The following is a 72089-nucleotide window of genomic DNA, read 5'->3' as shown; positions in this document are numbered from 1 at the left end:
TAGAGAGTCTTTGATTATATAACCCCCATAAAGGAGAACCAGCTGACAGAGCATTAGCCAATTTGTGAGATCAAAGAAGCTGGTAGACGGAAATGAAAATTGGCCTGACACAACTGTCCTACAAATACATACCTGTCAGGCCATTTAAAAAATGATTTCATGACATCCCCTGCTGACTGCTGCTGCTACAAGCTTTTAGTCAGGCACCAGCTTTCGAGATTCTGCCTCACATTCTCAGGCACGTGTGACAAAAAACCATAGGGTGCGTTGTGTGGTGTGCAATGGGGTCACCACCCGCCACAGGGCCCACAAAAACCTATAGCAGCCCCTGCTTGATGCACTGCATGGGTACATGAGTGTTTAACACAGATTGTACCAGTCCATGTCTGTTCTGCCATATCAGGAGTTATTATTTTTTTTGAACATTACTGAAAAGAGTATCAATTTAAAAAAAATGCACAATGGAAAAAACATCGAGACAAAATTTGGTGATGAATATATGACATTTTTTCTCAAAGTTTCTCCGCTGTTAGTAATTCACACGTCTGGGTGCAGCCGGTAGCTTAGCCATAAGAAGGGAAATTGTCTTAGTAATGCCCTAAAATATAATCATGCAGTATACCTACGGTACTGTGAAACCACAAAGGGTAAATTATTGGTGCTGACATACGTTTTTACCCACTAGCTTTTCAATGAAATGTAAATGAATGTCATCAAATACTTTGTAAAATAGGGATATTTCCTAGTAAAAACCTTAGTGCGGAAACATCTAGCCACAATTATTGTCACTCTTGCATTTCGTGTTTTACGTTTAATCCACTTTGTGATATATAACATTTTACAGATGCGGCAGTGGAAAAATAAAAAAATACTGATTGCCCAAAAATGAGTAGAATAAAATAAGTAATGATTTCTTTATTATTACAAGCAATTGCATGGAGACCAAAGTGACAAAATCTCACAGGGTTGACACTCAAAACTTAAAACAATTTGCATATATCAAAATCACCGGATATATTACGTACTTGCTCCCCGACCTCCTCAAACATTCCTTACAAACTGTTCAAAACTGATTAATCCTTTTGTCACCAGAGTAGTCTTAGTATACCATAATGTGTCTCAGAGTCCCCATACCATAATCCAATTCTCAGGCTCAATTTCCACACTTCCACACAGATGTTATACAAATATATATATTTGATATATATTTTAAAAAACATACAGCAGAGACTGCGACTATTTTAACACAAATAAACTAGCCCAGCACATACCTTTAGAATAGTCATGGTCTCGTCTGTACGTATTTGTGTTGCTTTATTATTCAATGTAGTAATGTAGTAAAATAAGAAATCAAAGTGGTCTGAAGGCTAAAGCATGCACAGTGGAGGAGTTGGTCCCTATTGGTATGGGATTTTCCTTTCTGCAAACGTTCCTCTTCATTGGTGGGAAGCCTTTTATTAATCTGTTAATAAATATTTTCTATGAACCAATAATATGAACATTTCTATTCTCCATGTTTATTGTATGTGTATATATTTAACCAAAAAGAAATGCAACCCTGTCCAGTGGAAATAGTCTACGCAGGATAATAAGCAAAGAATAACCAATACAAAAGAGACAGTATTTTCTCAACATATCTCACGCAAATATAATTTTTTTTTTTATCAAATACAGTGATGAAATAAGATATTCAACTGGAAGGTATACTAGTATGATTTCTAGAAGTGTGTATGTACACTATATGTGTGTGCGCGCATGTGCATTTACAGTATATATATATATACACAGTTAGGTCCGGAAATAATTGGACACTGACACAATTTTCATAATTTTGGCTCTGTACGCCACCACAATGGATTTGAAATGAAACAACCGAGATGCAATAGAAGTGCAGACCTTCAGCTTTAATTCAAGGGGTTGAACAAAAATATCGTATGAAACTTTTAGGAATTGCAACCATTTTCATACACAGTCCCCTTATTTCAGGGGCTCAAATGTAATTGGACAAATTAACACAATCATAAATAGATTTTTCATTTTTAATACTTTGTCGAGAATTCTTTGCAGGCAATGACTGCTTGAAGTCTGGAACGCATGGACATCACCAAATGTTGAGTTTCCTCCTTTGTGATGCATTGCCAGACCTTTACTGCAGCTGTCTTCAGTTGTTGTTTGTTCGTGGGTCTTTCTGCCTTAAGTTTTGTCTTCAGCACGTGAAATGCATGCTCGATCGGGTTGAGATCAGGTGATTGACTTGGCCATTGCAGAATATTCCACTTCTTTGCCTTAAAAAACTCCTGGGTTGCTTTCGCAGTATGTTTTGGGTCATTGTCCATCTGTAAAGTGAAGCGCCGTCCAATCAACTTCGCTGAATTTGGCTGAATGAGCCGACAATATATCCCTATACAGAATTCATCCGGCTGCTTCTGTCTTCTGTCACATCATCAATAAACACTAGTGACCCAGTGCCATTGGAAGCCATGCATGCCCATGCCATCACACTGCCTCCACTGTGTTTTACAGATGATGTGGTAAGCTTCGGATCATGAGCCGTTCCAAGCCTTCTCCATACTTTTTTCTTCCCATCATTCTGGTACAGGTTGATCTTAGTTTCATCTGTCCAAAGAATGCTATTCCAAAACTGGGCTGGCTTTTTTAGATATTGTTTGGCAAAGTCTAATCTGGCCTTTCAATTCTTGAGGTTTATGAATGGTTTGCACTTTGTGGTGAACCGTCTGTATTTGCTCTCGTGAAGTCTTCTCTTTATGGTAAACTTGGATAATGATAAGCCTACCTCCTGGAGAGTGTTCTTCACTTGGCTGGATGTTGTAAAGGGGTTTTTCTTTAAAATGGAAAGAATCCTACAATCATCCACCACTGTTGTCTTCCGTGGACGTCCAGGCCTTTTTGTGTTGCAGAGCCCACAGTGCGTTCATTTTTTCTCAGAATGTACCAAACTGTTGATTTGGCCACTCCTAATGTTCCTGCTATCTCTCTGATGGATTTTCTTTTTTTTGCAGCCTAAGGATGCCCTGTTTCACTTGCATTGAGAGCTCCTTTGACCGCAAGTTGTGGGTTCACAGCAACAGCTTCCAAATGCGATTGCCACACCTGGAATAAACTCCAGACCTTTTACCTGCTTAATTGATGCTGAAATAACAAAGGAATAGCCCACACCTGTCCATGAAACAACTTTTGAGTCAATTGTCCAATTACTTTTGGTCCCTTGAAAAAGAGGGGGCTACATATTAAAGAGATGTAATTCCTAAACCCTTCCTCCAATTTGGATGTGAGTACCCTCAAATTAAAGCTGATAGACTGCACTTTAAGCCCATATTCATTATTTAACTGTAACTTGAATTTATTTTGGTACACAGCCGAAATAACAAAACTTGTATCAGTGTCCAATTATTTCCGGGCCTAACTGTGTATATATATATATATATATATATATATATATATATATATATATATTTTTTTTTTTATTTAATAGATATTTATACATATATATTTAGGCACTGTACCGTGTATGAGTTTCACTGGATGTGCACTGAGCTCTGTCTGTGTTTTATGTTCTGTCGCCGGTTTTAAATATATATTGCCATGCTCAGTAGCACTCCTCTGTGACACTCATATGCTTATATATATATATATGTTGCGGTTATTTTGGGGGTTCAATAGGAGCTTGTTAGGTGTCCAGTATATATATATATATAAATATATATATATAAATTGTAAATTAGAATACAAAATGAATTTTAACGAATTATGAAAGTAAACATTGATTTTAAATCAAACCAAAAGAAACCTAAAAGAAGAATTTATCAAAGTAAAAAAATGAAAATGCTAAATATATGATACAAAAAATGTTAAAGTCCAGAAATAAATAAAATATTACAAATATGTAATAAAGAATTTTTTAATTTAAAAAAATCTAAAAAAATATATATAAATATAAAATGTTAAACATATAACATAATGTGTGATAGTAGTAGGTGCCACTTAAAAGTCATGAAAAGTGAATGAAATAATATTGTTATATGTAGAGTATAAATATACATATAACTATACGCATGTACTATATCTGTGTTTATAGATAGCTCATTGGTAGGAACGACATGCATCCATTGTGCATCCATTGTGACATGCATCCATGATGCTTAAGAGGTACTTCATAAGCATTGTATACATCTTTCTTTAAAGATCAATGTACAATTCTCAAAGTTTAAGAATCTGTGACCACTGACCATGAAACAAATATTTCATGCTAGCAGTTGGGTGTATTCAGATATTTTTTAATTACAGACGGCATCATGGCCCATGTATGCTAAGCAGTGCCATAAGAAACCTTCAGGCACTGGAAGACACCGACCTTTAGTGTCATGGCATATCCCCTCTCTACCTGTCACAATGGAAAAACGGTGGCAGAACTGTTATGAGACATATAGAATCGGAAGAGTTTAAGAACTAAAACCTTAGCATTACATTCAAGTGGAAAAAGAATAGTGAATTAGTGGAGGAATTTGTAGTGACTCCGTTTTTTTGTAAAGGGGGTGAACCATGTTGGAGCATTTGGATTAATTGTAATGGAAAAAGACACACAAAAAAGGGAGTATGGAATTGAACTCATGAAATAAAAAAAATTAAATTGCACTTGTGTGCCCCTACAATTTGTACCATGTAGAAATGTCTCAATCTGCCCAATCAGCAACTAAAATGAGTTTGTTCTTTTTTTTGGTGCACAAAAACTAGATGTACAACTATCAATGCTATTTACTAAAAAATAAGTTTTCTGTACACACAAAAAAAAAGAAGAATGTGCATCAGCTGGGCAGCCATTTTAAAATCTCATGGGTTTTTTTTCTTTTTTTTTCTTTTCTTTCACCAGTGGTGAGGTAGACTTTGGTCACAGCATCAGTCCCTTGTGTGGATCACCATCTGTCGCAGTCCTCCCAGTCCAAAAGCACAACAAATTCACAGGCTGTCTCCAGGGCCCCTTTGAAATTCAAGGGCCACCTCTCATCCCAACTTCTGACACCATATGTAAGAGATGTGTGCAGAGGTATATTTAATGGAGACAGATTAGGGTGAAAGTAAATCCCGGCTTTATTGCGCCTGTTCCTTTAACAAAGCAAAACATTCAAAGTAAACAAAATAGAGGCTTACTCCGCTTTGGAGAAAATCTAAACCTTTTCTCCAACCCTCTCTAACTGGGTGGCTAGCTAAGCTAATTACCACCCAAAAAAATAAATAAAATAATAATAATATAAATATATATATATATATATAGACACATATATATACAAAAGAAAAACACAAACAGCGCTAATGAAAAATAGTGCACCGCAAACTGAAATATTAACACTCCCCAAAGGAAATCTGCAAGAAAAAAGACAGCAGCGCACAACCCTAGTGCATTCCTAAAATAGGAATTTATTATAAGGAAAAAAATGGTAATGCGCACTTACAAGAAAACAAGAGGTAAAAATCACATAAGGGTTTCTTTGCTTTTAAGAGGTACAATACCACTGCTGAGGCTCGAAATCATCTGGCACTCTGTTTGTAGGAAAAGTCAGCGTTTGTTGGTGTCAAATGACACTGGCTCCAACTTCCACACAGCACCAGAGAAAGTACACAATGTGCTCAGCTTTCCTCCAGCCTCCGTGTTAAATCAATAGCTCTATAACCGCTAATTACAGCAGCACAAGCAAAGAGTCCTTCAGTACACAACACAGCACCTCGTGTCAGCGTGGTCACGTGGTCACGTGTGCGTGATGACGTTCCCTTGAGAAAGTCAACTGAAGCTGACGAAACAGCATCGGGTGACATCATCACGCACACGTGACCACATGACCACATGGCCACGCTGCCACGAGGTGCTGTGTATATATATATACACACACACAAAAGTCCAACAAGAAAAGTCTCTCTCTGTTTCTGTTGATGTAGCTGTAGGGAAAGGCCTCTTTGCTTTCCTGGGTTAGCACCCTTGTGTGCTATGGAAATGTATGTGTCCAGGTATAGAGGTCTTGTCCCCTTGTCTTGCTGTCAGCATACAGTCCTTCTGTGTGCATGAAGACATCATCTTTTCCTCAGGTCTGCCCACGTGTGGGCTAACGAAAATCTCTGCAGTCCTCCTTCTCCTTATGTCAGCCCAAATGTGAGTTAAGGAATCTCTCTCCTGTGTCTCACATGAGGCTTTTTACAGAGCTCTCATTAGTCCAGATGGAGACTAGTTAATTGAGTGGCTGCAATCAACTATCTCTCTGCTGGATTCTCAGAGCTCTGAGGCTGCTTTATTTAAACAGGGATAAGTCCCTGTTACAAGCACAAACCCTAAAAAGTCTGTTAATAGTGTTAGTATTGTTAGCGCAGATTTAAGTTGCTACAGTATGTATCAACCCAAAACCCAGGAAGGTTTCATTATATAGATTAAATGTTTTTATTATTTTCACAGTATGACTATGGCTACTATAAATAATATTACAATACATACTAATACAAGTTATGAATCAAATATATGTACAATTCTGTTTCAATATATATTATATCAACATCACGTGATGTGTCAACTAATTTTAGACAACAAGAAGTCTTCAAACACATGATGCACTTTTGATGAAAGTTTGTATTACTTTTTAAAATTTACATTTTGACGCACAAACTATTTAGAATGGGACTGAGAGATAAAGGAAGGAGGGCATGGGACAGAAAGATATGAAAGAGGGGGTACATGTGGCAGAGAGATAAAGGAGGGAACAGCACAGCTTGACAAATGAGAGGGGAAAACATGGACAGAGAGACAGAAGATGTGCATGATTCACCAGTTCTTTAGCTTTTCATTCCTGCCTCCCCACCTTTCTCTCGCAAAGATAGAAATAAAAAAATGTTGAAGATGTGGGCAGCCAAATTATAAAGCAGGCTCTTAAGAATTTAAATCTGACTTGAAAGGCTGACGGAATGGATTAGGGCTTATTTGGGGTTATAAATGCATACATTTATACCATTGTAATAAGGAAAGAACAGGTTGCTTTTAGCAATAAGGTATTCTGTCTTAAAAATGTTTAGTTTGAGGAAGGGGTGAAGTTAGCATTGCAAAAAAGCCAAACTGCCAGAGCATAAGGGGAAATGGATAGATTTACTTGTGATCAACAAGAAGAGAAAAATGTCAATGTGAACAGGATTATCAACATTGTCAACATACAGTAGATCTGACATAATAAGTTGGCCAAAAGACTAGTGAAGAGTTGTAACTTTTCTGAGGGTGATCTACAGTATGTATTATTGTTGGGTCAAAAAAAAGATGTTAATTATTAGTCAGAAGAGCCTGTTATCGTCATTGAGCTCTTATAGACAAATGTTCTGATGCAAATGGAAGAAAGAGAAATGGAAGTGGCGTTGAGGTAATGACAGTACTGAGATGTTGATGAGATGGAAGAGATGTATGAGAATATATCTGGGGATAAGATAATTGGAACAGATGGTAATAGTTGCTAACTAAAGGGAATAGACACTTCATCGTTAAGTAACTAACTGAGGTGGTGTTGCTGAAAATGGAGTAATCAGAAGGGAACATGAATGAAGCAGAAGGGAGCTTAGGTGGAGGAAATGTTGGGACATACTGTGTACATAGATGGAGGTCAAATGATGATGTAATAGAATCTTAGAAATCGCTCATTCAAGTGAAATGGCTGTAAGGTGTCTTCCTACGCTGGTAGGTGTCTTATGGAGTAAAAGCATTTAGTAAATATGGCCATTAATAGCCGACAGAGCTTTAAGCTATTTTCCAGCATAAAAGTGTCTTATAGAGTAAATATGGCCTCAAATGTTTTAGTTTTAGAAGATACTGTAAGAATAAGCCTATGGATAAATGTACAAAACTTGCAAATCTATTTCTTTCCCATTTGAAGGGCATAAGAAACAAAGAAGTGATGCGCTATGAGTACCAATTTGCTTGTCATTACCCAGAACCCCTGGCTGCAGTGGAAGCAGTGTGTGCTATGCGATTATCGGGTAATTTTTTATTATTGCTCTATTGTACAGTGGAGGGTTTTTGTCACTTTTTTTATTCACCATAACCTACTTGTGTACCTGGTTTCCTGGTCATTTTCGGGGACAGGACTATGAGCATCATGGCAGGATTGGGGGTACATGGGTGCGATTGAAGGTATTGCATGCAGGATTAGATATGTTGGGTAAATAACGGTTGACTGTGAGAATTTCTGTAAAGTCACAGATGGGCATTTTGGATAAGAGAGGTGAAACTGAGGAAGACAATCAATGTTTAGAATGATGTCAGTATAGTGGTGTTTAGGAAATAGTAATTTAATTGTGAAGTATTGATGTGCAGCACATTTATTTTGTGTAAATTATATAACTCTTTTAGCGCAGAGATGTGATCAATGTACTTTATCCTTTGAGTTTCTGTAAATGCAGTAAAATGAATGTGCTATTAATTCTATTACTATTAGTCCAATAGAAGTATAGAGGAGTTGGGACTTGTCATACCTTATATCAATCTATACATTTCCTTATAGATGTAATTGTACACAAACTTATTATATCACTTGTGCCTCTTCTAGATGTACTGTCACAGGTGAGTGGGTATCACCTTGTTGTGTGGAGAGAGCAAGTGAGTTTAATAGGTTTGTGTGGAGGGTCAGTTTGGATGTTACTAGATCTGTTAGGCAATTTATGTTGGAGAGGAGCACTATTCACATGTTACTATACTGTACTTTATTGTTTTGTTCAATAAAAAGAATGGAAAATACTCATTTATATAGCAGAAAAAATATGTTTGACTGATATTAGAGTAATTGCGCATAATTATTTTTACAATACAAAAAATGTAAGTAGAACTTATATCTTTGTTTATGTACCAATACAGCTTTGGGGGAGGTGACTTTAATTGGTCATGCTTGAGAATTGCACTGTTCTTTTTGCCCCCCTACCAGATGTCTATCCTCGTAGTCGACTGTCCTTGGGCCCTGATTATACATCCTAATTCTGTCCTACTGACCATCTGAGACATGGTGAGACGTGGTTGTTGGTTATAGCATGCATTTTTCTACAAACCAAAAATATTATGAATGTGAGTGAAGCAGTGGTTTTTCTCATTTGGATTAGAGCAAGGGTGGTCAACAGGTGGTTCACGGGCCGCATGCGGCCCACAGGGATTTCCCCTGTGGCCCCAACCTCCCCTGTCCTCGGTCTATGAGGCGGAGATTCAAGCGGGGGTGGAGCTACATGCCAAGAGGTAATGAGAGAGAGAGAGAGAGAGAGAGAGAGAGAGAGAGAGAGAGAGAGAGAGAGAGAGAGAGAGAGAGAGAGAGAGAGAGAGAGAGAGAGAGAGAGAGAGAGAGAGAGAGAGAGAGAGATTATACAGAGCGGTTTTTGGGAGCAATAGAAGGAGATATCTCAATAGATACGGTGTGGCTCTTTTAGGGGCTGAAAGGCTGCCCCTGCGGCTCTTGATATATATCAAATTGCCTACCACTGGATTTGTGGGTTTGAGTTAGAGATTAAAGATAGGTTAAAGCACAAGATTGATGCAAGCACATGGACGTCAAAGGAAAAAATATATAACAAGAGTTTTTTTTAGCTATAGACAATTATTTAATTTACGGAGTGGTGCTATTGCACAGGACACCTTAGAATGCCGGAAGATACCTTACGGCCAATTCAACTGAAGTATGTTGTCTTACTGTCTTCCAGCACAATCATTAGTTTTATGGCATAGCACTGCTTAGTTAATAAAGGCAAAAGTATCAGAAATTGTGAGACAGAAAAATAAATGAGGTAGTGGTTAGAAAACAGGAAATCAGAAAAGATCAGAAAAGATAAACAAGGGTCCATATTTAATATGCTGTAAATCTATCTTTCATTCAAATAAAGACGGCTTTATAGTATATTACATTTGCGTCACAGTGAGCCACATACTACAAAAATGAAAGAAACAGCGGTTTTAGATGAGTTTGAAAATCCCAGCAGGAAGGTATTTTCCCTGAGCCTACAGATTGCCAGAATCCTGTTTCCCCAACAAGCCATGGCCACAGAAATAGCCTGCAATGAAGCAGCATTCATGCATCTTCCCCAAAGCCACAACACATGTCCTTTTCTGCTCAGACTCCAGCTATGATTAGTTAGGAATACGCCTCCTAGAGTAACAGAAGCTGCATTGGAGCAGAGGACACATTGAGGAGGCGTCACCAATGACAGAGGACATGCCTCCAATGATGTGGGACACCACAGAGGATTGTGGGAAACACAGAGGAGAGGTCATCCATGACATAGGACATGCCCACAAGTGCGACAAACACCATTAGAATCTCTATTGAACCAGGAGAAACACCAAGGACGCAGATTGATGACAGAGGACTGACCACAGCTGGGATTGTTTGATTGGTATTGGACTATATAAAGGACTCCATTGCAATCATATGTTATGCCACTTTCACTTGATAAAGGCCAGCTACAGGCCGAAACATTGTGTTTATATTTGGCACAATACATCTTGCATAAAGAAAACCCGTAGTGTTCTGATTCATCTTCTTTACGTATGATTAGTTAGGATACATCTGTAGCAACCTCAAAAGCAGAGTTTGAATGAGAGAGCCACGTGATAAAGTAAACCCTTTAACGAGGGAGAGTGCACTTTAAGGCCACAGAGAGTATTGAAGTGAGGGAGAAAGCAACTACATATTCTTAGGACAGGGATTGTAAGAAAGATATCTAGAAGCATCAAATAAAGAGACACAGTAGGTGGGAAGATTTTTTTGTTAGAGGTGTAGGGTATAGAATAAGTGGAAGAACTTAACACAGAGATGGAACTTGTGATAGGAAAGGAGTGAAAGGAAGAAAGAAAAAATGTTTAGAAAGGAACGAATAAAAATTTAGAGAAGAAAAAAAGCTGTTGCAAAAAGAAAATATGAGATGGAGATAAATGTGGGGGTGCAAGGAGTAAATTACAGTAGCTGATGTAAAGTCCCGAGATAATATGGAAAGGCGCTACAAGGAAGGATGAGGAAGAAAATCAGCACATACAATAACTGTGGCTGGGAGTTTCCAGAGATCTGTATACATTATACTGGTGTTCAGTTTCCGCAGTGAATCTTATTGCATTCATAATGAAGCTGTTTTAACAGACCCATTCTAAGGTGCTGCAACCAGTAACAGGAAGGTGTGACAAAAGTGACAGATTGGCAAACACAGGTTTTACGTCTGTGTCAGATATTTCACTTTCTGTGTTTCTGAAGCCTGTTTCCTGGAAAGGTCCTCCTACTATTAAACTTCTAGATTACCCCCAGTTCCACTTTCAATATCTTTGCCTTGAAGCGTATACACAACCTAGTCTTTGGTTCACAGCAGAATACAATGGAGGGAGAACACAAACCTTTACAGCGCGGGAAGCACAGGTTGTGATCTCACGGCCACAACCGCCCCTTCCCCCGGCTTACGTGAGCAAAAGTGGAGGGGGCTACACTTCCATTTTGGTTGGGCCGACTTCTTTGATGGTTACCCTGATCATACCCTAGAAAATTAGCATTTTAATAATGACATACTTGGTACGTAAACAGGGCCTTTGGCGTTCCATGGTCTGTGATGTACCAAGTACTGTACATCTATAGGGAACTGAAAAAGTTAATTATAGCAGTCTTAATCTAGTCTTGATCAGCTACAAATTTAGCCAATGTTATTCTATTATTATTGAGAGCTCCAATAGAAAGGTAGAGAATATGAACAGAGATGATTTAAGATGATAAAATCTAAAAAGGAGAATAAATTAAATAAGAAGGAAAATTAAGAGTTTATCCCCTTTATTATGGACTACAATATTGCCTCTGGACAAATAAAACATTAAAAAATGTTATGATGTTCTACTAAATGACCTTATATTGCAATCAGTATTAAGTAGTTATCCGCAGTTCATTTTTTAAAAGAGCACTACATTTTAAACAAATATTGGCACCTACAGTGACAACAAAATCATAAACATACATACTGGTAAAGATAAGGGTTGGTTAAACCAAAGTAAAGGCTTTTTTAAATGTAAAACCTGTATGGCGGGCAAATATGGCAGACATGAAAAACTTAATTTCAAATCTTACACCTCTAAGCAATCCTTTTCTGTAAGAAAAATGTATTACTTGTTGGAGTAGTTTCATAGTATACATGTTAGAATGTCCATGTGGACAACAATACAGTACATTGGTAGAACAGGTAGGCCTTTAAGAACAAAAATATTAGAACACGTCAGAAACATAAGAAAGGATCTGGATACCCAGTAATTGTAGAGGAGGAAGTGGAATAGCACGTCTTTCGCAAAGAGCAATTTATTGGCTATACAGAATGAAAACCTTCACTCCATATGGTTTCAATATGGAAATACTGTAGATTTGAAATATTTTTTGTGATTTTAGAGGTTAATCATCATATAATATCAGGCTATATATACAGTTTCCAATTGAGTCCATTTTGATTTAATAGTTGTTGTATCGTGTATCAGTTTACTGTATTTTTTTTAAAATTTATTTATGTATCATGATATACTTTTTTTTATTAGAGGTGTATACTGTAAATTACTATTGATTATCTCTTATTGAGAGGAGTATGGATTTCTATAGAAATGAGTATGCAACCCATTGGATAGTGTACCTTTCATTGGTTGTTATAAGAGATATACGTAGATCGTTATTAAAATTGTATATATGTGATTATTTGTATGTAGATTGTAGGTAATCCTATGGATGAAGAAGCAGAGAATCCTATATATTTTGTTGAATTTTATGACATTTTTACATTTATGATGATGTCTACATGAACATTTCTTTCAACAAAGACCATAAATAGGTTAAACTAACTCCTCCTTATGTGGGGACGGGCCTCTGGCCTATTAAAGGTTCCCATCTAAAGACATTTTGTCATTACATGCTCTGATGAAGTCATAGATATATTGGTGAAATTAGTTTGAAGTAACTTCACTGAGGGTATCTCAGAAGCAAGTAGCATTGGAGGCTGGCACATCAGAAATCTTGCAGCATATACAGTAGAGCTCCGTGACGTACAAACAGAAATACGGGGTCAGAGATCGACTGATATCACGCTGACATGAAGGATCAAGCCGTGCCGTGGAAACAGCCAGAGAGGCTGTGGTAAACTTTCACATTGTCAAGGATAGAAACAGGTTCCACGGAAGAGTCTGTAATACCAGATCAATGGAGATGCTCATTAGTAGCTGGAACCAGGAGTATTGTTCCACGGTGCAATGTAGGCAGAGAGTTCAATAAGAAGCAAGCAAATGGGGTAGACAGACAATCCAAGGTCAGGATAGGCGGTAAACAGCAAAAGTAGTCAATCAAGCCAAAGTTTACAGCAAGGAGCAAGCAGCAGATTAATGGGACAAGCCGGAATCTATACCAGGTTTTCACAAGGGCAAGCAGTAAGTTTGGGAGCTTACAAGCAGCAGTGAAACAGAGAACCTGCCTCCAGGGTAGCAAGCTTGTTGTGAAGCCCTGGAGGTCAGTACAGGTACCTTCTTATAGGACATGGGAAATCAGGTGGTGTAGTTAGTGTTGCACCCTTTCCCTGCGTATTCTCACAATGGTGGGAAAGGTGTACCTGATGCTCACCTGTTGGTAATTAGGATGGATCCTGAGCCTCCGCAGAATGAGAGATTGGGGTAGCGAGTTTGGCGGTGCCTCCACCCGACAAGGGCCCTGCCTAAGAACAGGGGTAATTCCTCCCAGGAAACTATATTTTACACAATAAACACGCACATGGCAATGAAGTGAACAATATATATATATATATATATATATATATATATATATATATATATATATATATATATATATATATATATATATATATAACTTTACCAACATAAGTAACATAAGCATAACATATACACACTAAAACATTAATTACATTAATAAACATATGCTCATGCACATAAGAATGTGATCCCACTGTCTCCAGACCTGGAGTTCTCAGTGACAGTCTCTCCCACCTAAGGGGGTACCCTGTATGTCTTCCCACTATTCGTGCACCGGTGGGGCCCTTGATGAGTTTGGAGTAGTGCTACCCCTTGAACCTTTATGATGCTGCCCTTGTACCTTTTTGGAGCTTGTAAGCGGTGGCATGACTTCCTGCGGAGACAGGCTAATTGTCCCCCACAGCAGGGTCTCGGACAACACTCCCTCACTCCTGGCACTTTGGCACTGCAGCACAGTGTCCCTGGATACTGACTGCAATCTTCCAGATCTCAGTCACAGTCTGGGTAACAGCAGGATCAAGCACTATAGGGATTTCCCTATCTGTAGGGCCACCCTAATATGCACAATCTAAAAGTGGCTCAGGGACCTATCTGGGGCCTAGTGGGACTGGCCTATGCCTCGGAGAGAACAACATGTCCTCCAGTGCATCCTATGCCTTCCCCATCAAGCCAGGAACTGCCACTTCAACACATGCAGACTCAGTCACAAGGGCCTTGGCCATTCCATGATGGCCGCTGCACTTAACCAGTCACAAGGGCTTTGCCCATTCCAAAAAGGCCACCAGAGAAACACTTAGAGCTAGTGAACTTCACCCAGAGGTCAGAAAGTAAATCCCTTCTACATAGTATAGCTGCCCACTAAGGTCCTATATAGAATTATATAGTCCCGGCATGTACATCCTTACACAAGTCTGAGTGAGCCAGAGTAAAAAAGATATCATAGGCAAACTTGGAGGACAACATGCTGAGGAGATCTCAGCATTGAAAGCTGGTGGAGACCGCTATACGAGAGCAGTCACAGTGCATAAGTATTCTGTGACGCAGAAGTTCAAACACATGGCTGGAAATTGAGAAAAGCCACACCAAGTGTAAGGAGCTAGTAGTGCTGATAAAGGACCAGAGAAGTTTAAATCAGGAATTGTGCCTGAGGGAGATACAACAGACCTTTCTAAATGAACAGATAAGTCCTAAAATGTCAGTACTGAAACATCAGTTGCTGTAGGAGATTTACAGTATAAAGCTCATAGTTTCCATTGTGATAGCAAAACACACACACACATATACACATATACACACACACATAAATGTGTGTGTGTGTGTGTGTTTTGCTATCATACATATATAACTAGAAGCTGAGTAGAATATTATATAATTAAGCTGCAATTACTAAAGAATTATTAACCTCCTGCATAATCTACAGTATGTTTGAGGAGGTACCCGGGCGCTATCTCTATGTAGCTTATCTGATGTGTAGAAGTATAAAAAGAGTTGTGTAATACTGCCTGTAAATGGTTTTCGAGTGGTCTCCTCTTGTGACTCGGAACCCCAGCAGGATCTATCCGGGACCCTTATAGGTAACGAATACAAAAAGGATGGGGGAGCACAATGGTTGGAAACAGGCAGTGTTATAGAGCTGGTAATTGCTCTTTAAGTTGAAGCAATTATATCTTGAGCGGGTGTGTTGGCTCAGGTGTCTAATATCTAATTGGAAGGATAGGCACACATGGGTGTATGTGTGTTGGTGTGGAGGTGAAAAATAAAGGTATATAAAACTTACACGGCCTTGTGTAAGCCCTGTCACATCAGGGTTTCGTTGGGAGTCCCGTGTGCTTCTGATGAGGCTTTTCTTCTTGCGATGCGGGTTCTTCTTCTTGATGTAGCAGCCACTTACTCCGTTGGTTCACAGTGCCACTCCAGGGGGATTTCCTCTCGTATAAATAGAAAGGAGGATAGGGTTAACACATATAATTATATATATGTCAATGTGGGGGGGGGGGATGGTGTGTTTTATAAACCACCAAGAAGATTGTATACTGTATATTATAGTTTAGCACTCACACGGACTAGTGTGAGTGTAATCCTATCTTGGTATCTTGTTCACTTAAAGGTGTTTCCCAATCAAATATCAGGTGATGAAAGGGTGGGGTATGAAGGTATTAGCGGTAAATATAACACAATACTCACACGGGCCAGTGTGAGTACACACTCTTAGCGGTATCTTGCTCTTCTATTCCAGTTGTAGGTGCTGGTGAAGATGGGGTTAATATAAAAGACACTAATGTCTGGAGGGTAAAAACACTAACTTTAATAAAACATGGAAAAAATAAAATAAAATAAAAACAAACACAGAATACAATTCTGTGGAAGGTGAATGCAAGGGGTAGACAGTGTGGTGTATAGTTGTAGGGAGTCTCTCTCTTCCGCGTCCGGGTGGAGAGCTGCAACTGCACCTCTGCCTCCTCTGTAATGTGCTTTAAAATGTTCCAGGTGAAGAGCAACGCGTTTCGTCCAAGTACTGGACTTCCTCAGGCTCTGTAGATGTGGTCCTGCTGTTCCCAATCTCTTTTATACCGAGTTGGGCCAATCCAGATCGTTGTGTTGGTCCGGTTCCGTTTCTCTAATGCGACAGGACGTCGCCATCTTGTAAGGTGCGCGCGCATCCCATCTTCTGCTGGGTCGCGTTTGTATAGTGGTCTGATCGCTAATAAAGTTATTCCATGTTGATGTGTTACGTGTTCTTTCTGGTTCAACCAGTAAAATCATCAATGTCATTGTCAATGTCCAATTTTTGGTTCAATAAAGTTCTGAGTTGATAAAAAAGGGGAGAAAGTGCGCGCGCAGTCCCTAATGTACTGCGTGATTGTATTGAAGGTCTCTGGCTTCTCGCATTTGCCTGAGGGGCTGAAAAGATATATATATATATATATCGTGGAAGGTATTGAATATGCCTAAGATTCTTGCTGCATGGGGTATAGTTGCTATACTATGCCATAAGTCTCTCAGTGTATAATTTAATAAAATTATCTATATGTGATAAGTTATGTGTCTTTTTTTTGTGTACTCATATTATTGTAAAGTGATTAAAAAGTTGATCTAGATTTTCAATTAAACTATGTTGCTCAAAAAATGAAAAACATAATTCAATCTTGTGTTTGCTGATTTATAAATAGTGTATGTTTTAATGTGAGTTAATCTGGTTTTGTGTTGATAAAAAAGTGATTAAATATTTAAAGTATAGGGTGTTTAATTTAGTTAAGTTAGATTAAGTGGTTTATTACAGATTGATGGATGTAATTTGTGAATGATGCATATCTTATTATAAGTTGCATCAAAAAGTAATATATATAAAAAAATAATATATATAAAAAATGACATATATAAAAAATAATGTTATTTTACTAAAAGTGGGTGTTTGAATATTTAAAGTGCAAAGTGATTAAGATTAATTTTGTGAAATTAGTTTAAATACCTATTTAAAGATTAGTGAAAAATGGTGTTGATAGGGATAATAAAATGATGATAATGATATTAAACTAATAATGGTAAGCAACATACTGAATTAATGTCTTATGTGGGTAAGTATGGCAGGTGAAATACCATGCTTTAAATGTATACTAACCAAGTTTAAAACGCACTGCTGAGTAAGGCAGGTGGGATTAATAATGCCTGAAGCAAGCTAATGTAAATATAAAAAACAGCAAACAATTTTAAAAATCCCTGCGTAAATACATATGAAACTGGAGAAGTGTCTCTGTCAATGATAAATCGGAGCAAAAATAGAATTAAAAATTGTATTCCATAAAATGAAAATATTAAAATATGAGGTCCTGCATTTTAAAAGGCAGTCGTGGTAAATGCAGTCCTAAATAGCGGAGGGAATTCCAAAGACTTGAGTGGATATATCTGTTTGTTGGAGAAAAAAGGCAGATTAGTGATTGTCATGGATTTAAGCATAGATGTTGTCCAATGAGTGGAATATGCGGGCCGTAGCCTGGGTGCTCACATAAAAGCCCCCAGATCTATGTCTATATTGAGTCCTCTGGGTGTTAGTGTCTTTAATTTGTATATCCAGAAGGTTTCTCGTTGGCATAGTTTGTGTAGACGATCCCCACCTCTCCAATTGACATCTACCCTCTCTATTCCCTTATACGTCAGAAGGTTTGGGTTACCTTCGTGGAATACGCTGAAATGCTTAGAAACGCTATGCGTCATTAGCTGCCTTTTTATATTTCCCATGTGTTCCAGTACGCGGACTCGCAAAGGTCTTGAAGTGCGGCCCACTTAATCTAACTTAACTAAATTAAACACCCTATACTTTAAATATTTAATCACTTTTTTATCAACACAAAACCAGATTAACTCACATTAAAACATACACTATTTATAAATCAGCAAACACAAGATTGAATTATGTTTTTCATTTTTTGAGCAACATAGTTTAATTGAAAATCTAGATCAACTTTTTAATCACTTTACAATAATATGAGTACACAAAAAAAAGACACATAACTTATCACATATAGATAATTTTATTAAATTATACACTGAGAGACTTATGGCATAGTATAGCAACTATACCCCATGCAGCAAGAATCTTAGGCATATTCAATACCTTCCACGATATATATATATATATATCTTTTCAGCCCCTCAGGCAAATGCGAGAAGCCAGAGACCTTCAATACAATCACGCAGTACATTAGGGACTGCGCGCGCACTTTCTCCCCTTTTTTATCAACTCAGAACTTTATTGAACCAAAAATTGGACATTGACAATGACATTGATGATTTTACTGGTTGAACCAGAAAGAACACGTAACACATCAACATGGAATAACTTTATTAGCGATCAGACCACTATACAAACGCGACCCAGCAGAAGATGGGATGCGCGCGCACCTTACAAGATGGCGACATCCTGTCGCATTAGAGAAACGGAACCGGACCAACACAACGATCTGGATTGGCCCAACTCGGTATAAAAGAGATTGGGAACAGCAGGACCACATCTACAGAGCCTGAGGAAGTCCAGTACTTGGACGAAACGCGTTGCTCTTCACCTGGAACATTTTAAAGCACATTACAGAGGAGGCAGAGGTGCAGTTGCAGCTCTCCACCCGGACGCGGAAGAGAGAGACTCCCTACAACTATACACCACACTGTCTACCCCTTGCATTCACCTTCCACAGAATTGTATTCTGTGTTTGTTTTTATTTTTATTTTATTTTTTCCATGTTTTATTAAAGTTAGTGTTTTTACCCTCCAGACATTAGTGTCTTTTATATTAACCCCATCTTCACCAGCACCTACAACTGGAATAGAAGAGCAAGATACCGCTAAGAGTGTGTACTCACACTGGCCCGTGTGAGTATTGTGTTATATTTACCGCTAATACCTTCATACCCCACCCTTTCATCACCTGATATTTGATTGGGAAACACCTTTAAGTGAACAAGATACCAAGATAGGATTACACTCACACTAGTCCGTGTGAGTGCTAAACTATAATATACAGTATACAATCTTCTTGGTGGTTTATAAAACACACCATCCCCCCCCCACATTGACATATATATAATTATATGTGTTAACCCTATCCTCCTTTCTATTTATACGAGAGGAAATCCCCCTGGAGTGGCACTGTGAACCAACGGAGTAAGTGGCTGCTACATCAAGAAGAAGAACCCGCATCGCAAGAAGAAAAGCCTCATCAGAAGCACACGGGACTCCCAAAGAAACCCTGATGTGACAGGGCTTACACAAGGCCGTGTAAGTTTTATATACCTTTATTTTTCACCTCCACACCAACACACATACACCCATGTGTGCCTATCCTTCCAATTAGATATTAGACACCTGAGCCAACACACCCGCTCAAGATATAATTGCTTCAACTTAAAGAGCAATTACCAGCTCTATAACACTGCCTGTTTCCAACCATTGTACTCCCCCATCCTTTTTGTATTCATAATCTACAGTATATAAGCAAAGGAGAAAGATAAGAAACTAGACTTTTTCTTCTCTGTCATATGCTTCTGATTATTCTTGGGGGCTTGGAATATTCCTCATCTGAATGTTATAGAATATATGTCACTTGTATTGTCTTAATTGTACTGTATTTGATACTTGTTATTATTTTTTCATGATATCAAGTATATATTCTTTTAGTGGCATGGTATTTCTCATTCTTTTCTTCATACTGTATTTTACCACGTAGCATATTCCTTTCATTTTTGTAAAACTTTGGGAATAGTGCCGCTATTGGAAGGTATATTGTGGAAAGCAGCTCCAGTGAACAGATTTTTACATATACTGTACACATCACTGGATATTATATACAGTACACTTAACAATTGTATCTATAGGCTCAATATAGAGACATCACTTTTGCACATTAATATTGCATTTGTATTTTAATTTGTATTTATATACTGTATTATCACACTGTACACTGTGTACAGTGGGTGGGTAACCCTATCGCCATTCGCCACTTGTGGCGAATTGTCAGTTAAACTGTGGCGAATAAGGCCGCCGGGACTCTAAACTCCCTTCCCCCGAGATGGCCCCCTCAACCCCCCCTCTCCCCTTCCGTGGTAGGGAAGGAGCGTGTGTGTGGCGCTCCCCCGCCCGCTCCAGCATGTGCTCCCTCCCCTACGAGACCGCTCCAGCATGACGCGCACACCCCACCCCCACAGCCCACTCCAGCATGATGCGCACACCCCCCCCCCACAGCCCACTCCAGCATGACGTGCACAATCCCCCCCACAGCCCACTCCAGCGTGATGCGCTGGCCGTCTGCCAGCCACCCAACCGCCAGGCAACACTGCTGCCCGCCAGCCACCACTACCTCTGCCGCGCGATCTGGTAGGCATGGGGGGTGGGTGTTTGATTAGGGGGACTGCTGAAAGGGTGCTGGGGGGGAGAGAGATCAATGGTGCCGCCAGGGAAGGGGTGGAGATCAATGGTGCTGGGGGGGGGAAGATCAAGGGTGCTGGTGGGGGAGATCAAGGGTGCTGGTGGGGGGAGATCAAGGGTGCTGGGGGGGAGATCAAGGGTGCTGGGGGGGAGATCAAGGGTTCTGGGGGGGAGATCAAGGGTTCTGGGGGTGGAGATCAAGGGTTCTGGGGGGGGGAGATCAAGGGTGCTGGGGGTGGGGGAGATCAATGGTGCTGGGGGAGGTAGATCAAGGGTGCTGTGGGGGGGGAGATCAAGGGTGCTGGGGGGGGGAGATCAAGGGTGCTGGGGGGAGATCAAGGGTGCTGGGGGGGAGATCAAGGGTGCTGAGGGAGATGATGAGAGGGGTTAAATGAGATGGTGATGAGGAGATGGTGATGATGATGTCTAATCATGGCTAGTGGTGGTGGCATGAGAGGAGGATGAGGAGGAGGGGAGTTGCGGTCTGAGGGCCGTTCTATAGTGCGTGCACTTGCTGCGCCGTGTGCGCGTGCTGCGCCGTGTGCGCGTGCGGCAGTTATAGTTTGCTGAGGTTAGTAAGCCTTTCTATAATGGTGCCGCGCGTGCATGGCAGCGAGTGTGGAACCGACCGACGGGGGGGGAAGATGAGGAAAAGAAAGATTTCTCGCTGCTACCGCCGCTGAAATGTGTGTGTACGTACAATGTTAATAAATACTTTATTAAAGTATTTCTTTATTTATTTCAAACTTATTTATAACACACACACACAGTGCCTCACTCGCTCACAGCATACACACAAAAAGCATGCGGCAATTGCACGTGCGTTCGCACACACTATAGAACGGCCCTGAGAATTTATAAACTTGTTCAAACAGTGTGTGTTTAAAATTTTCGAATGCGCAACACAATACCTCAATTTTTACATGGTGTGGCTATTTTCACTTCTAATTTGCCACACCTGTGGCTACATTGAAAAGTAGGCTGCCCACCCCTGCTTTAGTGGGTAAAATAGTGCAATTTCCTCATGCCGTTCTCACGCGCAGTAGATTCAAAACAATGGCTGCTTGTCCTGCTAGTACATTGGCTACAGTAACATTGGCTACATCTGTATGTTAACACCAGTATAAAAGAGTTAGCAGAATATATTAATTGTAGAAAGAACAGCTACTTTATTTTCTTCAGGTGGCAATATTGAATATGTGATAAAGTTGGCTACAGTATGTAACACACACACACACACACACACACACACACACACACACACACACACACACACACACACACACACACACACACACACACACACACACACACACACACACACACACACACACACCTTTTATCTGTTGATGCAGGTCATTAGTCACAGGAATTTACACAAGGAAATGAGAAACTAATGAGAGATAAACCCAGATTTTTTGTTGTGTGTAAAGTAAATCCTCCATAACACTACCGAATCAAATCTTAAATTACAGGCTGATGTACATGGAGCAAAATAGGTCAGATATACTTTGATACATTGATGCTTGGAGATGTATATTTATAATACCTCTCTAATTATCTATCTATTGATACATAGTTTCCTACAATGTCCATAGCCCTTCCTCCCCACCTCATGTTGGCATAAAGAAATGTTGTCTGTAAAAACTCTACATTATAAAGCAATAAAGGTTATATGAGTGGCCTCCCTTTGCACTGCAGGCAAACAGAGGAAAAGCAAGCTTTCACTCAACTAATGACATATTGTTGGGTTAAATTATATCTGTGACAGTAAGGGCAGTCGGGCCTTGCATATTAAAGGCTAAGCATGCTGGTTGCACCTACTTGTCAATATGGCGACCTATGTACCGGTGAACCTAGCCATATTAGTATAGCTAAAATGACTGCCATCTCTTGTTTACCTTTTCACTGAAAAAAAATAAACATTTATATTTATACTTGTGATTACAGTGTATATTTTGTGGGTTTCATAGTATTGGGCTCACGATTCACTTATCTAGGCCAGCACCTAATCAGCTTGGGAGTGGGAGGGTGTTATATATATCCCCTGAGACCTCCCTTCAAACAAAACATGAAGAGACACCCGTGCTAGAAAAAGAACACACCAGCTGCCCAATTACCACAGGTGGTGGTATGGAATGCTGATCCATCCCAATATTGCTGGCTATAGATCCCCAATACGCTAGAACGCCTTCTCTTCTTACATCCCTATGGGCCCCTGATAAGAATGATATACAAGCTAAGATGTTTGAGCTAGGTGCACCTGGGAGATTTGGATCAAGTCCAAGGGCAAATTCAAGCTCACATCTCCCGCATCACAACTCACCCCACTTTTCCACAACCCTAATTTCCCCCCAGGATGTGACTACAAACAATTTGACCAATTTAAAGTGAAGAATATTGGAGCAATTGCCGACCTATTACATAACGGGAAATTCCTTAGCTTCCAAGAGCTTCGAACTAGGTATGAGGCACCAGATATGAATATGTTTAAATATCTTCAGATTAAAAAAATTCTGCAAAAAAAGGTCTCTGAAATTAGAATTCCCCCCTCTAAAGTTTTGAGGCTCTGTGTAGAAAAGGTACCTACAGTATCAAAAAGGTTTGATTACAAGAATATATGCTGGAATGGAGGCCTCGGTAGACTCACCTGACCATGACTATATGCTCAAATGGGCGGCTGATTTAAACATAGAAATTGGCAGAGATGATTGGGAACATATTTGGGAGTTTGCTGCAAAAACTCCCATATGTACTATTATCAAAGAAAACATGTACAAGATTTTATTTTATTGGTACCTCACCCCAAGCCGATTGAAACAAATAAACCTTCTGGTGTCTGACCTGTGTTGGACGGGCTGTGGGCAAAGAGGTGATATGGTGCATATTTGGTGGACATACCCAGCAATACAGAAATATTGGATTACCGGACCAAATTGCTATTAAAGATATAACAGATTTATCAATCCCCTTGGACCCCCTGATCTTTTGTTGGCAAAGCCAGTTGAAGATATTGGATGACCTATGAGACGGCTGATATCATTTACGTTGACGGTGGCTAGATATGCCGTGGCAGCCTCTTGGAAGAAGATAGACCCTCTAGACAAACTATTGAGAAAAGAATAAATGAGGTGATGCTGATAGAAAAAATGACAGCTTTCCTGAAGCATTTTATCGACTAATTTTATAAAACGTGGGACCCATGGTTGGGACAGTGAACTGAACTAAATTGAACCGAAGAATTACGACAGCTAAGGATAAAAGCTTCCAATATGATGTAAGCTGAAAGGGCGGTTCACCCCGAGTTTAAATTGAGCCGAAAAAGGGGGGAAGGAAAACACAAAATGGATGTGTCTCCTAAAAGAATTCACTATACTGCACTCCTACTTGATTTAAAATTTAACTTTTAATATATTTACATAAAACATATGTTACCAAAATGTTGTGTATTGTGCATTAAGAATAAATTAAATTGACAATACCTAGCGTCCGTGTCAGTGAATGTGCGTTGGAATGGTCTCAAACAACAAATTGTAGTAGAGATTACAGGACACAGGACGCTAATAGTCAGGGTATAAACCCCTCTGGGGCACCTATGAGATCAGGTACATGTGTAATTATAAATATAACTTACAAACTCAGTGACTGATTGTGTCGTGAAATACAGCAGTCCTGCTTAGACTTTTAAACCACAGAGCACTTAGGGATGTCAGTTAGAAGTGTATTACTATCCAATGTATATGAAAGTGCTACTGATAGTATGGTGATGGAGGGTAGATGATTCACAGCATAGTGAAGCAATTGTTCACAGCATTTTGATCAGTGAATCATTCTACAGCACACTCCAAATAATCATATCGTATAAAGAGCAGGAATGCTTGCGCACTGAGTGTTAGTGAAAGTACCCAATTCAGATCTACATAGATAGAGCCAGGAGACTACAGAGCACTACATAAAAGCAGCTCCAAGTAGGAGACTGACAACATTGCGCGTCCAACGCGCGTTTCCCTCCAGCAAAGGAGCTTCCTCAGGGACAAATTTGCTGGGGGGAGGAAGAATGAACCCTTATATACCCAAACAGTACCTTGATTACAGATTGAACAATTAACAGCTGTTGCACATGCGCAGTTGGTCCGTTGCCAAACTAAACCCCACAAACTACAAAAATGCTTAATAAAACATCTGGGTAGGTTCCCACACATACAGCAACAAAAGTTCTGAATTAGTGTGTAAATTCGAGTGTTTTTAGGGCTTATATAATAGTGTGGCATGAATCGGCGAGATTTGAGTCCAGTGCGCATGCGCGCGGACTCAGAGAATCCAACAAACCAGAGTAGAACACACTACGCATGCGTGGACACTTAGAGTAAAAGTGGCTAAATAAAAATTAATGCTGTGCGCATGCGCGAAGACTTGTAGGCTCTAGCCCGATGTCCGTGCGACTGTGCATGCACGGAGACTCCAAAAGTACCTCATATAGAGGCGCATGTGCAGGGGATTAAGGCAACAATACTGCCATAGTCCAGGCATAATGCGCATGCGTTCGGACTCCGAAATTTTCGGCTTACTGCCATCTATAGTTGCGCGCAGTGCGCATGCGTCGGGACTTAGAAAATTTCCACAAAAATAAAAAATGTTCATATCGCGCATGCGTGAGCACTTAGAAATATTTAGCCTTATTAACAAAAAGTGTGATTTTGTTTGTTCAATCGATCTGTGCTCATACAATATAGTTGGAAAAGGTCATGATATACATGTAAACCCTAGATGGTACATATAGAGCTTTTGATGTACACATAGTGAATAATCTTTAAAAGCTCATGCCCTAGATGTTGGCAAGTAAGAAGGGTATTATTAAATATGTGACAGATGATAATCAATTTAATGGTGGGTAAGGGTCTATAGTGCCTTATGGAACTATTTTGTGCAGAGTATAATTGCAGAGATTAAGTTGTATGTACTCCCCCATAGTGATATACTGCACAATGTGTCAGGCTTGGAGGTAGTGATAGGATGAATAAAGAAAATAAAAAGCCAATTTATGTATGTGCATATAGTAATTTTGCGTAGAATTTTCATTGTGTAATTACCATTCTATACACATATAGCATACATAACGACTAAGCCCAACGCTGGGTTTAGAACTTTGGTAATATAGTCATTAATATGGTGGTAATATTCAAATATCTTTCAATATCAAATGCTGGGAAACAACACAATGGGCATGGAGAATGGTCTGGCTGCTCGTATATAAAAGTATATATAGCACATGAGTAGACCATTTAAACACAACAGGAAAACACGGGATAGATAACAGAGTCTAACCAAAGGAACCTCCCTGATCAAATAAAGGGTGTAAAAGTAAACCCCTCATTGAGTCCATTGGGGCTCCTTGTTTTTAATTTGAAAATCCATTCTGCTTCATTCCGAAGCAGGGATTGGTCAATATTGCCCCCTCTCATGGGACATTTCAGCTGGTAAATGCCCATGAATTTGATGGCATTGGTATCGCCATTGTGGTATTGTGTCACATGTCTGGCAACAAATGTTTCAGCAGAGTGTTTAATGGAATTAATATGTTCCAAAACACGTCTGCGTAGTTGTCTAGTTGTTTTTCCAACGTATCTCTTACCACATACGCATGTGATAAGGTAGATAACGTTGGGAGTCCGACAGTTAATGAAACTGTCCACAGAAAAATGTGATGTATTATCATGATTGGCGAATACTTTGCCCACATTTATGTGTCTGCATGCTTTGCACCCTTGACAGCGGTACATGCCCTTAACAGGGCTCAACCAAGTTGTAGTTCTAGAGCGTTGAAAATGGCTGTTCACTAATGAGTCCCGTAGAATGATTCACTGATCAAAATGCTGTGAACAATTGCTTCACTATGCTGTGAATCATCTACCCTCCATCACCATACTATTAGTAGCACTTTCATATACATTGGATGGTAATACACTTCTAACTGACATCCCTAAGTGCTCTGTGGTTTAAAAGTCTAAGCAGGACTGCTGTATTTTCACGACACAAACAGTCACTGAGTTTGTAAGTTATATTTATAATTACACATGTACCTGATCTCATAGGTGCCCCAGAGGGGTTTATACCCTGACTATTAGCGTCCTGTGTCCTGTAATCTCTACTACAATTTGTTGTTTGAGACCATTCCAACGCACATTCACTGACACGGACGCTAGGTATTGTCAATTTAATTTATTCTTAATGCACAATACACGACATTTTGGTAACATATGTTTTATGTAAATATATTAAAAGTTAAATTTTAAATCAAGTAGGAGTGCAGTATAGTGAATTCTTTTAGGAGACACATCCATTTTGTGTTTTCCTTCCCCCCTTTTTCTGATTCACTTTTCAGTTCACAGTCTGCACCCACTTTTTTGGATTACCATTTATTCACTCATTATTTGTTTCAATTGGTGTGGTTCTGTGATCACTCCCTAACCCTAGTGTTTTCTCTAAGACTACCCTTTTGGGGTACTCTGATTAACCCCTTCTAGGGAGTGGATCCAATTCACACACATATCATGGCTGGTTACCTCACTAGTGGCATGGATATATCTGGCTGGCAAGATGAGGCCAGAAATGTTTTCACTAAAACCACACATGAAACATCAGGTGTAGGTCAAGATATTGTTAATTATTTTCGCAACATCTCACAACTGTTACGTACACAGTCAAAAGTCTGGTGGGAGATCACAAGTTTGCAAAGCTATCTTGACTCCAACATGATTCCACGAGGCCTTAGACTCCGATTGTGTCCTGCTTATTATATCACGTCCCAGGATTTTATTAAAAAATGGGAAGATGCTCTATCTAGATGTTCCTATGCGCTTATGGATCTCCTTATTGACCATGAAAAGTCAAGGTTAGATGAGACCAATAAAGAACTTGATGTTAATCTCAAGGACTTAAGTAAATACAATCAACTTAAAGAATTTGAAGATATGGAGAAAAAATTGGAAATTAACATGACTAAGTTCAGACAGGAACTTAAGGATAGAAAACACACGAAATATATACGTGATACTAACGATTATGAGCAGGGCACTGTCTATCGATATCCTACTAGGTCTAGGCGTAGAGCAATTACTCTGATTACTCCTCATCAGAGACAGACGCCTCAGACAGTGAACAGACAAGTTCTAGACCCAAAGGCCAAAATAAAGGCAGAGGGATCAAGGGTACCAAAGATACGCAGGTTGGTTTTTTAGCTCAGGCCCTCCAAAACGCAAAACCAGGAGAGGAAAAAAGAAGTTTGAGAACCACCACCAAAAAAAGCTAACACATAATCAACCCGTGACTGAGGACTCTGTAGATAATGATGCCTTGCAAATTTTTAACCTTTCCAGCCATTCCTTCAGTGAGGTCCAATTGAATCTATTAAAGAAAGGTTTATCCTTCTCACCCACGTCAGACTTTAATCTATTTGAGTGGGTCAAGGATTTAAACCTATTTGGAAGACGGCTGCTGCTACACAAATTCTACGCTAAGCGTGCAGCCACTAATCCAAATATACTCACTGATGGTTTGAATGCACAAGAAAGACAAGATGTTGTAGATCTCTGTCAACTCTTTGATCAGAATATCTCACCTGATAATGATATCACAGGTCCATTTACACACCTGAAACCCAGGAGTCATTTTACCCCGCCAATTACCAACTGTCCAGCTGTTGAATTGTTTGTTGCCTGCGTAACCAGGGACCTGGAAGCAGAGCCAAAACATTATAAGTCTGCCAATAATCTTACATCTGACGAAAAAATCGGCCTAAAAGAACTGATGTCTGACAAAGCCTACACAATTAAACCATCTGATAAAGGTGGCAATATCGTAATTCAAGACACTGAAGCCTATGTTAGTGAAAACATGAGGCTTCTTAGCGATAAAGACTGCTATGAGACCCTTGACCATAGCCCAACGTCAGAATATAAATCAGAACTGTTAGACATTCTACAGAATGCCCTTGACACCGATATGATCAGCCGAAGCGAGTTTGACTTTATGTACCCGAAGTCACCCACGGTGGCGACATTCTATACCTTACCTAAGGTACATAAAAGGTTACGGTCCCCCCCAGGTCGCCCAATAGTCTCGGGCAATAACTGTCTGTCCGAGGGCAGCAGTATTTACTTATACAAGGTTCTAAGGGATTTCGTCATCAGTCTCCCATCATATGTTCAGGATACGAAAGACACACTAAAGAGACTAGATGGGATCCATGTTACATCCGAGACCATTCTTGTGAGTCTAGATGTAGAATCACTATACACTTCCATTGTTCACAAGAATGGTCTCAATGCTGTACAATACTTTCTGTCGACCAGGGACCGTAGATTTAACAGACACAACTCTTTCGTTCTTGATCTACTGAATTATGTTCTAACACACAATTACTTTATTTTTGATGGGCTTTATTACCACCAGACCCAGGGTACCGCTATGGGCACTGCTTGTGCCCCTACGTATGCCAACTTATACCTGGGCTGGTGGGAGCGTATCCACGTTTTCAATGAGGATTTATCTGTGTACACTGACCACATTTCTATGTGGATCAGGTACATAGATGACATTCTGCTCCTATGGGAAGGTTCCACTCAATTACTCCATGAGTTTGTGGAGAAACTAAATACTAATACTCTGAATTTGAGGCTCACGACTGTGCTAAGTACCACCTCAATAACATTCTTAGATTTGAACATATATATTGATGGTGAACGTAACATCCAGACAAAGGTTTATAGGAAAAGCACAGCGACTAACAGTCTGTTACTAGCGCAGAGCCAGCATCCTAGAAGCCTCATAAGTGGCATCCCCATAGGTCAGTATCTCCGACTCCGGAGGAATTGCTCTACAACTGAAGAATTTATAGCACAATCTAAAGAACTTCGGTCTAGATTCCTCAACCGTGGCTATCACATCAAAACATTGAATAAAGCTTACCATCGGGCATTATATAGCGATAGGGGCTCTCTCTTGTCTAGAAACAAGACAAAATCCAAGGACAGAACAATCAGAGTCATTGGTACCTTTAACAAACGTTGGTGGGCCATTAAAAAGATATTTACCATACATTGGCATCTCTTACAGGCCGATGATGATTTGGCACAGGTTATAGGCCCTAGACCCATGATTACCAGCAGGCGGTCCAAAAACCTACGGGACTCATTAGTGAACAGCCATTTTCAACGCTCTAGAACTACAACTTGGTTGAGCCCTGTTAAGGGCATGTACCGCTGTCAAGGGTGCAAAGCATGCAGACACATAGATGTGGGCAAAGTATTCACCAATCATGATAATACATCACATTTTTCTGTGGACAGTTTCATTAACTGTCGGACTCCCAACGTTATCTACCTTATCACATGCGTATGTGGTAAGAGATACGTTGGAAAAACAACTAGACAACTAGACGTGTTTTGGAACATATTAATTCCATTAAACACTCTGCTGAAACATCTGTTGCCAGACATGTGACACAATACCACAATGGCGATACCAATGCCATCAAATTCATGGGCATTTACCAGCTGAAATGTCCCATGAGAGGGGGCAATATTGACCAATCCCTGCTTCGGAATGAAGCAGAATGGATTTTCAAATTAAAAACAAGGAGCCCCAATGGACTCAATGAGGGGTTTACTTTTACACCCTTTATTTGATCAGGGAGGTTCCTTTGGTTAGACTCTGTTATCTATCCCGTGTTTTCCTGTTGTGTTTAAATGGTCTACTCATGTGCTATATATACTTTTATATACGAGCAGCCAGACCATTCTCCATGCCCATTGTGTTGTTTCCCAGCATTTGATATTGAAAGATATTTGAATATTACCACCATATTAATGACTATATTACCAAAGTTCTAAACCCAGCGTTGGGCTTAGTCGTTATGTATGCTATATGTGTATAGAATGGTAATTACACAATGAAAATTCTACGCAAAATTACTATATGCACATACATAAATTGGCTTTTTATTTTCTTTATTCATCCTATCACTACCTCCAAGCCTGACACATTGTGCAGTATATCAGTATGGGGGAGTACATACAACTTAATCTCTGCAATTATACTCTGCACAAAATAGTTCCATAAGGCACTATAGACCCTTACCCACCATTAAATTGATTATCATCTGTCACATATTTAATAATACCCTTCTTACTTGCCAACATCTAGGGCATGAGCTTTTAAAGATTATTCACTATGTGTACATCAAAAGCTCTATATGTACCATCTAGGGTTTACATGTATATCATGACCTTTTCCAACTATATTGTATGAGCACAGATCGATTGAACAAACAAAATCACACTTTTTGTTAATAAGGCTAAATATTTCTAAGTGCTCACGCATGCGCGATATGAACATTTTTTATTTTTGTGGAAATTTTCTAAGTCCCGACGCATGCGCACTGCGTGCAACTATAGATGGCAGTAAGCCGAAAATTTCGGAGTCCGAACGCATGCGCATTATGCCTGGACTATGGCAGTATTGTTGCCTTAATCACCTGCACATGCGCCTCTATATGAGGTACTTTTGGAGTCTCCGTGCATGCGCAGTCGCACGGACATCGGGCTAGAGCCTACAAGTCTTCGCGCATGCGCACAGCATTAATTTTGATTTAGCCACTTTTACTCTAAGTGTCCACGCATGCGCAGTGTGTTCTACTCTGGTTTGTTGGATTCTCTGAGTCCGCGCGCATGCGCACTGGACTCAAATCTCGCCGATTCATGCCACACTATTATATAAGCCCTAAAAACACTCGAATTTACACACTAATTCAGCACTTTTGTTGCTGTATGTGTGGGAACCTACCCAGATTTTTTATTAAGCATTTTTGTAGTTTGAGGGGTTTAGTTTGGCAACGGACCAACTGCGCATGTGCAACAGCTGTTAATTGTTCAATCTGTAATCAAGGTACTGTTTGGGTATATAAGGGTTCATTCTTCCTCCCCCCAGCAAATTTGTCCCTGAGGAAGCTCCTTTGCTGGAGGGAAACGCGCGTTGGACGCGCAATGTTGTCAGTCTCCTACTTGGAGCTGCTTTTATGTAGTGCTCTGTAGTCTCCTGGCTCTATCTATGTAGATCTGAATTGGGTACTTTCACTAACACTCAGTGCGCAAGCATTCCTGCTCTTTATACGATATGATTATTTGGAGTGTGCTGTAGAATGATTCACTGATCAAAATGCTGTGAACAATTGCTTCACTATGCTGTGAATCATCTACCCTCCATCACCATACTATCAGTAGCACTTTCATATACATTGTATATATTCAGTAATACACTTCTAACTGACATCCCTAAGTGCTCTGTGGTTTAAAAGTCTAAGCAGGACTGCTGTATTTCACGACACAATCAGTCACTGAGTTTGTAAGTTATATTTATAATTACACATGTACCTGATCTCATAGGTGCCCCAGAGGGGTTTATACCCTGACTATTAGCGTCCTGTGTCCTGTAATCTCTACTACAATTTGTTGTTTGAGACCATTCCAACGCACATTCACTGACACGGACGCTAGGTATTGTCAATTTAATTTATTCTTAATGCACAATACACGACGTTTTGGTAACATATGTTTTATGTAAATATATTAAAAGTTCAATTTTAAATCAAGTAGGAGTGCAGTATAGTGAATTCTTTTAGGAGACACATCCATTTTGTATTTTCCTTCCCCCCTTTTTCTGATTCACTTTTCAGTTCACAGTCTGCAACCACTTTTTTGGATTACCATTTATTCACTCATTATTTGTTTCAATTGGTGTGGTTCTGTGATCACTCCCTAACCCTAGTGTTTTCTCTAAATTGAGCCGAAGCAGAGAAAATAGAGTAATCAACTACACTATTTATAACAAAATGATTACCCAAAATAAGAAAATGTTGTCTGAAGCTAGATGGGTCGGCCCCGGCGGGTGCAGGCACCACCCCCTCTGCTTCTCCCCTCCTCCCCACCGCCCCAGTGTTATTTTCTTTCTTCCTCTCTCCTTGTCCTTTCAATAGGACACTAATTGGACAATGCCAGTTGGTCTATACCACCACCTGGTAGGAAATCAACACACCCATCCTAATGTGTTCAGATACAGCCATGATTTTGTTTGGTGTTATTATAAACTGGTTTCTCTATTTCTCTTTTACCACTGAATGTATAACTGTATGTTGTTTTTACCAATGTCTTTGGATGTTGTTTATTTTCTGTTTATCAATAAAATATTTGAAACAAAACAAAAAGAAAAAGAGCACACCTGGGAGATATGCTAATGGTTTATGCAAAGTATATGTAAATTACTCATAACTCACACCTCTTAAAAGATTTCCACAAGGCCTATCCTGACAAGCCAGGTTCTAATGTGAGAAGGGATGGGGGAGCACAGCTTAAGGAATGGTGGAGTGTGATTGTATTATCTCTCTATGATGTTCAGTGGGGTTCTGACACCCTTGAAATGTCCTCAGAGGGAGGTTTGTACTCCCTAGAGAAGGGTTAAGACTTATGTGGGTGAAACAAGTCTATGGATGCGAAATGAATTAATAAAAGGAAAACTTACACGGCCTTGTGTAAGTTGTATCCCATCAAGGTTTCTTTTGCTGTCTTGTCTTTCTTCTGGATGATCCTTCTTCTTTCTTTATGGTCTTCTCTTTCTGTCTCTTCTTCTTGCTGTAATCTTGATGTTTGTCGTTGGACGAATCTTCACATTGATTCTCCTCTCATATGGGTGTAAACATAGATAAGAAGGTAATTAGACACATATACACACAAAGTCGATTTCAATGTGAAGGGGGGCAATGAGACAGTGTCATCAGGTCTATAGGAATATAATATCTTGGAGTTCCCAAGATACCATTATCAGTGTGTACTCACACTGGCCCGTGTGAGTATTTTGATTTATTGATATACCTTCCCCATATTTTCCCTTTGTCATTGTCCCACACGGGACCTTTGACCTGAAGACCTGTGATCCGCACAGGTGCTTGCAAGATACCGTTATAAGTTGCCACTCACATTAGGCCGTGTGAGTGAATAATTATTATAATTATTATATTATTATATGGTAGTGGAGCAGATACTCTCAGCAGTTCCTGGAGTTGCGGTGCATAGGAATTGGCATTTGGAGTGTGAATCGGTGTGTTGTCCCGCCCGCTGTGACGCAGTTCCGGGCGCAAAACGGAAGTCGTCCTGTGAAGGAGAAGGCAGTGTCGCCATCTTTGGCATCAACCCGAGGAGGTACCTGCAGGACTTTACACGCGGCACGCGTCCAACTAACATCTGTCGCCGGACCGCCATTACACCATTCCTTTGCGCATATCCTGTGGACCTGCTGTAAGTAGGATTCCCGTTTTAAAACACCGGATCCTATTCTTGCTCGTCACCAGCTTGCTGGATTTTACTGTGTTTATTAAATCTTCATTATATTAGTCAGCCTACTTGTTTAGTGTTGTTTGTGCTTGTTTGTCCATGTCTATATGTTTTATGTTTTAACCATACTTTGTTACACTATGATCTTGTTCTCTTGTCTTCCCTGCATGGCATATCAATTTTGCTGCTGAGGAATCTGCTGTCCACTGGACTAAGATCACCATTTATTGGACATCCCAAACCATCCTTTGGACTTTCTATACATCATCTATTTGGACTCTAAGGCGCCGGTCTGTATTTGTTTTCTTTGTGTTTCACTAACTGTGTTTGGGTTAGTTGGTCCTGGCAGTCTTGCCTATTGTTTAATACATTATTCACGCTTTGTTACATCATCCATTATCACATTTATTCTGTTTTTAGCGCTATATACACCACCCATCTTTTTTTCTCGATTCACACTAGGACATCACAATTAAAGCTGCATGAAATATCACATACCTTACTATTTAAGATATTCAAATCCTATACCAACCACGGTCAGAGTTAGTGCCCGGGGAATACACTACAACTAAGCCAGGTTCTAAGGCATCTTATGTGGAAGGGTTAACTGCCAGGACTGATCAGAACCCACAACCTCTGCTGATCAGGGGAGCAGTTCTAGCAGTGAGCTAAACCAGGTCCTGGAGACCTTCACAGTGGCAGCATACTTGTCGTCTCTTCTTCTCACTGCTAACACCTGTAGCCCCCTCCCCCTGGCTTCCTTTTAAACAAACCACTTCCACTTCCACGTTTCCAGTTCAATGTGCCTTGTGCACAAAATGGAGCACCCCTGAGATACCTGGGAAACATGCTAATCGGATGTGCAAAGTATAGGTAGGAAGCCAGGGGGAGAGTTCATGTCAGTATGATTAGTTACAGTAGGGCTCTCCAGCATCTGTTTTATCTTCCTGCTAGAACTGCTTCCCTGAATAGCAAGGGCTCTGGGTTCTGGAACTTTTGGGCCTGACAGTACCCCCTTCCTTACAATGGGCCTTAGGAACTGGCTTGCCACAATAGGTTTTGTGGAAATTGTTTTTGGAGTAGTGAGTAATTTTAATATAATATAGGTAATAGAGGAAGAAAAGGTCCCTTCCACAATCTGCACTCAGTATCCTTAAAGTATCATGAAGCTTACATTTTAATAATAAAAGACGTTGTAACACCATACAATTAAAAACGGTGTTGACCTTCAGATGTGTCCTCCTGTATTCAACCACTTGCCTAAAAACAATCTGTGGCTCTCTCACAGAAACGCTGTGACATTTCTGTGATATTTCTGCAGACAGGCTAATGGCCCATCGGATTAACACAGCGGGGGTCCCTGCTGTCCCATTCAAATAGCAGGGCCCCCTGCTGTGCTAATCCGATGGGCCATTAGTCTGTCTGCAGAAATATCACAGAAATCTCACAGAAATGTTCAGTGTGAGAGCCACAGATTTTCTTAGATTTTCCTGGGCTAGCCGGAGAGACCAGGAGGACGCATCTGTTTGTCAACAAATTATGTTTTAAAATAATAATAATAATTTACCCATATATAGCACTTGGGACTCTCCTCAAAGAGCTTTCCTTCACCCCCCCTCCCCCCCACACCAGATTGAATCCGCATTTTTGTGACTCATCCAAGAAAATCTGTGGATGAAAGATATTTGCAAATCCATAGCAGATTCAAATTTCTGTGAAATTGTTGCCCATTTCGAATAAAATCCGTTATTGTTCAAGTGCTAAAACTGAGGGGGAAAGAGCTGGTTCTTTGTCTATATTTGACAAAATGAGCTACCTTCTGGTACAGTGGTTTTACAACCAACTGACTGAAGATGGGTATAATTTGGGAACATGATACAGTATGGCTATGATGTATTGTTTGCTGAGTGTTTGTAAATAAAAATATCATTTGTGAGCAGATTAACATCTCAGACAGGTTTGCAACCCTGCTTTTCCCCATCATTTCCTAGCACTTCTTTAATGTGAGTATGTGGCAAATTGGCTTTCCACCACCAGAGGGAGTCTTAATGCAAGGGATGTCCATTTAAAAAAAAAAATCTATAATTCGCTATATTTTATCTTTACAGTACATACCACACAGATAGGGCTGCAGTTTGTTTATTAAAGAACACAGTAACAGTTGTACAACTTAGTAAATGTTTAGTAAGTGTACGATTATTAGTAATAAAGATGATAAAGAGGTAAAAACCTTGACAGCTAAAAAAAAACCCTTGCTGCATTAAGCCCAGAAAATTACCATTTTAACAGTTTTTTTGCTTAAATTAAACTTATATAATAAAGAAAAGAAACCAGCACACTACACCATAGATGCAGTTACACATATATGCGAAGCGCACTTTCCCCCACCCCCTGGGAGATGTATGGCTACGGTATATGTGTGGTGCTATACCTGTGGCGTACAGAAGAGCTGAGTCTCTGCTACTGGGAACCTGGGGTAGCACCTCCACCTGTACGGGATTCTAGCGTGTGGAATTCCCCTGTTACGGGAAACATAAAGAATACACACTTGGTAAAGCAGAACAGTTTTACTATATGCAGCTAATATAGTTACAGCCTACCCACCAGGACTCGTACGGCCGTACCTTCCAATACTCTGCGCCCTCTCAATGGAGGCACCGTCCCCCAAAGTACCTAGGGGCCCTTGGGCACCCAACCAACCCGGTGTCCACAAGCTCAATCCCCCCACCCAATGTGTGGTACAGCGCTGCCCACTAATGTGTAAAAGTGAGTTGGTGCACTTTGTTGGGTACGTGCCGGGTGTGTCCACACCTGGGCCCGCCGATGCTGTGATGCTAGGATCCACAGATCCAAGGAATACTCGTCGAACCTCCGCCTCAACGGTGGGATTGTTCCACCTTTGATAGTCTCTGTAGTAGATGGGTGTCTGGTCCCAGAGCACCTGAGGCCAGGATGCAGCCGTGAACAAGAAAGCGCTATAACAGCATAAAACTCGTGGGAGGAGACCCTTTTTCATTTTGTCCCCAGTATGTTATTTTAATTATGTAGTTTAATACATTTTCTTTTATTTTTGTTCTAACCCGGTGAGTTGTGAGTGCTTTGGCGTGTTCGAGTTGTCCACCAATCCCTCACAGTGTTCTTGGTTTCGCTATGCTACACGCAAAGGAAACCCGCACAGCTAGTGTTAGACCACAGTGAGGTGCTGACTGGATGGAGACGTGATTATATCATATGAAAGAAAAAGGACCCAGTCTTTCAGCACTCAGTCACAAGCAATGTAATGTTGTAAATTTAAAAATATACTTTATTTATAACCATGAATAAAAAATAGGGTGTTAAAACGTAATTAAATGGTATTCAACAGCACGTGACTGTATCCTTGATAACCCACCTACGGTTAGGTGGGTAGATGTAGTAGGGTCCCTAATGAATATTGGGGATCAAACGCTACTAATAGTAGCTACCTAGAAATATAGGAAAAAGGAGCCTGTGAGAGCCCACTCAAAAAACACTCTCCATACAAGTGTATCCAGGCGTGTGATACGCACTAAATTGATACTCTGAGGATAGGCACAGTAATACAGTGTGGCATACTATGCGCTTGGTTAGACCTATGTGATGTCTGTCCCTGATAGAGATATGCACTGGTGACTATATAAATTCATCAGTACTGTCAGAGCCAGGTCTATGGTGAGAACCTGTGTGGCCCACACTGTTGATCATAGGTGCAGACTCATGGACACACTTGGTAGTAAGATACAGGATAGTATGGCAAAGCTAGAGCATCAAGTAAAGTCATCAAGACACCTAAACTGCAGATAATGTTTGTAGTTGAGACACCTGTTTATAGCAGTTGAGACAGTGGTGCTATGCAGGTGTTGTTAACCAAGGTACACCTTAACTCGTGTCAATGTAGGATGTCAATGTTATCTGCTGTTGCTGCCCAGTAAACGCTGTAATAAGAGCCAGATGCAGACACTTTGCACATATATACAATTTGCCCTTAAGTGAGCATGGTAGTGGGCCAGATGCAGACACTTTGCACATATATACAATTTGCCCTTAAGTGAGCATGGTAGTGGGCCAGATGCAGACACTTTGCACATATATACAATTTGCCCTTAAGTGAGCATGGTAGTGGTAGTCTTGGTTTCGCTTCCTGATTGGACGGACCCGCAGCAGCAGTGCAGGATCAGATACCTGCTGCGTTTTCGGTATACAGCTCTTCGGAAACAGTGCGGGACACTCCAGATACGGCGTGTCATTTTTGGACCATAACGGCAAGAAGACTGTGAGATCGAGCGGGACCACAGAGGTAAATTATCATTATTTATCCTCTACGTGGTTACTCCTGCCAGCAGTTGTCACGGAGCATGCCAGCTCCATTAGTTTATACAAAGGTCCTTATTTTCTGCTACACAGTGTCAGCTGTTCCATAATACCACATAGCCCTGCACGTGAAGGCTGCTGGTAACACGCTACTCATCTGTTATTTTACATATTGCAACAAACTTTCCTTTTTTTTGCTTTGATTCAAGTTGTCTTGTGAGCTGCGAATGGTCTATCTTTTACCAGGATGCAGTTGTGTCCTGGCTGTGTCCCTCACTTTAATACTACAGGGGCAGCGTCCCTATCTGTGGGCCTGTCCCTGCAGCAACCACAAGCTGAGGAGAGTCGAGGCCTAGCTCGGGCCTAATAGGGGGTATCTGGCCTAGTGCAGGTGCCACAGACACCTGCACACATAACCTACCCCTTCCTCGTCCCAGCTCCGACTGGCATGCTCCTCTGCGCGTGAAATGTATCTTTTCGGTGAGCAGGGGATTGCTGCAGCCCTATTGGCTGTTTGCGCCCACGTGATCGCAGCCACTGAGGCTTCTGGGGATTTTAGTCCCTTGTGGAGCCTATTCCAACTAATGGCCACTGTCCGCACCCATACTGTCAATGCGCGGCATCTTGCGCATGCGCGATCGCAACCAAGATGGCAGCACCCTTCAGAGGGAGCCTCCGGCAATCTACTCTCATTTCCACACCCTCCGCAGTGCCACCGGCAACTTGCCTTGGTGGGCGCACTCAACCGGAGGTAAGGGGGCCCAGGGGAACCTAGCTACATATGTACTGAAAAATATTATTAAAAATACATTGCTAAAATGGAGAATTCATAATGTAAGGAAGATAGTGGAGGTGGAGGTAAAAACAGCACCAGGGATGTTTGAGGGATAAATCCCTCTATCAAACTAGTGTGTAAAGTGCCTAGAAATCAACAAATATACCTTTAGAAATGCTGAGAAATTGCCTCATAATGCGCCCCCCTAACGTCCAGTGGCCCCACGCAAAATCTGTGTATAATCAGAAATGTGAACCCGTCCAAATCCATTTCCTGGATTTTCTCGCATTTTCCCCCCAAATCCATTTCGCGGTGTAAAATCCGCAAACAGCTGTGGTCAGTTTTAATCCGCGCTGATTCCTCAAAAACCGACACTGGATATTATCCGTTGACGGATTTGGCAGTTTCTTAACAATCCTTCAACGGATTTCAGAATCCGCGGAGTGTATTGGCAAAAATAATAAAAAATCTGCAAAACGCAAAATCGCCCTTTTAGAGATTGATCGGCTGAAATTCACAGACCAAAAGAACCGGCCGATCCGCTGTGGATTCAAATCTGTCCAAAAATGTGCCCATCTCTAATGATCAGTAAGGGAGACTGTCACGTAAAGCAGACATGCAAGACTCCCACAAACGGCAATCACTCTGCGGGAGGGGGGGGGGGGTGAGGAGAAGAAAGAGAGGGAGGAAAAAAAGTGGAGAGAGAGGTGGAAACAGGGGGAGAGGGTGGAGAGGAGGGAAATGTGGGTAGACAGGGGAGAGGGCCAAAGAAGGGAGGGAAAGAGGGAGAGAGAAGGAGGGAGATGAGAGGGAAATACCAGGAGAAATGGAGAAAGCTTGGGATTGGGGGAGAACAGTAGAATGAGCAAAAGAATTGTGAGGGGAAGAGAGGGGGTGGAGAGCACGAGAGAGAGAGCACGCGAGAGAGAGCATGCGTGAGAGAGCACGTGAGAGAGAGCGCGAAGATGGGGAAAGAGGTAGAGAGGGTTAGAAAGGGGGAAATAGGGTGAGGTGGGGATGAGGAGGGAGAGGAGCAGTAAGAGAGGAAAGAGGGACAGCAAAGTGGAGAAGAGGGGGAAAGGGGAGGGTGAGGGGGAAAATGGGGAGAGGGTATGAGGGAGAAAAGAGGTGGGAAAGAGGGGGGGATAGGGGTAGCAAAGTGGGAGAGCTGGAAAGAGGGGGGGGATAGGCGAGAGAGGGAGAGAGAGGGGCAAAGGGAGCAGGGAAGAGGGGGAGGAAGAGGGAGATATGGGGGAGTGAGGGAGAGAAGGGGGAGTGAGACTGATCCCAGATCTCCCCACTCTCCAGATCTCCACACTCAACAACTCTCCAGCGTCCCCTCCTCCCTCACAAATAAATGAATTAGTTATCATGCATTTGCAAAGAATGGCAGCCATGGACACAAGGGAAGCGGAGAGAACTGTATTTTGAAAGAACTTGCATTGCCAGACTACAGAGTGGGAAAACAAGTCAAGCACAGGAGCAGCACAGTAGAACGACAGAGGATAGCACAACACAAAAACACCACTGTACAGAGTACCTGTGTATATTTAGAAGACTTGTAATATGCTAAACATGATGGGTGAGGGGTTCGGTTATCCCTTGCTGCTCCTTTCATCCAATGTCACTCTGTATTTAGCAAGTGCTTGTACAGCCAGAGCTCACTTTCCCTCCCCTTATCTTTATTGGTTCTCTGATAAGAACAAGGTGAGATAAGGAAAAAGAAAACACTTGACTGACAAATACTCCACCATTCAGAGGCCTCTAATTCATTTATTTCCCAACCAAAAATGAAAGCAGCCATACCTTGCCTATTTGGGTTTAGATTTGTTTAGGAAACCAATTAGTACAATTTTTTACAAAAGGTTGTTTTCTGGCCATTTGCATTGCATTGTACCTTTAAATAATGTGCACAATTACAGATTAACATAAGATAACAATTCCAATATGTGCACTGTGGGTGAGGATAAAAATGTATGGGGGGTGGGGGGGGGGGGTTAATATGTATTTGAGGGTTTTTTTTTGTTTTTTTTTAATATGTACAGTATTTGGGGTGGATTTTGTTTTAATATGTATTTGGGGACTGGGGAGTTTATATGTATTTGGGCGGTATTTTTTTAATATGTATTCGGGGTGGTTTTTTAATATGTATTTGGGAGCTGGGGGGGTTTATACGTATTTGGGGGTAGGTTTTTTTATATTTGGGGTGTGGTGGGGTTGTATATTTTTGAGGGGTAGGTTTTTTTGCATGTATTTGAGGGGGTGGGAAGATTTTTTCTATTTGAGGTGTGGGGTTGGTATGTATTTTGTGGGGGGATTGTGGGAGGGGAAGGGAATGAGTGAGGGGGGGGATTGAGTGAGAGTGGGGTACTTGATGGAGGGGGGAGAGTGAGAGGAGAGCGGGGGTAAGAGTTAGATACAGGGGAGAGAAATACATGCGAGGCCTGGAGAGATTGAGTGAGAGTGGGGTAATTGATGGAGGGAGGGAGAGTGAGATGTGAGACTGGGTAAGTGAGGAAGAGAGGGAGTGAGATGGAGGAGAGAGAAATGCATGGGAAGAGGGGGGAATAGAGGGGGCTTGCGAGGTGTGAAATGAGGGGAAGGGTCGCAAGACCACTGACAGGGGGAGGGGCAGTCGTAACTCTTGTCCTGGACCTCAGGGAATCTGTCTGCGGCACTATGTATGTATATATGTAACGGGTTTTCCCCCCCCCCCCAATCGCAGATTCAGTGTGGGGGTGCAGGAAACATATAGTGTTACTCGGTGTTGTGCATTACCTGTTGGCTCACAGGAGGGCTGAGCTTCCGCCACGGGGAACCTGGGGCAATTATACTAGGGGTATTCACTTACGATGCAGCGCCTCCACCTGCGATGGCTCCCACCAAAGGGGGAGTGTTTCCTCGCAGGACAAACACAATAATCACATAGACAGCATGTATATTAACTAGTGACTTTACTAACATGCATAACAACTCATCACATTCAAAATGACCTGTGTCCCTCTCACGAGGAGACACTAACCGCGACGTCTCGCAGGACGCTTCCCCAACACCAGGTGATCCCACCCAGTGTCCAAAGAACCCCACCCAATGTCCCGCACTCTTGCAGAGAGAGTCAATGGGTGACTGCGCAGTCACTATTTATACTAAGGGCCCGTTGGTGCACTTGTGTATTAGATAGTACCTGCCGAGCACTCCGGTGCTCGGGTCAGCAACACTTCACAAAGGATCAGTCGGGCGATGACTCCTTCTGATCCTCCAACCGAACTCCAGGCACGCGGACCGCCACTCTGGAATAGTCTCTGTGGACCCCAACGTGGGTCCGAACCGCTTCACAGGAACTGCAGCAGCCGCTGTGTCCCTATCTAATCTAAGGGGCACGCACTATACTATAGGCCATCCCTATAGCACAGCAACCTGTAGTGGCTTCGGGGAAAACTCCTAGGGGCCTACAGGGGTTAATGACCTGTCCCACTCCCCTAACTCTTCCCAGCCCTGACTGTTACAACAATAATCCCTAACGAGTCCCAGTGCCTACAGCAGCAAGCTGTAGCTCACTGGATGCTGGCAGCCAACGTGCTGCGCAACAAGGTGCCTGCCTGTCAGACCTCACAGCACTGACCGCCGTGACTCTGACAAGGCAGCACTCTAACACTAAGGGCAGCGTCCCTATCTTGGGCCTCCCTCAGCACTTACCCACTAATCTAGTGGGGAGTTGGGACCTACCTGGGGTGTGGGTACCTATAGGGCCGCAGGAGCTGCCCTCGCTCCCCGCACCCTTCCTTCCCTCACAGCTCCCTTGTTCCAACTGACTAAACTGAGTGACAGGGTCCCTCTCTCTAGAGCAGTCCCTGGCAACACTCTCTCTCTTGGAGTAACTAGCTACCTCAGACCCTGGGGGTGCTGGCCTAGTACAGGGAGTCCCTGACTCCTGTACCCTACCTCCTTCCCTGGGCTGCTCCGGTCTCTGACTGACTAGCCTGCTCCAACTGACAAAAACCCTGTCTGCACACAACATTGTTGCAACTCTGCAGCATGAGAAGCTGCCAGCTCTATTGGCTTCAATGCTGCCTGTGACAAGGGTGAAAGTGCAGTCCCCAGAGGCTGCTGGGAATTGTAGTCCTTGGCAAAGCTCTTTTCTATGGGGACCGCGTGCGCGATCTTTCTTGCGCATGGGCGAAGCTCGCGCCATAACCAAGAGGGCGGTGCCCGCCAGGAGAAGTCGCCGCCCCCTTCCTCCACTGCCACAGGGGTAAGGCAGGGGGCAAAGGAAGATCAGGGGAACCGGGGGTGACCCCCTTACATATATATACAGTCATGTGAAAAAAACCTTCACCTTGCGCTACAAACACCACAGGGAGGTGTAAACCCAGCTGCCCGGAGGAACGTCATTACGTTACGCAGCTGTGTTTCAGCCTGAGTGCCTGCCTCAATACCATAACCCCTATCAGTTTCAGCCTGAGTGCCTGCCTCAATACCATAACCTCTATCAGTTTCAGCCTGAGTGCCTGCCTCAATACCATAACCTCTATCAGTTTCAGCCTGAGTGCCTGCCTCAATACCATAACCTCTATCAGTTTCAGCCTGAGTGCCTGCCTCAATACCATAACCCCTATCAGTTTCAGCCTGAGTGCCTGCCTCAATACCATAACCCCTATCAGTTTCAGCCTGAGTGCCTGCCTCAATACCATAACCCCTATCAGTTTCAGCCTGAGTGCCTGCCTCAATACCATAACCCCTATCAGTTTCAGCCTGAGTGCCTGCCTCAATACCATAACCCCTATCAGTTTCAGCCTGAGTGCCTGCCTCAATACCATAACCCCTATCAGTTTCAGCCTGAGTGCCTGCCTCAATACCATAACCCCTATCAGTTTCAGCCTGAGTGCCTGCCTCAATACCATAACCCCTATCAGTTTCAGCCTGAGTGCCTGCCTCAATACCATAACCCCTATCAGTTTCAGCCTGAGTGCCTGCCTCAATACCATAACCCCTATCAGTTTCAGCCTGAGTGCCTGCCTCAATACCATAACCCCTATCAGTTTCAGCCTGAGTGCCTGCCTCAATACCATAACCCCTATCAGTTTCAGCCTGAGTGCCTGCCTCAATACCATAACCTCTATCAATTTCAAAGCCATCAAAGACACCATCAATGCGGTTTTGCTGCATCTGTATTAAAAATATTATGCGACAGAAATGTTTTTAATCTAATAAATAACGTTTGAAAAAAATGTTTTTAAATTTAGCACTATTGTAGTCATTGTTTAATTCTTCTGTTTATTTAGGTTTTGCAGGTTTAACATCAAGATGAAGCCAACATCATGTTCATTCAGGAAATACATCCAGCGACATTGTCAGATAATGTACAGTACTGTAATTCATGCATCAGTAGTTTTATTTTTAAGGTTCCATAGTGAAATTAATGTGCAAATATGAAATGACACACAAATGCATTTCAAACAGATTCCATTGTTACACGCATGCGCTGAAATTCAATGACACGCATATGCGTTTCAACCAGGTCCCTTAGTGACACGCATGTGCAGATATTCAATGACACACATATGCGTTTCAACCATGTTCCATAGCATCTCCTGCATTAACCCTTCACCCTACGCATGCTTGAGCACCTGAGGAATCGACATAGAATCGTGAAACACATAGGTAATGTGAGTACCTGTCACTCTGCCTGATATCGTACACTCAAGTTAACCATTGAAAATGCAACTACGAAGGATTTCCTTTTGGGATTCAATGCTTGCTTACCTTTATTGAAAAAGTGAGTGTACATATTTGTGGAACTATCTTTTAAGCCATTCCATACAGAATTACTCTATTTTTGTGTTTTTCTCTTGTTTTATGCACCTACTGGTCTTCTGTGCTCACCGCATTCTTCATCATCATCATCAATACTAAGAACCAAAGAGGAAGGTTCATTGTGGGTTGAAGCAGCAGTTATCGGTTTAATATATAGTTTTATATATATGTATTACTTATCACATCTGTATATTCATAATTTTATCACAATTATTTGTCACAATATCGCAGTATATATTATTTAATACCATTTGGCATTCTATTAATCAATCACTACCACTGGAGCGCCGGGTGATTTTATGTTCATGTGGGATATCATCATGATCTGCGAAATAAACACCCACAGCTGAGCAGAATTTCTAGGAACTATCTGCACTTGGTTTGAACTCACACATTATTTCACTTGATTGGGATATATACCATTGATCTAAGGCATGTGCAAATGTAGTGTGTAAGTGAGCAAGTAGAATAGGTTAGCTGATATTGGTGTTATCATAATAGAGAAAGATTGTTAATAGCAAAAATAATGTAGCATTTTCATCGTAATCAATGAGATTCAAAACTGTACATGCATTTCTTGTGACGAAAATAATCTGTTTGTTAGATCAACACTGTTTGAAATGAACTATTGTCAGTGTCAAAATAAGAAAAGAGGGAGCTAGATTTTATACAATCTTCTCTCTCTCTCTCTCTCTCTCTCTCTCTCTCTCTCTCTCTCTCTCTCTCTCTCTCTCTCTCTCTCTCTCTCTCTCTCTCTCTCTCTCTCTCTCTCTCTCTCTCTCTCTCTCGAGAGAGAGAGAGAGAGAGAGAGAGAGAGAGAGAGAGAGAGAGAGAGAGAGAGAGAGAGAGAGAGACAGACAGACAGACAGACAGACAGACAGACAGACAGACAGGGTAAATGTCCAATTTTCATCAGATTCATCAGATTCATCAGATTCGCCAAAGGTTTGCACATCTCTATTCATCATATTGAATTCTAGATGTTTGCATGAATGGGATCCATGGCTTTAGTTTGTGAGTAGAATGTTCATTCAAATTCAGAATAATTCTTATGTAAAATGTCATTTTCTCAGAGATTCCCTCACATACTATGTAATCTCTTAACCATGCCGAATACCGCTGTATTAAAAATAGGTGTCAAGATTATGTTTCTCAATTGTTGAAAATAAGCACTTAAGTAGTTTACAGTAAAGATAGGTGATCTCTTCAGTCACTATTTTGTGCCAGTACAAATCCATTCTAGCACCTCACACAGATGAGCATCACTGTACTGTATGTCTCAAAATCTCCCAGCTGTAAAGACTGTGGCTGAACTGTTCAAACTACTGCATCAGATTTATTATAATACAAAATGCACTTACATTTTTTGAGTCCAATTTATTTTCCCAGTTTTGCAGAAAACTATCGGTTGGCCTGCAGGATTCACTAAAAATGTCAGGAAGCTAAAGAATATTAATATACAGGAATATACAGTATCTATGGTATGTATGCAATATTCTTTATTCTTATTAAAGCAATGGTTTGTAAGCGTGAAAGAAGGCCCATTTATTTTGGACATAGAGCTATCCCATCCGACATGTTAAAATATATATCGTAATCTAAAAAAAAAAATCGACGTCAATTAAAATATATTAGCAAAAACTGTTCTATGACCTATATTGTTAAAGTTTCTAAAAATATTTTGTTTAGGCTTTTTAATGAGCATGGTGTGATAATGAAGCTGTATAGTATGAGCATTTCGCTTTATAATCTAGTGAATTATATAGCTTTTACAACAGCGAATAGCATGTATTTTGTCACAGTCCTATATGCATTGTGTTATTTTACGTGTCTATCACTTCATATTTTAGGATTTGGACAATTTTAAATTACAGACTCCCCATACAAATTATAATAGCAATGTTTCCTGTGATGCAGCAGCATACAGTACGTGAATTCTATTTCTACTGACTGATAGAAATGTGGTTTTTCTTTCTTGAAAGTAGCTTCCTCATACATAAAATGTTGTAGATGTCACTAACAGACTTATGTGGTTGATATTCTTGAGGTGTGGAATGAATATACTGTAATATTGTGTTCCCTTGTTGGCTGGAAAGTGCTATTATTGTTCATGCAATCCCCAAAGGTTAACAGTGAATATAAAATTCAGCAATAATCTACAGTCACAGAAAAGGCGCTTTTGCAGAACCTGTTGGGTGTCTTATGTTGGAAGGTGGCAACAACTGGATATGACAGAACACACAAGCGTAATCTATTTAAATTCCGCCCTTCAAATTGGTTGCATGGTGGGTCCTGAAGTCCACCTTTTCCATCAGTGGAACCACTCACATGCGCTTCCAGTATGAGCATTCCACCTTACTCTTTTCTTGCTTTCCCTCTCTAAGGCCGAGCTCATACTGCCTGCTACGGCCGCACGCTTCCATGCGCTCCTCCGCTGCGCACTCCTGCAGCCCAGCGATCTGTGCTCAAGCTGCAGGAGTTGGGTTGCGGCGGGCAGTGGAGAGGATCAGCTGCTCACACAGCTCCACATCACCCCGGAGAAGATCACAGCCGGTCAGTGCTATGGAGCTTGGATGGGGGGGAAGGCAGGATGTATTTATTCACCATTTATTATTCTGCCCCAGCTCCTATTGCGCAGAGACAGTTGCAGGTGGCCCGTCCCCCGTCCCCCGTCTCCCGTCTCCCATCTCCACTGAAGGGCCATAGCAACCCTACCCTCCGATTTCCCTGCCGATTCTCAATTTCAGCAACCAATCAATATAAACGTTTGGACATTGATTGGCTACTGAAATTGGCGTCACGCTGCTGCAGCCGGAGATCACAGATTGAAAAGACTCCCGCGACTGCAGCAGCATCGACGCTGTACTTTGCAGCCAATGGTACTTTCAATACTGAACACTACCATTGGCTGCCAGGCATCTGTGACGAATGCGCGCGCACGTCGTGTAGCGTGCCGTGTGAGCGGGGCCTAACACCTCTATTCTCTTTCTGTTGTGTAATGCTACTGGTTTTCTGAAGATAACCAGATCTCCACTGTGTTTTGCCGGAAGCAAATAGTGAACCTTCTGTTCCCATCTTTATTGTCATCCCTATGGTCATACTTTTATGGGTTTGAACATAAAAGGAAAAAACTTAACTTTTACATCCTCAACATTTATTTATAGTAATCTGGTTTGCATGGGATAAAATACAAATTATTTTTTTTTTTTTTTTAACTTAATTTTTATTACATTTTTTAGGGAGAGGGGGAAATGAAGAAAATAAAAGATGGGGGGGGAAGGGTACAAAAAATAATGACGGGAGAAAGAACACATTCATTTAGAATTTTACCTATCAAATCATCTTATAATATTCATTCACACTTTTAATAGCCAATACAGAATTTATATCATACTGTATGCTTTTTTACAATTAGCATATATTTCTCAATTTCTAAAGGCTCGCTATAGTCATTAAGTCATTTTTTAACAACAGTTGGAGCTACATTTAAAATGAATGAAAACTGCTTAGTTTTCTTCAATTTACCACCAGCATTAGTTAACAAAAAAACATTACTTGGTGCATTAAATTACTCTCTAAGTCCAATGTAGATCTACGTATATGAGTTGCAACGAGTAAAGCCTGTGGTATACAATTCATTACACAACATTAAAAATACATAAAAATATGGAGTAATACTAATTACCCATAACAAACTTGAAGTCAAATTGCATTACATACTGTACAATATTTCTATGAATTAATTTAGTCACAATATCTGATGTAAATATGAATTGTATTTTCATCTTACTGTGTTTGCTTTTAAGTTTTATGTATTTTTAACTTTCTGGAAAAAAAAAATATAACTGCCTTATCAAACATTTGAGGGAGTAAATGTATTTTTTATTTACAAACCGGTATGTGTGAAGCAAATTTGTATACTGATGCAGCGGCCGTTATTCGAACACTTCACGCGTCATGTACATCGGAATCACGATTTGAAGCCGCGGGATGAATTCTAGCCTTCCTGCACTAAGATGCGAGCGCGGCAAGTGCAGAAAACGAGTTTTTGTGTTCTGGCTAATAAAAACATGAAATTGACACATTAGCACAGTAGCACAGTACTGTACACATTACAATTCATCTATTTTATTGCAAACGAAGAAACAGAATCCATGAAATTCAAACAAAACATCCGCGATAAGCGCGGGTGCCTGGGGCGATTGGCCGCGTGCATGCTGCGTGGGGAACAGCAGAGAACACAAAATCGGCGCCAAGATGTGTTCGAATAACGGCCGCTGCATCAGTATTTCAATGGTAATGTATCTGTCCTGTTTTCAGAACCTAAATAGAATGATTTAAGGAACCTTAAATGTGGCATTCAGAGCTCTAATCAAATGAGGCATTTACAAAGTAAAAGTGCTGCTGTGTACATTTTATCAGATCCCATAGCCAACAATAAAAAAAAATACAGGTTGCAAAAGTGTGGTTTTTCTTCACAAGTTGAGGAGTCACTGTTGGTGTTACTGAGACTTTTCACTGAACAACTTTCTAAATGTTTCTGCTAAGCGAAACATAAAGGAAGTCTTAATATATATACATGTAACGGTGTTTTCCCCACCCTCTGGGAGATTCCCCTGTTACCAGGTGTGTAGTGCTGAGTACCTGTTGATTCACAAAAGCTCTGAGGTTCCGCCATTGTCATTGGGGAAGACAAGACAGGCTTTGGGGGTGATAGCTGGTTCTCACTTTTGATTCAGCGCCTCCATCTCTTGCAGGCTCCAGGACTGCTGGAGGCGATCCCTGCAGGAGAACCCTCTGATACTCCTCCTGATTGCAGACTCAGGCAGGAGTATATTTTATAACACAGGAACAGCTTTATTGTCCAACAGCAACAATCAGCATACACTGCATACACTTGGTTCCATCCTTGTGATGGTCCCTGGACTCAACCCCCAGACATGGGTCCCAAAGGTTGATTGTTGCTCTTCCTTTACTCCCTGATGGAGTAGGAGGAATAGTCCTCACTCCCACTCCTCTAAGGGAGGGGATAGAAGGTGGCCAGAGCACTGCGCACACTCTTCCGTGAGACCAGTCTCTCTCAGGGGAGAGAACTGACTACATTTAGGAAGTGCAGCCCCTTAAGTACCCTGCGGGAGGGTCCAAGGTCTGAGCCCCTGATAGGGCAGAACACAGGCCTCAGTCGGCCTCCCCCTGTCACTCAAGGGAGCTGCTTATTGCAGGGGAAAACCCGGATTGGACCTAACACTGCCTGCACTGTACCAGGACTTACATGTCAGTCAGGGTAGATTAGTAGCCAAGATCAGATATGGCTACACTCTCCCTCTGGTGGAAAATCCAACGTTCCTGCTTGGAACCGAATTTTGGTGTATCATCCTTCAGCTTGGAACAACCTGGAACAACTCTAAAACAGTTATACCATACTATTGACAGCATACAATTGATAGTCATTTAACTCAGTAAGGCTATATGCAATTGATTGCATACCCTCTTATAACATTGATGAGGCCCAGATCCCTCCCAACATGGAGAACATTTTACCCCATGAATAATAATGAGACGGGTCAGGCTTTTTTACCAGCCTGTCCGTATGGTCAGGGAAAATGACCGAGAACACCTTCTTGGGAGCTCGTTCAGACAGGTACTCTACCCGGTCTATGTAGATACATCTACCTACCCTCCATACCCCCATTAGATAACTGACCCAGTCTTCGGTGTGGAAGATGGAGTAACGACACTTAGAGGTCAAATAGGCTAGTAAGGTATCCTCTAACCAACTCTCCTTGTTAGCCTTTATCTTCCGCATGATGGACTCTGGGACATAGGGAAAATCAAACACATGGGACTGCCTAAATCTTTGAACTATCAACCGATCAGCCCGGTTAAGTTTGGTCAATTTACGGCCGCAGGCCTGGCCCGGTAACACCCAGAACAAAGGCTCCTTTGAGGATTGCGTACGTTTATAACTTAGCCTGTGGGTTGTATGGCCCCCAACTTGATCTCCCTCTCTCTTCTCCTTATGGTTTCATCAGTCTCCTCTGCAGAGAACTCCCCTTCCTCCCACCAGTGATCATCTAGGTCCGTACTAATTAGTAGGAACCTGGTCCGGTTCATGTAGGGGACATAACCCTGGAACATGTGGTCCCACCATAGTAACACATTCCCCACACTGGCAATGGATACCTTAGACTCAGAAGCCCCCTGTAGGATATCCCTGATGTCTCTGACTTAGAAATTACACTTTCGGCCATTACTTCCCCATCTGAGTAGATCTCAAAGTCCATCCAGTCACTCCAGTCCTGAGAGGGTGTTGGTACTTTCTTGTTGCCCCGGGCCAGGGTAGTAACAGTCTTAGGCCCAGCAACAGGTCAGGGAAGATCATGGGTAATAGGCCTACCACGGCCGGTCATAGTCTGTACCCTGAGGGGTTCATGGCCCATAGGTGCCTTGCGGCCCCGGGCCTTTACCCGGTCATAGTACTGCTGCAGGCTTTACATAGTACTGCTGCAGGCTTTACATAGTACTGCTGCAGGCTTAAAGACGGCATCATCATCGAGGTGACTGCCGGGGCGGAGACGGATGCTACCGTGCCCGCTCCAGTGTGTGTGTTACACTCTGTGTGTGTGTGTGTGTGTGTCGTTCTGCATGTAATAAACCTGCTGCAGTCAGTGTGTGAGTTTATGTGTGTGTTACAAGTGTGTGTTTTACACTGTGTGTGTGTGTTGTTCTACAGGTAATAAACCTACTGCAGTCAGTGTGTGAGTTTCTGTGTGTGTGTGTTTTACACTGTGTGTGTGTTTTGTTCTGCAGGTAATTAACCTGCTGCAGTCAGTGGGTGAGTTTCTGTGTGTGTGTGTGTGTGTGTGTGTGTGTGTGTGTGTGTGTGTGTGTGTGTGTGTGTGTGTGTGTGTGTGTGTGTGTGTGTGTGTGTGTGTGTGTGTGTGTGTGTTTTACAGTGTGTGTTGTTCTGCAGATAATTAACCTGCTGCAGTCAGTGTGTGTGTGTGTGTGTGTGTGTGTGTGTGTGTGTGTGTGTGTGTGTGTGTGTGTGTGTGTGTGTGTGTGTGTGTGTGTGTGTGTGTGTGTGTGTTTTACACTGTGTGTGTGTTTTGTTCTGCAGGTAATTAACCTGCTGCAGTCAGTGGGTGAGTTTCTGTGTGTGTGTGTGTGTGTGTGTGTGTGTGTGTGTGTGTGTGTGTGTGTGTGTGTGTGTGTGTGTGTGTGTGTGTGTGTGTGTGTGTGTGTGTGTGTGTGTGTGTGTGTGTGTGTTTTACAGTGTGTGTTGTTCTGCAGATAATTAACCTGCTGCAGTCAGTGTGTGAGTTTCTGTGTGTGTGTGTGTGTGTGTGTGTGTGTGTGTGTGTGTGTGTGTGTGTGTGTGTGTGTGTGTGTGTGTGTGTGTGTGTGTGTGTGTGTGTGTTTTACACTATGTGTGTGTGTGTTGTTCTGCATGTAATTAACCTGCTGCAGTCAATGTGTGAGTTTCTGTGTGAGTGTGTGTGTGTGTTTTACAGTGTGTGTTGTTCTGCAGATAATTAACCTGCTGCAGTCAGTGTGTGAGTTTCTGTGTGTGTGTGTGTGTGTGTGTTTTACACTATGTGTGTGTTGTTCTGCAGGTAATTAACCTGCTGCAGTCAATGTGTGAGTTTCTGTGTGAGTGTGTGTGTGTGTGTGTGTTTTACACTGTGTGGGTGTGTTGTTCTGCAGGTAATAAACCTGCTGCAGTAGTGTTTGAGTTTCTGTGTCACCTGGGGCCGGCAAACTTAAGGTGAACAACATTTAAGTGCTAATCCCATTTTATCATTGTGATATATAATAGCTATATCCAGGGACGTTGCTAGGAATTTGGCTGTGGGGCATTTTGATTTGGTGGTGGAGTACTAATTATGCGCCACGCATTACCAACTAGGATCACACAAAGTACAGCATGCCGAAGAGGTGACCTGGCATTGCGCCAAAACATTCTGGTGCTATTATGTGTATAGTATAGTCAGGTTATACACAGTGTCAGTGTATACGCTGACCCAGAGTATATAACCAGGTGGCACTATACACCGACACAGAGTGTAATTTGATAGCACTATACATCAACACATAGTATAACATGACACAGAGTACAACTGGGGGGAAAGGGAAAGAGGCGGTAACACATGAAGTAGGGGTTGACACATGGGCAGGGAGAGTTTGGGACAAGGGGATGACAAGAGGAGGGACAAGTGGTGGGGCAGTGAGGAATAACTGGTGGGGTAGTGAGGGAGACGGAGAATGACAAGTAGAGAATAGAGGGGCACTAGGTGATTTTGTGCTTCACGTGTTGAGCACTCAGCACAAGTCAGACAGGCAGCTCAGCACAGAGACCCACCCCTCTAAGGCCTCGTTCAGGGTGCTGGCTTCGGAGGGAGGGCGTGCTGCCGTGAGAAACAAAGTATTCAATTTGAATACTGGTTTTCAGGGTAGCAGCTGCCCTGTCTCCAAAGCCAGGAGTTGAAGCTGACTACAGTTTCAATAAACGAAAATTTCGTTTTTTGGAACTGCAGCAGCGTCACAGGGACCAAGGCAGCCAATGACTGCATGACTGCAACTTGGATACTTACCCTGCCGTGTGTAACCCCGCCCCCTCCCCAACGCTGAAAAGTCTGCTGGGGGATAAACACATGTCGCCCAGCAAACTGCAGCACTGCCTCCCTCACGCCCTCCCTCCGAGTCCTGCAGCTGACACCCTGAACGAAGCCTAACATCACAGGAGGAGAAATGGCTACGACATCCTCTCCTAGTCCCTCCCTGTCTCTGATCTCATCCTCTCCCTCCACAGCAAGCCGGAAAATGTTGGTGAGGGCATGATTCCGGCTGGCGTCCCCGCACCTAAGCATTACGTCATCGTGGATGCGTGATTTACTTCCACTTTTTCAGTTGTTTCTATTTTCTTGTATTTCCTGGTGTCTGAAATTTGACCCCTGGGAGCAATCAATTTTCCTGGGAATCAGGAAATTTCCAGGGAAATTTAAACACTGGCAGTAACATCCCCAGTCATGCCTTTGAGGCTTCCTATTGGATGACTGCAGTGGTCATGCTGATTTTCTGCTTCAATTTACCAGCAAATTGAAAGGGGAAATTCTCAGGAACCACAGGAGCTGAGAACAACACGATTCAGCTCTGATAGGTACCCTGGTTTTGATTGTGGAAGAGAAAAATCGAAAAATGGGGATTCTGATGCTTTTTCCACAGTAATCGAGCACAAGTGGTGAAACTGGTGCAATGTACTGGCATTCCAACAACGTTGGGCGCTGAAACTGCCTGAGAATGTTTAAAAAAACAGGCCTTTTATAGCTCCAGTGACCATCTGAGCTGGGAGCGATAGCATTTTTTAAATATTTGCATAAGAGATGGAAGTTTTTGGGGAGGAAAAGTTAAAAAGCTGTGTCTCGACCCATTCTGCCTAAAGCAGTAGAAACATGATATATAGGAAAAAGAGGGGGGGAGGGGAAAGGGAATGGTGGGGGAGAAACAGCTCTTGCGTCAGCCTTAGTGAGGGAGTACTGTGCAAGGAGAGAAAAATTCGTAAATACACAGAAAATAACAAGATCCAAGCTTACAGTAGTTGCACTCTATACATAAAACCAACGGAATTCATTTATAATAACTTTTAATGGAAAATGGATAGAACAGGTAATGATTAGTGAAGACAGTGGTAGCCAATCACACAAATAAATTAAAAAAACTATAGAAGAACCCAACTCTAAATATATGGAGTGGATACTTCAGCGTATATGTTAGGGCAAGAGAGTATAAATACTGCCCAGGTTACATCCGCATTTATGTTAATGCTCATCAGGGGTCTTGGTACTACCCAAATTGATAGTGAGGTGCAGAAAAGCTAGCACTGTCAAAAGCATAACTCCTTTAAACTACAGACTGGGTAGCCTGGCTGGCAGAGACAGGAGTTGTTGTTCCTGAAAACAGCGCTCCCTGTGAGCCAGTTGTAGCCACGGTGGAAGTAACTACTATGAAATTACACGTGTACAATACATATGTAGCCCTCTTTCTGAAACTCTAAAGAGACTATGGGTAACTGCACGCACCTGTGGCTCCAGGAGATCTGAGCCTCCGCTAGCTGGGAGCCTGGGGTAACACTTATTAGCGCAGCGCCTCCACTTACCCAGGATCCCTGTGATGTGAGATTCCCCTGGGCAAGAAACATATACACACACATATGTTTGTAACTGATTTTACTGTTACACAATAATAACCTTAGCACTCTATATCGGCATCAACACATAACATATAACCGTATACTATACGCTTATCACTTATTATTAATTCAGCTTAACTGATAATGTCTTCATAACGTAAGTGGCTCAGCCACGCTCTTAATGAGTATTGTCCTGTACAGTAGTGGCTCAGCCACGCTCTTAATGAGTATGTCTCTGTCCCGTCACCGTGTGCCCCACACACTGTGTCCTGGTACTAATAGGAAAGATTGCTCTGTGTATTTAGGCCTCTGGCCACTTCACTAGTGTCCCCAAAGAGTTACGCCTAAGGCGGGATCAGCGCCTGTTGACCGGTGTTGGTGCACTTGCTGTAAATACCTTCCGGTCACGGCGGTGACCGGTAACAACTTCAAAATGGATCAGACGAATCCTCTGCTTGCCTTTGATGTCATGCTGTGCAGCTGTCTGGTCCCAAACAGCTCGCCACCACCTTGCTCCGCACACTTGTCCCTAACTGTCTACACAGTAAGGTGAATGATCTCTACCACTATGGGTGTCCCTGCAGCACAGCAGCCTACTGTGACTCAGGGGATTCTCCTAAGGGCCTTCGGGGTAAAGCTGTCCTATGCAGGCGGGTCACGGACCCCCTGCACACACACCCTCCTCCTTTTCCTTCCGGATCCCTTCTGCCTAGCGTGGTCTCTCCCCCACGCTTCCCTTTCCTCCTCCCGTAATTCCAGCCTTCTGATTGGCTCCTGACATCAGATGACTGTCCCAGAGCTCATGGGAGTTGTAGTTTGCCAACGGAGCCTTTCCCCTATTGGTCCGTCGTTTGCGCGCTTATACTGCGCATGCGCGACGTCTCCGCTCTGTCAGTGCCCTCAGAAAGGTTGCGCAAAAACATGGCAGCGCCCTATACTGTTGGGCCGCCGCGGAACCTGCACCACTCTCTCCGAGCCCTCACTGCAACCACCTGAGGTAATTAACACACCCCTACACATATGTCTCACTAGGTGTTACACTTGACTGATACATGAATGTATAAGTGTTAGTTGTGGTCAGACGTTTTAAGATTAGTGCGGAAACAAGTATCAATTCTTATAGCAGCAATTTAGTTTCCTCTAAAGTTAAATAGAGTCCACACTATAACAGCTCAGAACGGAAACGTATGCCTGATTAGAGGGGACACTCAGAGATATTGGATCCTCTTTACACACTGTGGGGTGTCCGTATTGATGGTAAAGCTGTGTGGTGACCACAATAAAACATTCGATTAGATCAGCATTAATGGTCTGGTAAAAGTATACCCGATCCTGACACCGTGGGGGTGAAGTGGGCAAAAGTGTGAGTAGGCTCAATATGTACTTACTGTACAGTATAGTGAGGCACGATGTCCTTTAGTACACCGTATCACAAGTATATCCTCATATATATATAATATATATATATATATATATATATATATATATATATATAGTACCTATAAAGAAGCATGGTGTCCTGTAATACACCGTATCACGGATATTGCATCACATATATTAGTAGTACTTGTGGTTAGGCACAGTGTCCTACAATACACTGTATCATGAGTATAGCCTCAAAAATATAGGAAGGTATTGGTATATTCAGAGTCGTAACCTCCTCTTCCCAGAGAGAGGTGCACCAAAATGTTGAAACGCAACCTCTCCACAACACGCCGTTACATCACTTGATGTTGACACGCACGCACCAACATATATTTCGCGTATGACAAGTAAGAATTTATAGACACAATCTTCCTAAAAGGAAACAGAGATAAAACCATACTAAGTCATCTACAGAGTGGGATACCTCTAATGATGAGGGGGAGGGACTTTTGTTTTGAACTTCTGGTGACAGAGCAGATAGATATAGGATGTTTTTTTAGAATGAGGCCCCCACGATCCACTCTTCCACAGAAGAGGAAGACCCAAAGAAGACAGTCGAATTGGCTTAAGGGACAGACTTCTGGGCCTATCGAGGGAGATACAGAGGACCCTTCAGACATCACAAAGGAGATGAAAATAATGACAACAACCAAGTCATCAATCTGTCCTCATACAGACTGGACGATTATTACATTAGGGCACTAAATAAGGGACTGTCCTTTTCCCCATCAGAGGATTTTTTTACTCTTTGACTGGGTTAAAGACACAAACCTTTTAACTATAAAACTTCTCCTCCATAAATTCTTCAAGAAAAGAGAACCCGCGCAACATAGGCATCAGGGACTTGCTAACTTAGATTCTAGGGACATTGAATACCTTAGGGACCTTTCCTCCCTCCTTGATGAATCCTCAAGGAGACAGGTAATTCACCAACATGAAGCCACAATCTATGTTTACCCCCCCCCCCCCTCCCGAAGTGCCAATGTTGAGATATTCACTAAACTTGTTATTAGAGATCTAGAGCAACTTAAGCCAACAATGAGCTTTGGCAATCTCAGCCCTAGGGAGTGTATGGCCCTGAAAGAACTCAAAGAGAAGACCGATATAACCAAACTTTCTGATAAAAGGGGGAACATGGTTATTTTGAACACTGAAGACTATATGAGAGAGAACAATAGGTTGCTCTCTGACAGGACCTGCTATTCTATCCTGATTACGGACCCCACTATCCAATTTAAAAAGGATCTCAAGGTGATTCTTGATAAGGGAATAACTGACAAGGTCCCTCTCTAAAAGGGAATATGATCAGCTCTTAACCCAGTCACCTAAGATGGCAATGTTTTACAGCTTTCCCAAGATCTATAAGAAGACAACCCCACCACCAGGATGCCTTATAGTATCTGGGATCGCAGACCTAACGGAACAAGCTAGTGTCTATGTGAATCAAGTTTTGAAGCCATTTGTTAAAACGTTGCCTTCTTATTTGCAGTATGTGATACTAAAGATGTCCTTAATAGGTTAAATGATGTGACTATAGACACAGAAACTCTGCTCATTAGTCTTGATGTGGAGGCATTTTATACGTCTATAATACATATGGCCGGGTTAAATGCGGTTACGAATTTTCTAATAAACTTCTTCCAGAACTTAACTGACTTAATTTGGGAGGATGTCACAATTTAGTATATCTTTGGGGAGTGTCTCTAACTCTGACTCATAGCAAGCCAGAGCCGGATACAGATTGGCGCACACACACCAAGGGGCGTTCCAACCAATATCCACCCCTCAGATTGACATCCTCAGAAGTTGCTAGGCCCGCCCTTGAATACTGATACATCATTCAAGGCTGTAACACACATACAGGCCTTTGGAAGGAATTAACCTTTCCACTGCCTGCACTAACAGGACTGACAGAAGAAAGGCACTGGGAAAAGAAGCTATGTTATACATATATTCAGTGTAGGTACCTGCAAAATTGGGTTATGCCTTGAGGTGGCTTGCAGGCTTATAAAGCTTTGGCCAAAGGGTTTAAACAAAAACAAAATTTAACAAAATAATACTTATTCATGAGATCCCTATTTTATTTTAGCCTAATTGGTAGTAGCGCAGCTACTCGTTTTTGTTTTTGTTTTTCTATATGTAAGGCCTATCTTTTTACCAGCAGCAAACTTCTATAGGGAGAAGCGCGTTAATATGTACAATCTTTAACATCTTGTGCAATTCGTATTTTAAAAAAATAAATACATTAATGTGGACATCAATGTATCTATTGTTAAAGTGCTATTTTTATTTGATCAAATATATCAAGTTGTCAAGATATCCCATAAAGTCTCCTATTTTGACAATATTTACGCTACAATTTTTGAATTTGTATAATATAAAAGATCTTAGCACAAATAAATTGTACACAATGCTAAAAATATTATAAACCATCATTCTGATTTAAATCACTGTAAAACACGAGACTTGTACCTTCTTTAACAGCTTCAGTGCACACATTTTGAATATTTAGAATATAGAGCTAATGATATCATTAAACAAAAAAAAGACGGGGTGTGTGCCGAGCACACGCGTTCTAAGTGAAACTTCTTTGTCTTTTGTCACTGAAATTGTAATTACTGTATACAGTACTCTCAACAGTCTTTCATTCAATCCAAAAACATCAAAATACAATTTCAGTGATAAAACACAAATCACTTCGAAGGTGCACGCTAGGCACACGGCCCCCACAGGAGCAGAGTAGTCAGTGTCACACTGCTTTGCAGGGTCAGAAAGTGTAAAAGAAACAGAAAGAGCAGAAACACTAGAAACTTCCCTAGTCAGCGTTGTCATAATTGGACTTTCCCCAGGTTTAGTATTAGTAACTCTAGAAACATGCTGCTGTTAGTCCCTTGACCCTGAGGTTGCACTTCCAAAAATGATGTTGTCATCTGTGTAATGCCTGTCGCTACGACTCTTGACGGTGTCATCTTGGCTTTTGTTAGTCATGGGGAAGTAGAGCACTTGGTGGATTTCTGGCTGAAGGGTACCTTACAGGTGCAAAGTGCTATTTTCTTTTTTCCACTATGGCTTCTATGTTTAAATGTATTTGTCTTGTTCGTCAATACACGACTAGTGCTGCTCACACCCTGTTTATGCTTTACGTGTGAACAACATTGCTGCAAAAGATGTACTACCTCGAAGAGTTTGGTTACGTTAAATAAACTTGCTTTTGAAAAACCCACTTAGAGGGCTGTGAACTTTCAGCATTGGCCACCTAAGTTAACGCCTTGTTAAGTGGTAACGTATCTTCAAAGCTAACTAACGCAGTGTTAACTGCTGTTGTCAGACGGAAATTGGCATAGTATAAATTGTTTATGCAAAGGAGGAGCGAGAAAGGGAGAGAGAGAAGGAAATCATGTGGTGGGGCATCTGCACCACAAAAAGGAGCACACCTGGGATATATGGCAATATGGATATACAAAGTATATTTAAAGCAGCAATACAGGTTTCACTTAAAAATAATAATAATTAATTACAGGATTGTAGCAGGGGGTCTTCGGAGTTGAACTGTGTTAATTTAAGTTTCAGGGACCCCCTGCTTACAGAGATACTTACCTCCATAGGGGGTTCCGGTATCTCTGCAGTCACAGAAACTGGGGACCTTACTTAATTGCAGGGTTTAAATGACCCGCATCACTTGGGCCAATTGGAAGCTGTGATTGTCACGGGAGACCAGGACTAACACACCAGGGATCAACTCGCCAGACAGAATAACAGAGTTAATAAAAGTGAATTTATTGGAAAATAATATCCACAACTGTTACAGACATATACTCCTAACTGGGGATACTGGGGAATAATCTGCAGGCCTAGGTGCAGGGACCTCTGTGAAGAGATTTCCCCCATTCTGCTCTCACGCAGTGCTCAGCAGGCACTGCTATCAGAGACCCTAACCGACACACAGGAGCCCAGAACTCTGGGACTTCTAACTGCCACTGGCTCTGGCTGGAACCGGCTGGAACTAACTCTGGCTGGAACTGACTCTGGAATCCCCATTAGAAGATAGAACTAACTAGGGGCATGAGCAACCGGCAAACTCCGATTGTGCATGCTCGGTCGGCAAATTCCGATAGCGCATGCGCACGAGCAGCCAGCAATTGCCGATCGAGCATGCACACATGCAGTCTGCAAGTGCCGATCACGCATGCATGGCCAACGGCTACAAAATTGGGACAGCACCCCAAAAGGTCAGGACAGAGCCCTAAAAACTGGGGCTGTCCCAGGTAAAGTGGGACATCTGGTCACACTAGACTTAACCCGTTCACAAAAAGTTACTTGTGACATAGAAATATAAATATTAGGGATCATATAAATGTCTGAAACACATCATAAACTATAGTATTGTTTTTAATGATCAAAGTGGTATTTCTGTGTGAACTAATATGTTATATAATGTACTGTAATGATGACTGTATTAAGTATGGGTGTAGAATAATGTATATCCATAGATATTGCAACAATAGTAATTCATATTTAATTTGTATTAATGTACAATTAAAATAAATCAAGAAAGGACACTACAAATAATGGAAAAAATTAAGAAGTGTAAAAATATAAAATTTGACAATATTATAGTAAGATTTACATTTGCTTTTGTTAATCTATCTTATCTTATTATTAATAACGCGCCTTAAAGTTTGAACGATGCGCATGGGCAGTGTGTTGAACGCATCTCTGAGACATTAAAATCCCTGTTAATAGGGCTGCTACTTTGGTGAACGGACGTTATTTTTGCATCTCATGGATATGTGGATACCCATTAATAAGCCGAAAAATAACATCCTTTCCCAATTTTCATAATGCATGTAACTAACGCTAAATCAACGTGGATCTACCCCAATGTTTTTCGCTGATTATTCAACATAAAACATACATTATGTATGTGTAAAAAAATGTAGTGATAGGCTGCAACCACTATGTGGAGATAGAGGCAAAGAGAACACACAAAATATATTGTCTAATACAGCGGTGCGCAAACTGGGGGAGGAGAATTTCTAGGGGGGGCGCAGCGGTTACAGAGGCCCCACGCTCTTCCCCATGGCATATAAATAAAATGCCTCTGTAACTCAATTACCTGCTCTCTGCCGGGTCTTCGGCGATGCGTCGCCTCGCAACGCGGCATCAAATGACGCTGCGGGTCATGTGACATCACATGTCGCCATGGCAACGCACGTCAAATTACGCAACAGGGTCATGTGACGTGACGTCACATGACCCGTGACATCATTTGACACGAGTCATTGGAGAGGGGGGGCGAGAACGCTGCAGTTCCCAGGCCGGGGGGCGCAGCTCGAGAAGTTTGTGCACCCCTGGTCTAATATAGTGTTTTTTAACCTGTGTTCTTTGGAATCTTGGTATTCCCTGGGACAGGGGTCGGCAACGGCTCTTTCCGCTCCCACTTGCGGCTCTCTGCAGGTTGCCGACCCCCAGCTGCTGCCTCTTTCCCTCACTGTCCTGGCGGTGGCTGCGGGGGGGAAGGGGGGCGCAGGCCGATGCTGATCAGTGCCTTAAGCACTCAACGCGTTTCACCCATAAGGTGGGCTTCTTCCCCGGGGGTAGTGTGCATGTGTCTATTTGAGGGGGGGGGGGGTAGTGTATGTATGTATGTATGTATGTATGTATGTATGTATGTATGTATTGTGTATTTGTAAATGACACTGTTTTACGCAGAAAAACAATGAAAAAAACTAAATAAAGGGACTTATTATTGTGAGGTGCATTTTATTCCCCCACATATTTTGTCCTATGTTAATGCTTATACAGTATATACCTATTAGTGTGTGTACAGTATATGTACAGTATGTATTTGTGGGAGTGCAATATTCATGCATGTGTTGCGGCTCTCGGAATATTTTGGAGAAAGATATATTTTTTAATAAAATGGCTTTTCTTCCTTGAGAGTTTGCAGACCCCTATCCTAGGAGTTTTCGCGAGCTTCCGCAGGGGGGAAAAAGTGATAGATGTTTAAACCCTCTCACTGCCATGGTAAAGAAGTAGTAACTGTTATAGCATCTGTTAAGCGTGTGGGGTGATCATGAGTAACATAATTTTCTGCTCGGCTATTTGCATGACTTATGGCACTTTGAACGGAGGTGCTCTGAAAAATTGTGTTATTTATTTCCTTCTGTATTAGTTTAACCTCTAATAATGGCTACTACATCTGCAGTTTCCACTCATATAGCCAACGGACTTTTCTTATGTAACCTTGCCCAAAGGAGTGTTACGTCAAGGTAGTGTTAGTTAGGCAAAACTGCTCAGTGTGGCAGGGTTACCTTTCTCAGGTCATGGGCCTCCGTGCAGGCTGGTGTACTAAGCATTGATGGAATGAAGGGTGCCAGGAACTTTATTTAAACAAACAGTTCTTTATTCATTATTGTAGATGTAGCGGTGTTACCCCCACCCTCTGGGAGATTTCCCGGCTACCAGGTATGTGATGATGCTGCATTCCTGTTGGCTCACAGAAAGGCTGAGATCCCGCTGATGTTGTTGGGGAAACAGGACAGGCTTTAGGGGTGATAGCTGGTTCCCCTGCATTCTGGTGTCAGCGCCTCCATCTGCCGCAAGGTCAGGGAGTGCGGGAAGCAGTCCCTGCGGAAGAACTCTCTCATACACCCCCTGACAGACTGCAAGTCCAGGCAGGTGTATATTTGATAAAAGGAATATCTTTATTCTTCTCCATCACAGAGTACAAGATACAGGCAGCACTGCATACTTAACACTGGTCTCCAGTCTCAGGATGGTCCCTGGACTCAACCCCCAGTCATGTGCCCCAGAGGTCGGTCCTAACTCTTCCCCTACTACAGAGCAGAGGGTATGGTTCTCACTCCCACTCCCCTAAGGGAGGGGACAGAAGGTGACAGAGCCCTGAACACCTCTTCTGTAAGACCAGTCTCTCAAATGTGAGAGACAACTGAAACAATTTGGGTGTGCAGCCCCTTAAGTAGCCCCTTAAGTACCAAGGGGGAGAGTCCAAGGTCTGAGCTGCTTGCTGGTGGGGAAACCCCTGGGAGCCTAACACTGCCTGCACTGTACCAGGACTTACATATCAGACAGGGTAGATTAGTAGCCAAGCCAGGCATTGCTATATAGACATTCATACTTGTTCCCTGGGGACTCAAGCAGCACTGTAGGGAGGTACATGGTGTCACATTTTCATATATTTTAGTTGGATAAACGGCAATCCCTTGCATGTGGACGTGAGGTGCACCTTCTATTGAGGATCCCAAATCCTGTCATCCTGTTCAGATCCCTCATAGTCCCTACATTGCTTGCTAGTGTGCTATTTGTGCTTGTCTGTTGACAAGTCCCCTCTGTGACACTTCTCAAGGTGACCATACCCACTACCATATAGTTACACACTTAAGAACAGACGAGGCTCCTCTTCTCTTGTCCTCCAGGAACCTAAGGGCCTAGAAGCTTCTGCAGCCCTTAAATACACTTCTGTTAGGTCACCATCCCCCTGGATACAGGGGGAAAGTTGGGTGTGGCTAGAATTATACTTGGTATCTTATACTAAGTTAACAAAACACACAAAACCCCAGCAAGCTCTTTTTGGGAACCCCTGAGCCCCCACAATATATATATATATATATATATATATATATATATATATATATATATATATATATATATATATGTATATATATATATATATGTATTTAAGTGTCAAAAAGGAGAGCTATTGAGTGTGGCATATGTATACAACAAACGACAGATAAGCCTAATGCTACATCCAACATGACAAAAATACACAGTAAAATACTTATATATTCTCTTGAAAAAGGGTCATTTAGTTTTAACCCTTTGGGTAAAGCGTTGTAAGCTTGCGAGCCACGACCAGGCAGACCCTGTTCGCAAGTCCTAACACTACCAGAAAAAATACTAATATACCTCTATTAGGATTTAAATTCTCATTTACCTCTATTAGGAGGGAGAAAGACCACATTGGATCTATATCCAGTAGAATGAAAGGACCTACTAACTTGGGAAGTGGGGAGGGGCGGGCTTAAAACCTGGGAAGGAGGAGCCACAAATCTCCAGCAGCTGAGACCGCTGAGAATAGGTTAACAAAACACACAAAACCCCAGCAAGCTCTTTTTGGGAACCCCTGAGCCCCCACAAAATATATATATGTATTTAAGTGTCAAAAAGGAGAGCTATTGAGGGTGGCATATGTGCAGTATACAACAAACGACAGAGAAGCCCAATGCTACATCCAACATGACAAAAATACACAGTAAAATACTTATATATTCTCTTGAAAAGGGGTCATTTAGTTTAACCCTTTGGCCAAAGCATTATAAGCTTGCGAGCCACATCAAGGCAGACCCTGTTCGCAAGTCCTAACACTACCAGATTAAATACTAATATACCTGAGTGTGAGTATCTGTTTCACATATATATTTAGGGTCACCCCCAATTGGTGTGGATTACTTGCATGTTCAGGGGCAAAAAACCCTGTTTGAAGTCAAATATTATATTTTTCTTTGCATGTGTTATTGTTTTTATATTGAGATCCATCTTGGACATCCTAGCTGCAACATTACTCAACGGGCCAGTATTAATCTTTTATTTTATTGCGTATTTTCTGGTCCAATATTCTGTGCATTTTGAATTATTATATTGCTTTCGTGGTTTAATGTGTACACCTACATTCAGGGAGCGTCCCAGTTTATTTATATCAAATGTGGGAGAACCCTTGAATAAAAAAAGGCAGTATTTTAATAATCTAGCATAGCAGTTGGACATTACACCATATACCGATGAACCCTCCTTAGAAGCTGGCCAAGGAGGGTTACACAAGGGTGTCTCATAAGGGAAAAAAAGTATTCATTCCTTACTCCACAAAATGGCAATCAGACTTCTCCCTGGACTAAGATCCTTCCCATGTTAATTTATTTGGTATATCACTGAATACCTTTCCTTTCTAAAACAGATGTCCAACCTGTAGTTTTTTAATAACTACATACTATCTGGCATTTCTTTATTTCTAGTGGGGTTCTGCTGTTCAAGCATTTAGACATTTACAGTTACAAGACTCATCACATTTATGCTACATAGGGTTATGAGTGCGCGCAACTTGGGGACTTGCTGACACACTATCTTCCCTTGGATCTGGTGCAAGACGGCTTTGCTATTTATTTGTTCTTGTTATTTTCCTTAGTGCATCACCCTTATTTTATTCCCATTTTGGAGTACTGGTATCCACCTCTCTTGTGGCTTACTGTAAAGAACCATTTCTTTTGTTGCTGTGAAATCTCCTTTCTTCCTACCTTAAGGAATGACCTGTGTCGTTTGTACTCTCCTTGTACTCTCCTTGTACTGTTTGTACTCCTTGGGATGAATAGTTCTGTTGAAAGCTGCTAGTATTGACGCTGAATATATTTAAGTAATAATCCCCAAAGAACAGGGCTTCACCTCGGGCCTTCAACTCTTCCAGCCAGGGCATTATTGGCCAGTAATGCCCTGTTCTGAGGGGATTATTACTATTATAGGCTAAATGTAGGATTTTTTCATAAAAAATAGACACTTTTGTAAAGATATATAACTCGGAACTTCGCTAATGCACCTGTGTAGGAAAAATAAGTAAAGTAGCAAATGAGAAGGGAGAGAAGTGGAGGGGGAAGAGGTGAGTGGGGGAGAGAGGAGAGGTGAGGGGGGGAGAAGAGAGGTGAGGGGGAGGAGAGGTGAGGGGGGGAGAAGAGAGGTGAGGGGGCAAGGGAGGAAGAGAGGCAAGGGTGGGGGAGAAGAGATAGGTGAGTGGGGATTGAGGGAGGTGGTGGAGGAGGGGAGAGGTGAGGGGAAGGAGCGAGAAGAAGGGGGGAGCGAGTTGAGGGGGGGAGCGAGGTGAGGGGGGGAGCGAGGTGAGAAGGGGAGTGAGGTGAGAGGGGGAAGCGAGGTGAGGGGGGAGGGAGCGAGCGCGAGGAGAGAGAGATGTGAGGGGGGAGGTGGGGGGGAGAGAAGTGAGGGGGGAGGGAGAGGGGGACAGGTGACGGGTAGGGGGAGGTGTTGAGGGGGGAAAGGGATGAGAAGTGAGGGGAGAAGGGGGAGGTGTTGAGGGGGTTAAGGGATGAGAAGTGGGGAGGAGAAGAGGGGGGGAGATGTGGGTGAAGGGGAGAATGGGAAGAGAAGTAGGGGGGACAGTGATTTTAACTACAAACTAAAAAAACAGATAAAAATGACCTTATCAAAAGCTATGTAAGTGGTGGAAGAAATATTACTTTGTTTCAAGTAACAAAGTTACTATTTGGGACCACCAGCTTCTGCCAGCAATAGCAGGAGAGTGAGGGAGGGGGAGAGGCAGGGGGGAGAGTAAGAGAGCCTGCATGTGCTGTGTGAGAGCCTGCATGTGCTGTGTGAGAGAGCCTGTGTGAGAGTGCCTGCATGTGCTGTGTGAGAGAGCCTGTGTGAGAGAGCCTGCATGTGCTGTGTGAGAGAGCCTGTGTGAGAGTGCCTGCATGTGCTGTGTGAGCGAGCCTGCATGTGCTGTGTGAGAGAGCCTGTGTGAGAGTGCCTGCATGTGCTGTGTGAGAGAGCCTGTGTTGCTGTGCTGTGAGAGGAGAGGAACAGCGATGCCGCGCTCCCCTTGCCTCTCTGAAAGGTGAGTTGGCAGGGTGCCAAAAATTATGGGCATTACTGAATGAATAATGCCCGTAATTCTAACCAATCAGAGGGCAGGGATTTCATTAATCCCGGAATTTTACTGCTTCAGCCTATAATTGTATATAATATATATGGTGTTAATTAACTCACAAAATCTTTTACACAAGTAGGAATTAAGAAATCATTAACAAACCATGTAATAATGTTATTATTTATTTTCATTTGCTGTCATAAGACAAAAAATACAAAGGTACAGAATATTATAAAATCAATGATAAATAATATAGATAATTCCATAGAGCTGTAATAAATAAGCAATTTTTTTTTCTAAGTAATATGAAAGTGAGGTATCCTAGGAATGTGTCTAGTTATAGTTTAGTGCTTTTGTATATCCCTACCCTAAACTGAATAACTTTTATGATCTTGTAGTTTCAGATGTGCAAAACTGTTCAGATTCTGTTTGAAAATACAATAATGTCTCCCTTTTGCTGCTGAAAATCACAACGTTGTAAATACAATAGCCAGATGAATCAATAACGCTAGATTCTACAAACAAAAAACTACAAAGCATTGAAATATGACCTCTAAAAATCATTTTACTGTAGTTCCACTAGAGGGAGCTCAGGACACCTTGATACTCCTAAACAAAGAGGCAACTCCGATTAGTTTCCCTGTTTTGCATTAGCCAATAAATACTTTTCAAGTCTCCGTCTGTAATAGGTAGTTAGTTGAGCAAGATAAGTTAATAATAGTGTAGCTCCCCACCAATAATTTTTTTTTCTTACGCACTATTGATTTTTAAAAATGGTTTAAAGGCCCAAACCCAAGTTCACCTTGATAAAGGGCCTGTAGCCCAAAACACGTAGGTGTGCTGTTTGTGTCTATGATCCAATAAACTCTATTTTTAATCGTGGGAACGCTCCCTTGTATTTTTGCCAGCTAGCACTGGAAGTAGTGCTCTGTCTTCTCTCCTTCTTGTTCCCAAACCCAAGTTTACATGGCAGCCTCTGCTTCATATTCTTACTTGCTCAGTTGTGCATATTCTGTACAGCCCTTTGTAAACTTTAATTAAAAATAACAACTACTTCAATATAAAAAATTAAGAACAAGTGAATATATAATGTGAAAATAAATGTAATAACTATTTAATAAATACAAACTAAATTCAGTATTATAAATTGATAATAAATGATAAATTAATAATCTTGCATATTCTGAATAGAGTAGAGAATCAGTTAGACGATCCGATCTCCAAAATAAACAAATCTCTCTTCTGGAAATTACGGAGTAAATATTAGACGACCGTTTTAAATTCAAGTTCTCATTCAACTCCATCCACTATCTGCAAACAAAATGGATTACAGGCATACCCCGGTTTAAGGACACTCATTTCAAGTACACTCGCGAGTAAGGACATATTTTCAATAGCACCATACCCCTGTGTCTGTGCGCTCGCTTCACGAGAACGGACACTTATTCTGCCCTACAGACCGCCGTAGTAGTGACGCGCTGATTCCCCTCGCCCAATAGGCAAACGGCAGCTTGCGCATGCGCCTATCAGCATGTCCTGAACAGCAATACCGGCTCCGTACCTGTACCGAAGCATCGATAAGTGGGGAAAAGGTAGTGCTTCACTTTAAGTACATTTTCACTTTGCATACATGCTCTGGACCCATTGCGTATGCCTGTATTGTCAATTTAAATTCACACAATTCCTAATTGCATTTATACCTTTTAGATGTAGCTAGACTTGTCTATCCCATTTCCAGGCTCTATCAGACCCATGGAAGCTGGAAACAAGCCGTGGTCATGAAGAATTTAAATCAGGCTACAGTATATAAGACTTGTGTGACGGAAAAAACACGGTTCACATTTTTATATAAAACAATTCACTCATGTCTAGTCACATATATAAACGTATTAAAGCTGCAGTTCAGGCAATATCCTGCATGTGTGTTTTTTCTTTTAATAAATCAGTTCTGTAGCAACAAAAAATACTTTTAGCATTTTCTGTTTTTAAAAAAACAACTTTGAAAGACCAATTTTCTTGTATTCTATTTTAACAACTATTTACTAAGGCACTGCCCCTTCATGTCCTGTCACAAGCTCTGGCACACCCCTTTGTGAGCCCTGCCCTCCCTCTTGCACATGTCAGTGCAGTAGTGCTCATGAATATTCATGAGCTTCCACTGAGTGACAGAAACAGAGGAAATATATTCCCCATATTTAAAGATGTCGCCAAACTTTGCCGATCAATAGACGGAGAACGAATTGACCAGCAGCTATGCAGTTCTTTAGGTAAGTAGAGATTGCCCACATGAAACTATTGAAGTAAAAAAAAACTATAATTTTTTTTTTTTTAAAAGCCTGAACTGCAGCTTTAAAATGTAACCTAAATGCAAGACATGTTGCAGGCTGTAATAACTTTAATAGAGCTACAAGAAAGTACTTCACTGAATTAATAATACTAAAGTGCACAGAGCTTTTCTAACCTTTTATAGCTCAGTCATGGTGAGATTTACCATAAGAAGGGATGTATTGTTGGTGCATTCAAAGGTTTCACGACCTATTAAACAAAAGCATGAGGTCACTGTTTTAAATGTTTGAGTTTGTGATTGTCGTATGTTACAATATCTTTTAATGGACCAACAAGACAACATCCTCCGGACGTGAAGACCAAAGATTGGGAGTTTGACATCTCATGAGCCTCATCATCAAAATGACTGTAAAGCTCTGTACGCCATGTATAATTCTTACATTGCTGCATTCAAAGGCAACTAACAACAAATCTACACCTTCCTGAGAGCTCGGGTCATTTATCAAATTGAGAAACACTTCTGCTGTTATGAACGAGGTTAATTGTTGTTTAAAGTCCAGCTGAAATCTACCTGTTATTTATTTTATTACTACCATATAGCTATTTGCAGCAAAGGATGAAGAGGAGCACAGCAGTGATTCCCAGCAGCTTCCAGCTAGTGTAGCGCCAAAAAATGAGGGTAACTCCAAATGGGGATCAGTTATAAAAATAGTATTTTATTGGTCAGTAGAGAAGAATACAATGGCAGGAACGCACCTACGCGTTTCGTCCGTAAAGGACTCCTTTACGTACGAAACGCGTAGGTGCGTTCCTGTCATTGTATTCTTCTCTACTGACCAATAAAATACTATTTTTATAACTGATCCCCATTTGGAGTTACCCTCATTTTTTGGCGCTACACTAGCTGGAAGCTGCTGGGAATCGCTGCTGTGCTCCTCTTCATCCTTTGCTGCTTGTGACTACCTTCAGAGGACGGCACGCTGGAATTGATCCACTAACCAAGGACACCAGAAAGGAAGGTAAAAGGCTGCAGCACATTATATTTTTTACCATCCATTGCTGGACTTATTTGAGTTATTCCTCGGGGTGGAGTACACTTCATTAGGAGACCTATTTTGGGGTACCCGCGTGGGGACCACCAGGCCTCCAGTTTCTCACCCTGAGATGTTATGCCAATATACTCTATGTCCTGAAGTTTGGATCTATTATTGGAATTAATTGAATATTTATGGACTATTCATGGTGATGCACCAATACACTGTTCTATTCATGCATATAGCTATTTGCACAGATACTGTTTCTATATATTTTTTTATATGTGTACCGCTGTTTTTCCAATTGAAAAAAAAATATATAAAAAAATATTACTACAAAATTGCCATTAATATGTGCACATAGTAGTACTGTACATGATTTGTAAGTGATCTGCAGATACCAAATTCAAGTTACAAAGTTTGTAAGGTATATTAGCCTTTTCTTCTTAGAGTCTGAATTACTTTGTGCTGAAACAATTATCGATGTGTTTCCTTTTTTCTCCTATTGTAGATTTCGGAGGTAGTATTTTTAATCAAATTAATAAAATTATCAAGTTCGCTGATGGCTTTCCACAATCCTTGTATTTTTAACTATAAGAAAAGAGAAATAAATCGGACAAATTAGTAGCCGGAAAAACTGCATATGTCACAAAAAACAATGGGGTCTAATGGACATATCTATCAATGTAAAGGTGGTGCAAATTTGTGGAGAAAAAAATGTCACCATACAGCATGTATCAAAGAAAAAAATCCAATTATCAGCAATAAAAAATATTCTTCAGAAACCTGGTGCATTATTTTGCCCCAGAAGTGCCCTTTGTTTGCCTTGATACAGTATACCAGTATGATCCAGGTCCACAGAGATTAATTAATGACTTACGAGGTGTTAATTGAAGTTAACACCTTCTAAAGTGCTAATGGGTATCTTCAAAGCTCACTCGCCCAGAGTTAAGTGCTGTTTTTAGCCATAACTGGCTTTGCATTGACTGTAACAGACCAATAAAATGCAAAAGAGGTGCTTGATGTAACCACCCCTAGCCACAGAGCTCTGTTATAGTTAACACGGGGCTTTCAGAATGCATTATTTGGGTATGACCTAACGGTGGTGTGAGCACTCTCCAGAGTCTGTAATATGGATTTTGCAGGAGAGGGAGATGGAGGAAGGGAGAGAGAAGAGAGGATAGCAAATGACTCCTATTTAGATTTTTCCCGGGTATCTCGGGGGTGTCTATTTTATGTGTACAGCTTTCTCTCCATGTGTTATCTAAAGGTGTGGCTGAGGGCGATATATATATATACAGTAAGTCCTCGTTTTACGACGCTTCGCTTTACGACGAATGGCTTATCCGACGCTGTCCAATGCATCCCTATGGCTGGTTTTACGACGCCAAAATGACTTATCCGACGCTCTTACGACACTTTGCAAAGTTGCAACATTATGTAAATCAGAAAGCTGCAGTCAGGGAAATCGTCCAGATGAGTCTGTGTGAA

General features: G+C 41.7%; 1 long non-coding RNA gene across 1 annotated transcript; it reads left to right on the top strand.

Annotated features, from left to right (window-relative positions):
* Positions 1-33645: 33645 nt before the first annotated feature.
* LOC142494412 (uncharacterized) lies at positions 33646-68149 on the top strand. The gene is made up of 5 exons (XR_012801424.1): positions 33646-34361; positions 44458-44535; positions 46379-46470; positions 46840-46915; positions 67677-68149. It is a non-coding gene; the product is annotated as an uncharacterized LOC142494412 (long non-coding RNA).
* Positions 68150-72089: the final 3940 nt, after the last annotated feature.

The sequence above is a fragment of the Ascaphus truei genome, chromosome 5, assembly GCF_040206685.1.
Source record: "Ascaphus truei isolate aAscTru1 chromosome 5, aAscTru1.hap1, whole genome shotgun sequence".
Lineage (NCBI taxonomy): Eukaryota > Metazoa > Chordata > Amphibia > Anura > Ascaphidae > Ascaphus > Ascaphus truei.
Note: the sequence above shows the minus strand (reverse complement) of the source record. Positions and strands in the feature narration are given on the sequence as shown.